Below are 72,089 nucleotides of genomic sequence, written 5' to 3'. Positions count from 1 at the left end.
CAGAGGTAGGGCAACCGACCGGTTCCTCAACCAATGTCTAACCCATATGATTCACAACTATGATCACTACATGAATACTTCGATCTGCGTGAACCCATATCTTTATGATTTGGACAATTCAAAAACGTATTTGAACATACGAGATAGGAATAGTCCGATAACCGAATCAGGGTTGTATCATAAATTTCTTGATATCGATCATAGAACCCACGACTCTCAATGACAATGCATCGCACGTGCATTTTGGGGATCCAACCATTTGGTTGAAGGACACGCCGGCCCACTTGGCATATTACTCCCAAAATGCTACTTGTTTTTCAGTTGGTGTCACAAATCCACCTAGATCACCTGTTTCAATTTGATTTTCAATCAGAACCCGTTAAAGTTTTTATCACCCATAAGTCTTTTTTTTTGTAGGTGCGGCTACGTGCCACGATTGGGAGAACTTGCAACAGTAAAATTGCTATGCCATGTCATAGGTGGGTGCCACAAACCATTCATGCTGGTCTTAATCCCGATGTTATTGGATCATAATCTACCGTAGTTCATAGCCATCTAGGGCATGCCACGACTGCAAAACCCATTGTCCATAAACTGATTGGCTGACAAGTCCATCAACAGCCCAGTTGTACAAGTAAAACCATTGTGCCACTGTTGAAGTGTGTTAGCAGCCCGCCAGTTGAACTGGTACAGCAGGGCGCAATGTGGCCTATTGTGTGCCAAGGTCGATGGTGCCCAAAATGCACCAGCGTACCAGCCCCCAGGGTATTCCTATACTGCTGCATAGCAGCATCACTAGCAGGTCATTGGTCTTCTACCGACTGCACCCACGTGCATATGTCGGAGGAGCTCCAACACTACTGCATAGTAGAAGCACCAGCAAGCCGTTAGCAGGGTTTAGGCCTGTCGATCCCGGACTGAATCAGACTAACAATCACCATCTGATCTGGCTCAATATCACAACATAACCAAGATTGGGTGGAGGCCAATCCGAAAGCCCTAACCCATTCTAATTTTTTTTTTTTGCATTCGCATAGACGTTCAGAAAACATGGGAATTTACATTAACCAGACCACCTATGCTTACTCGCATATACCGAATCCAAGTACGTGCATATTCAATTGAATAGCGACATCATATGTCAATCTAAAAAAAACACCAATAGAAATTTTTATATCAAATAATAACATGTGTTGATCAAAATGAAAGTTTCAGTGATTCACAACATGAAAAAATCATCGTTCATGAAAGTTAAACCTACACATAATTTGACTATAGCTAACTAATCTTAACACATTATCAAATGGGAAAAAAATATAATCGGGCTGAACGTTATGGTGGGATTGTAAGTGAATCCACAACACATGGGACACATAAGCATAAACTTTAACGTGATTCGAATGGGGTTATATTCACACGCTGTGATTTTTTTTCTGTCCCATAGGTTCACTGATGTGTGTGCAGGTCGTGTGATCTGAACTGCAAAATCCCCAGATCTTCCATCTAACATATCCTGTAAACTAGTTATTTACATGATGGAAATTATATATATATATATATATATATATATATATATATATATATATATATATATATATATATATATATATATTCTAACAGATTTAATGTTGTGAGTGCAAGTCGCGTGGTATAATCTACACATGATCAGGCTATAATCTTGATAAAACTATATTCTAATTATTCGAAATACTAACATATGCAAACCTATTGTTCACGAACACATACATTTGCACATCATAAATCAAGATTTTACAAGAATCGGCAGATTCATTTTCTTTCATACACGTTTCTACCAAATTTAGAGACTAGATATACATGAATATGCAGGTTCATGCTTGAACTGGACTTATAAATATACAGATACATAATACCTTGATATGCATATTTTATATACACTATTGCTCTCAACTAAACCATATAATTTTTTTATATGGTTATGGAGTTCCATGTACATACATATAGAAATATCAGGAGACCTCTGTGTCCATCATAGCTAAGGCTGTTGGTCGAACATCTACGTATTATCGAATATAGAATTAGATGGTTCAGCACATACATGTACTTCATAACAATATGCCCAATCACACAGAGATTATGCCCTTACCTTGTTCGAAGCTTTAACCGACGACGAGATGTTCTTCTTCCTCGCAGACGAAATGAGTCTTCGACGCATCTGGATTGTAGTTGGATCAATGGTTGACCCTCCTTCAAGCCATAACTCTCAAACGGTTCACCTATAGTACCCTGACTTCAGCCCCCCTCAAATGAGTGGAAGGAGGAGAAATCAAGGAGAAAATAAAAGAAAAGAAAAGAAAGAAAGAATTAGCCAGATCATTTTTTTTGTAAGCCTCTCTCACCTTTTTGTTTTTTTTTTCTTGAAACTTCTGGAAATTAATTCCTCTAGTCTCCCCATATGGCAGCCCCTACAACTCTCCATTCATAAAAATCATGAATTGGGAAGGTAGCCTCCTTACTTTCCTAAAAAAATTTGTGAGCATTCAAAGCTCCAATTTCCTTTTTTTTTTAAACCGTTCAGCCTCCTTCTCTTTGAATGACATTCATTGCCTCATTTAAGCCCTCATTGCAAATTTACATGACCAGTTAGCGACGAAATATTGTCGTCGCTAACGTCGTTGCTAAGTCCCGACGGAAAAACCTCTGTCGCTAAATGCCATGAGTATTGCGACGAAAATCTGAAGTCGCTAAGCCATCGCTAAGTAGCAACGGATTTGGCGACGAAAGTTTTTCTGTCACTATTTTCGTAAATATTACAGATTTTAGCAACGGATTTGTTTCTCTCGTTAATCTGTCGTAAAGTTGCGACAGAAAAAATCGATCGCAGGCTTCTGTCGCTAATGGCCATTTTCTTGTAGTGCACCTAAATGGGTCTCATATGAGAATTGAAATCAATTGAAATTGAGTTTAAAATGAATCCAGATCATTTTCTCAGAAAAGCATTTCAAAATATAATATCCTAGGGGTTGGCAAATGAAAAAATATCGATTTAAAACCCAAATATTTAAAATTGATTTCGAAAGAAAAGCTTTAAAACTCGAATCTAGATTCAATATTTTGAAAATAGGAGTTTTGGATCTCGATAATGAGATGCAGTGACATGCAATGCTATGCAATACAATGAGGTGATATGCCAAATGCATGTAATGATATGCAATGATATATGAAATATATATACATTGGATGTGGGTGAAAATTTGGGGTGTTTACAAATGCCCCTCTTTGCTACTAAGCCGGTTGAAAGCCGAGCTTAGTGGCAAAGAAAAACACACCAAATTTGGACTATAAAAATGCCCCAGTTAGAAGAATCTGACCGGATATGAAAGAATCAACTGAGATGATAGTGGTAGATATGAAATGGAGAATAAAGAAGAAGACTCATCTTGTAGAAGTGAAGTTCAGGTTTTGCCCTTAACTTGGATGGGACGAGAAATACCTCATATAGAAATGAGGTTCAGGCTTAACCCTTATCCTAAAAGGGACAATACCTCATGGAAAAATGAGGTTCAGGCTTTACCCTTAACCTGAAAGAGAATGAAAATGGTAAATTGGAAGGTGAATAAGACAACTTTCTTAAAAAGGAATAAGGCAACTTTTTCGACAGTGCGAAAGACGAACAAGGCAATCTTTTGGCGAGAAATAAGGCAACTCTTTCGACAACGCGAAAGACAAATGAGACAATCTTTTCGAAGGAAAGTAAGGCAACTCTTTCGACAACGCGAAAGATGAACAAGGTAATCTTTTCGAAGGAAAGTAAGACAACTCTTTCGACAACGCGAAAGAGGAACAAGGCAATGGAAGGAAATTCTTTCGATAAGGATGAATAAGGCAATGGAAGGCAATTCTTTCGACAACACGAAAGAGGAATAAGGCAATAGAAGGCAATTCTTTCGACAACGCGAAAGAGGAATGAGGCAATGGAAGGCAATTCTTTCGACAACGCAAAAGAGAAATAAGGCAATAGAAGGCAATTCTTTCGACAACGCGAAAGAGGAATAAGGCAATAGAAGGCAATTTTTTTGACAACGTGAAAGAGGAATAAGGCAATGGAAGGCAATTCTTTCGACAATGCGAAAGATGACAAAGACTATCCTTTCAAAGAGAAGGTTAATCTTTCAATAACGCGAAAGACGACAAAGGCTATCCTCTCAAGGAGGTATAAGGTGATGCCATAATGTGTCAAGATGGACGTCGGTCTCTTGCTTCATATCTGGATAGCTAAACAAATTGCCAAAATGTTAAAAATTGTTTGTTGATTCAAAATACTTGAAAATGATATATATTGGTGCAAAAATATTTCTTCTTTTCTATCTGAAGCATTACCTCCAATTGGACTTAACTTCGTAGAATTAAGATTCAGATTCAAATTGCTTGCAGTTGACTTTCTTCAAGGAAGCTATCAATTTTCTTGATATGAACAGAAAGGAAAGTATTCTTGATATTGTGAAAGCAATTGGTGAAAGGATATTGATAAGAGAATTTCATAAAATTAAAGAAGATTCTTGGCAGATTTAGCAGTTTAATATCCTGGGATCTTTCTTTTCTCATGATGATCTTTTTGCACTCTTTTTTAAAAAGAATTTGAGCTCTCTTGGGTTTTGGCGAGAATTTCATCGCATCAACCTTCAACTTGGACATGCTTTGATTTTCCCTAGAAGGGTACGTCACAAACTCCTTCAACTTGGAGATGATTCGAGTCTTCCTTGGTCCCAAGGATTATTTTGATAAAGTAGTCTCTTTTGAGTGAAATCTCTTTTGATGATAGCTTTGATTAGATATTTTTTAAGGATTGGCAGGAGGTTCATCGCATACGCCTTCAACTTGACGATGATTTGAACTTTCTCTGGAAGGACCCATCACAAACTCCTTCAACTTGGAGATGATCTGAATCTTCTTTGCCCCCGGGGGTCTAACTCATACACCGTCTTCAACTTGACGATATTTGAGAGATCCCTTTTGCAGATATATAATGGCAGCTTTGATATTTATTGAAAAGGTATTGAAATTGAGTGGATTTTTTTTATCACCCAGGATATTTCCGCTGCCTTATTATCAGAAGAATGATCTTTAAAAATGTGCCATAGATATGATCAATATTAGTTCATTCATGGCTTCTCAACATCATTGAATTTTTTCTTTGCCGGTCATATCGAGGATTTTTCTTCATTCTTTTGGTTGACCAACAAAAAGCTTGAAATTTATTCTTTCTTCACAAAAGCTTTGTCCTTTTGGAGAGAATATTGAAGGTAATTTGAGGTAAATCTTTATGCAATAAAGATTTTGAGATCAACAACTATTTTTCATGACAAATTAGCAAAATATTCTTGGAATCCTTGGTGAAAGAAATCGCTTGACATCCGAGTTGACACATCCATGGGATGAGGCTTAAATTTAAAGGTAAATCCAATATGAAGTTGGAATTTGAAAGAATGACTGAGGTGAAACTCAGATCCTATAAGGAAAACTGGAAAATTCGAATCAGAACTCAAGTCTTTAAAGGAAAACTAGAAAGTTTGGTTTTGAAGGAAAGAAAATTCGAGTCGAAACTCAGATCTTCGAAGGAAAACTAGACCCATTCGGATTTTAAAGGAAAGAAAATACAAGTCAGAACTCGACTCCTAAAAGAAAAACTGAAAAATTCAAAAGGACAGAAAATTTGAGTTGGAACTCGAATCCTAAAGGAAAGACTGGAAAATTCAGAAGGAAAGGAAATTCGAGTCAAAACTTGAACCCTAAAGGAAAAACTGGAAAATTCAGAAGGAAAGGAAATTTGAGTCAGAACTTGAACCCTAAAGGAAAAACTTGTGCAATTCGAATTTAAAGAAAAAGAAATTTGAGTCGAAACTCGAATCCTAAATGAAAGACTAAACCAATTTGGTTTTAAGGAAAAGAAATTGGAGTCAAAACTCAAATTCTGAAGAAAAACTGAATCAATTAGAAGGAAAGGAGATTTGGGTCGGAACTCGAATCCCGAAGGAAAATTAGATCAGTGCGAATTGGGTTTGGAGAAAGGCTTAATCCAAAGGTTGGATTTGGAAAAGATGTGTTTTTTAGAAAATACTTGATCGTGATGGGAGGTTTCCAATTTTCACCTTCGCGACGATTTGAACGACTTGTGAGGGTCTCAGGATTTATCCCTTATCCTGAATGAGTAATGATTTGATGCAAATTGATGTAAATAGATGCAAATAAATGCAAAATGCAGATGAATGCAAATAAATCAAATGAAGGTGAATGAATGAATGATGAAAGATTTTATTTGATCCTATTTGCATACAAGACGTTTTGAAGTCAATTTTCAAAATAATGCCCCAATGTAATTGGGAAAGCAAATTTTGGATAAAAGGAAGATAATTGACGATTGAAGAATGCTCTTCGAAGGTAACAAAGCAACTGACTTCTGGTTGATTCAGGAGGGACTCTTAGGAAGATCATTCCTTATGAAAGGATATTTTGCAGAGAAGGAGAACAAAAGATGGCATCAATTTCATGCGAAAAATTGATAATTTTATTGATGCATTGAAGAAAATGACAAATTAAGGAAAGACAAACGGGATTACATCATCCCTTAAAAGCAAGAGAAGAAATGAGAAAGTGGTTGAGGAAAAAAAACTCAGTCAGGATGACTGGTCCTCCTTTTTATCTTCAATAAGGAGATTCTTGTCGATGTAGTCCTGAATGATATTCTTAAAGATGAAACAATGGTCAATATCGTGCCCTACTGCCCGATAGAATTTGCAGAACAGATCCATGAATCTTCCCATGATCGTGGGAGGATCTGTGATTCTTGGGAGCTTTACCAATTCATTGGTCAACATATATTCAAGGATTTCATCAAGAGGTTGCTCAAGAGGAGTAAACTGACAATCATTACACCAACCATCCCGCTTTATCTTTTCTTTCTATTGACCCAATTTTTCATTCTGCTTTGAAGATTTTTCTTTTTGACCTGTATGGTTGCCCTTGCTATTTTTGCAGTCACTGCGGTCGACATTGGCAGAGAAGGTGAAATTGGTTTTCTTTTTTTATTCTTGTTGACTACTATTCTTGGTGAAGATGAAACCCTCGTAAGATCCATTTTCCATACTCAGCTCGAGCCATTCGGATCATTCTGTCAATTCGATGAAAGTCTTTGACGGCGAGGTAGAAATCAATCCCCTTAGGGGTTGTGCAAAGTTGCTCAGGATCAAGGATAATGCGTGCCCTTCTGATATGAGATCCCTCATCTTGTTACAAGCGGATCTCCATCTATGAATAAAATCCCTCGCTTTCTCGTCTTCCTTCTGCTTCAGACTGCAAAGGTGGCTGAGGGTCGAAAGTGTCTCAACGTTGAATAAGAAATGCTCAATAAACAAATTGACCACTTTGTCAATCTCCTTCAGCTCTATGGGGTTAATGTGCTCTGAATACCATTTCGCTGCAATACCCTCCAGACTGTGAGAGAAACAAAGGAATAAAGCTCGATTGTTCCTCTTGAACTTGGAACACTCTGCGAAGAAAATGGCGAGATGTGCTTTTGGGTCACCCGAACCATCAAATTTGATAAATTTTCTGAGGATGTTATCGAGATTGTCATCCCTATCTAATCCATCATAAAAATCTTCACTTGTAAAGTCCCTCTTGCCCTTGTCACGAGATTGTAGGTCCTTGACCATCTTAACCACGTCTCTGAGTTGTGGTTGAGAAGGGTCATCGATAGATTAATTCCTAGATCTGTAAGCCAACCCCTGTCCTTGAGTCGAGTTTCTAAATGCCTGTTAGGTTTCATATTCCTCATCAATATTGCCCACTGACTCTGCCTCATCATATGTTTCTTCATGACGACTCTGCCTTTTAGTGACCTTCACATTCTTCTTCATTGTTCGTCCCTTGACCTTTTTCTTATTTTGAGTTTTTTCTGAACTGATCTCTGTTTGTTCAGTCAACATCTTACTCATCATTTTCTGAAATAGGACGTACATATGAGGATCGATGTCGTCCTTGGCTTGCTGACCTTGGCTCTTAGCTGACCGTGGAGAGTCCATCTCTTCCTCTGAAGCTGTTGAATATACTATGTCCTTGACTGGTGTACCTTACTTTCCTGACCTCGTCTGAACCATGAAGGATTGCAGATGCTCTCTGCGGGGAAAAACTAAGGGTTAGGTTCTGAGAATGATTTTGAATGATAGAAAATTATTTGATGAGAATTTGGTAAAAAATTGGAATGATATCTCATTACTAGGGACTGAGTCATCGATGAGATCGTGACAATTGGGTCTCTATTCCGTGAGAGGAAATAAACAACTGAGATATGCCTTGTCACCTAGGCGAGGCCGTCAACCATTAAAAATAAGACATTTTTGGAGGAAAAAGATGTTTCTTGGTAAAAATAACCCACAATAGAGATTTGAAAGGAGAAGAAAGCAAAAGGGAAAGGTGGATAGACAATCTCCACAACACTAATCAAGGAATGTACGAGGACAATAAGGTGAAGAATTTTGCAAATGGACAAAAGGATTGGAAATCCATGGAAATAGGAGAAAATATGTTTTTGGAAAATTGCAAGCAAGATAAAAATAATGCAGGAACTTCGAGATCCAGAGAAAAGGAAGGATGGAAATCACCTGGATTTTTGAAGAAAAATAGAGGAATTTTCTGAAAATCGTCCAGGGCTTGAAAAATAAGAAGGGTATATTTGGTTGTATATGAAAATAGATGAAGAATGGGGGATTTTGAAAATCGTCCAGTATTTTATGAAAACTTACAGAAAATATGAAAGAATAAAGAAAATAAAGTGAAATAAATGAAGTACATTCAATCATATCCTGTACAAACAAGTATGCACATACAACATTCACTAAGAGCTGACTTTAGATGCACAAGTTTTGAAATAGTTGTAGGACCCTAATCCTAACTCTAAGACTCAGATCATCTGTGTCCAATCATGCTATGTCAATATACTCGAGCCGATACCCGATGCACGTGACATAAAATCAATTTCTCCGGTTCTAGGTTCATGTTTTCCAACATCCTTGAGCACCTACTGATATACTTTGGACTATGGCCCTTGGTACGTGGCAGGGAGTTTTCACCCAAATAGGTGGCCCAGTTGTGAGGCTTTGTTCTGCACTATGGTTCTGGAAGAAAGCCCAGCAACGTGAAGACCAGGTAAAAGATAGGTGGAGTGTTTTTTTTTAAAATATGATCACATGCAAGCAAATAGAGAGCTCTAAAACCTAAAGAGATAGATTTTGAAAATTTTGAAGAAGAAAACATTGTTTTCAATCAGATCCTATATTGACGAGAATCGTATTTGACCTAAGTCTAAGAGAACATGAATAATGTCTCCTCAATTAGTCCTACCAAACCATGCCTAAATCTACATGCTTTCCATGTCATCTGGGTTTGAGTCTAGTCTCCTAGGTTCACATGATATCAGAAAGTAAAAGCTAATATTCCATAAAACACAATTTTGATAACTTAAACAAAGCAGAGCATTAGATTGATCAGACGAAGACAGCTCCCATCTCGGTCGCCAAACCTGTTATCATTGCAAAATTTTACTTTTGCAAGTCAAACTAACCTTTGAAAAAGATTTTGAAAATAACTCGCCTCCGTTTTAAAATGCAGGATAATTCCGAAGAATGGGACTCGCATGTCGGTACGAGGTTCAACCGTTCCTGGCGCCTTTACCAGGGGTAATTGAACCAAGGATCAATCTAGTGCTTTGCTTTGCTTAATTTATCTAAATCGATGTTCTAATTCATAAATGCACAGAGAATCAAGCATGTGCTATAAAATTTTGAAAGTACAAATTTGAAAACATGATGTTTGCTTCAAAGTTTGGAAAATACTTGGAAAAGAAACCCTTTGAAAATCGTGAAACATAATTGAGAGAATGTTTCTGAGAAAATAAAAATTGATTCCTGAAGAAATCTTGAAGTTTTGTGAAAATCGATTCTGAGAAAACCTGGACAATTCTAAGAAAAAGTTTAAACTTTGAACTTTGGAATTGAAGATGTTAGAATTTGTAAAATCGTGAGTTTAAACTTGAGAAATACTTGGAATATCATTTGAAAACTCATTTTTTTTGAGAAAATCAATTTCTGGGTAAGACTTGGAAAATTTTGAGAAAATCGATTTCTCTGAATTGGAATTGGAATTTGCAAATTGAATGAAATGAATGAATATGGATTTGAAGGACATTGTTTTGAAGAACTGAGAATTTTTTTTTATATTTTTGAGAAATGCAGTGCATTTTGAAGTTAGCCTAAGAGTGTAGGCTGAATGTGGCCAATACGAAAATCATAAATCTGGGTTTTATTCATATTCTGACTATGGCCATAAATACGAATTCCACCGAGTTTGTCAACTCTCTAAGAGCTTGTGCATGTGCCATTCGTGTAGACCATGGTGGATTTGTAAAGAATATGCATGAATCAGATATTGATATTTGCATAATTAAATTATATGCAATGCTCCCTATTCTAAGCAGAAAATGTAAATCTTATTCCAAATATTACATTTGATATTACATTGAATTAAATAAAAGGGAAATAAAATGAAAAGTCTTCTTCTTGAATGTTCCTGCAAAACTAGAAAATATGTTAGCACAGAAATGTAGGTTTATCTAGATTTATCCGAAAATATTGGAAAATTGTCGGATATTGTCCAAATATAAACCCAGTTCATACTTCCCTGATATAAACATAAGTGATGAAATTGAATTGGAAATATAAAAATAAGATTTAAAAATTCGAAATTGAGGTTAAAATGACAAAAATGCTCATGATGGCAAGACTATGACCTTGAAACCAGGGTTTTTCATAAAGATATCTTGTAAAATAAGACTTTGAAATTAAAATGAGAATAAATCAAACACAAAATGATATGACATGATTGAAAATATGAAAATCAAAGTTTAGAATTTTGAAATTAAGGTCAAATGACCAAAATGCCCCTGATCGCAAGACTATGGCTTTGAAATCAGGGTTTTCAAAAAATATTTTGGTAAAAACTTGGGATTTAGGGTTTAAAAAGATCAAATAGCAGCTAAATCGAACATGAGGTGTCCTAGCATGATTCTAAATATGAAAAAACCCTAAAAACATGAACTTATACCAAAAAAATCAGAAATATTAGGAAAATCATGATTTTGGCAGTGTTTCAAGATCCTGTGGGTACCTTGTTTTGCAATTTAACTGATTCAAGCATCAAATGAGTTCCAAAATTAATTAAAATCGACATATGTACTCTTTATAACTCTAAAAGTATATTGGAAATAGAAAGATCAAATTTTTACATAATTTTAATACAAAAATTGTAAAAAAAACCCTAAAATTTGCTATTTTTACCCCCGAGCACGTACTTGTTTCAGTGTCAGACCCAAATTTCTACTATGAAAATTCATAAAATTTTACAAAGAACTACTAGACAGAAAAAAAAGATTCTCCTTTTTACAGATCAGAAAAATCATCTTCGGTTAGGGAGATATCATTTCGGCAATCTGGACTTGAATATAACGAATATAAAATTGATCAAAACAGACACTTCCGGTTGCAAATACAAGGAAAAATAGCAGACTTCATCAAACACTTCTGAAATTTCGTCAGTGAATAGCAGATAGAAAGATAAACAAATTCCTTTTTTACGAATTATTGATCGGATCTCCGGTTAGGTAGATTCGATCAACACAAGTTGAATTAGGGTTTTAATAAGACATAGCAAGTTTGGAAAAGTTGATCTGACTCTCTGATAGAGGAAAAATATCAAACAGTGACATAAAATTATTAAAAATTTACAGTAAATAATAGACTTTAGTACAAAGCTACTGCAATTTATGGATTCTGAATCGAATCTTGGATGACAAAAATAATGCAATTACAACTTGTACTTGAATATGAACAACAATTTTAACCAACAGGAATCATGATTTGACTTTATATTTTTCTAACAGGGTTCCCGAATCCCAAAGCCTCTAATTTTTTACAGGAGTTCGCTGACACATCCGTGTACTGCATATAAAAAAATCAGAAATTTCTAACAAATATTTAAATACAAAGCAACATGATTTGTATAGATCTAAAATCAAAATATGTGAAAATCCAATAAAACACTAAAAAGAACAAGATTTAACAATGAAAAACAATAAAAAATTTCTAAACAGCAAAACAAAATTTAATTTAATGCTGAAACACATGAAATAAATATTAATATGATAAAAAAAAATACAGGGAATCTATGGCTGAGATTGATTTTACCTTTAAAAGGATTTATTTAGCCCATTTAATGGGTAAATCGCATCTTTCGTCGGTTAAGAACATAGAAGACGTACCTCTCATCGATTCTAATGGATTAGAATCCTGAAAATCACCCTCAAACTGAGTTAGATCATCTTCTTGGGTTGTTTTTGAGGTTCTTGGATGTATTTCATGGTTAAATCCATGAAACAAGAGACTCCCATGGTGAAATCTATTGAAAATCATAAAAAAACTAATAAAAAAGCACAAAATAAAGTATAAAAAATTACCTTGGGGGCTGCAGCTGCTAAGGAGGGAGAGGTGCTGAAGAGGATAGAGAGGCCACGAAATTGGGAGAGAAAAAGTGCCTCGGGATTGACCCCCCTTTGGCTTCTTTAAATAGAAAAAAATTAGGTTTTAATTAGGGTTTTTCTTAATTCCAAATTTGCCCCTTTTAAAAATTATCCAAATCTATTAGTGGGGGGCAATTTTTTTAGAGGGGATGTAACCCAATTACTAACCTATCTAAGCCCTAATCAAAACCCTAAAATACCCCAAATGTGGTGCCACCCCTTGTGGGCCTCATTTGGGTTTTTTGAAAACCCTAATTTTTAAAGTTTTAAAATCAAAGTTAAAAACAAAAAGTAAAAATGAAAGTTTTAAAAACAAAATTTTGACTCACCTAGACATCTAACCTAAGTAGGACACTGACTAATCCTAGTCTAACCCTGGCATCTTTAAATGTGGCACCACTCCGAGTGGGCCCCACTTGAATTTTCAAAACGATTTTAAAACTTGAAAATGAGAGGTTTTCAAAAAAATATTCAAAAGTGAACTTGATATTGAAAGTTTTGAAATGGTACAGAGTTATGACTGAGTCAGAACTCCTCCAGATATGTCACCAACTGAGTGAGCCCCACATCAGAGTTTTGAAAATTTTGAAATAAAGACTGAAAATAGCTTTGAAAAGGTGTTAAAATCAACAGATAAAATTCAAAATTTTGAAAATAGAGTTCTAAGCGAACTAGAACTCTGGATAGAGTCCTAAAACAACTAGAACTCTGAGATTTTAGAATTTTGAAAGCCAAATGAAGAATTTTTGAAAGATTTCATTAGAATTGGTAAAATAAGTCAGGGTTAGAGTCCTAACTCAATCAGAACTCTGAAATAGAGTTTTGAATTAACTAGACTCTACAAAATGATCTAATTTTGAAAAACAAATGAAAAGGAATGAAAATGGAAGTAAAAACAAACTTCAAAATATACTTCTAACTGGATTAGGACTCTGGGATAGAGTCCTGACCAGACTGAAACTCTAAAATTTTTTTGGTATTTTCTAAGAAATAGGTGAAAGAACTTGTGAAAATGGTAATAAACAATGAAATCAAAACAGAGTTCTGATCAAACTGGGACTCTGGGGACAGAGTCCTAATTTGACTAGGACTCTTAAAATTTTGGATTTTCTGAAAAAACAAACGAGATGATTTTGGAAAACAGGCGAAAATAAGGTAAAAATTGAAGTCAGGTTAGAGTCCTGATCGGACTCTGAGAAAGAGTCCTAATTCAACTAGAACTCTGAGAAATTTTGGTTTTCTGAAAAGCAAATGGTGAGATTTAAACAGAACTTTTAAAAACCGGTGAAAATGAAGTAGAAAAATAAACTCTGGATAGAGTTCTGATTCGATTAGGACTCTGGGATAAAATCCCAGAATTTTGAAATTTCATGATAAAGATATAACAATTTTAAAATTTGGAAAGATAAATAAAGAGATTTTAGAAAGATTCTCTCAAAATTGAAATCAGGGCCAGAGTCCTGATCCAACTGGGACTCTTTGAATAGAGTCCTAGTTTGACTAAAACTTTGAGTTTTTGACTCATTTCAGAAGATTTTGGAAGATTTGATTGAAAATAGCTAAATTGTCACGAAAGATAGAGTTTTAGTCCGATTGAAACTCTGAAAAAGAGTCCTAATCCGACTGTGATTCTTGAAAAATAGTCATAATCCAACTAGGACTCCGGGATTTTGGCCAAAATGAAAGATTTTGAAAGGTTTTCATAAAAACGGGTAAAAAGGGTAATAAAAGGTAGAGTTCTGATCTGACTAGAACTCTGGAAAAAGAGTCCTGATCCAACTAGGACTCTGAAATTTTGACCAAAATGATAGAAATGGATAAGGGATATGACCACAACTAGTTTAAAATCAAAAAGAAATTTTGAAAAGATTCAAAAAGATGAAAAGAGAAAGTCCTGATCCAACTAGGACTCTGAAATTTTTTATAAATAAAGGAATCCAGAAGCGACACCACCTAAATGGGTCTCATTTGAGAATTGAAATCAATTGAAATTGAGTTTAAAATGAATCCAGATCATTTTCTCAGAAAAGCATTTCGAAATATAAGATCCTGGGGGTTGGCAAATGGCAAAATATCTATTTAAAACTCAGGTATTTAAAATTGATTTCGAAAGAAAAGCTTTAAAACTTGAATCTAGATTTAATATTTTGAAAACAAGAGTTCTGAATCTCGATAGTGAGATGCAGTGACATGCAATGCTATGCAATGCAATGAAGTGATATGCCAAATGCATGTAATGATATGCAATGACATATGAAATATATAAACACTGGATGAAGGTGAAAATTTGGGGTGTTTACAGGTCCCCCTGCTCATCACGAGTACACTCAGCTTCAACCTTGTGGCAAAGGACACCACCCGTGGGTTTAGAACTTGTGAGTCCGACGAAGTTGGTGACATTCACAAGTCGCCCCTACCAAATGCCCCGAGCCCTTGTTTGCTTCTCTGGAACGCTACTTGGGACCAAAAACTACAAAGAAAAGGAGTCTGACCAGCCAACTCAAATGAAGGAACTAACACTGACCCAACAAATAATGGTAAAGAGAAAGGGTGGCTAAGTCATTTTATAAGTCAAAGGGCATCACAGTCATTTCATATCTCCTCGTCCATCCAGTCTTCCCCTTCGAGTAAGATCTTGCATGGTCAGCTGGGAAAAAACAAAATTCCTTTCCTGGGCTTCCACGTGTCATGAAAGCACAACCACTGTGCCACGGGGCCTAATAGAATGAAGAATTGGACACCGATTGCGAGTGACCACCAATCGCGAATGACCACGTGGTTACCGCGATCTGTGGAACCCAGTTATTGAGTGTTAGGTCGTCGCCAGCACGAATCCCACCCGCCAGTAAGGGTGTTTTTGTCATTTCAAAAAGCCAAAGGATCTCGTTCCCCTTTCTCGAAGCTCCTCAGGTCGAGCCGTGAAACGTTCCAAACCCACATAAATTAAGTCATTAGTGTAGTCTGATAGTCCATAGTACCCTTGAACAATTAGATTTATTACTTAGGCAAATCTTTAAGTTCACTCAAGATTCTAATAGCTTGTTGCCCATATTAAACCTGTCCAAGCCATACAAAAGTACCCTTAGGACATAAAAAAAGAGGAGATCCATAGATGATGGCGAGCATCCATCCCACATCAAACATTTTCTACTATCAACTTCAATACAAGCTCCTTAGTCTCTCTCGCTGGGGAACCATAACCATCTCCATATTGGTAGATGCACTGTGCCATCCTTACAATATCCAAGGAAACTTGCACAATAGGGTGAGTAGTAGTAGTTGACATGCATTCTTGATTTAGTCTTTTCCATGCATCTCTTAGTAAATCCTCTACATGTTGGCGAGCAACTTCCTCAGACACACCCTTCTCCTTCATGTGACATTGGATAGATTTTGGCACATCCCCTCTATCAATCTCATCCTTCATGAATGAAACAGAATTGAATTAAGAAGTCTCCTCAAATTCATAAACACTAATAAGGAAATAACAGAGCTCACAATAAAAAGGAAAATAAGTGGTTGGTAAGAAATTAACAATGTCGCAAGGAATTTCCTATTTTCTAATCTGTTCGTTCTATGAAAGCATTCTTCATTCTAGTCTTTCAAATCATAGTCAACATATATAAAGCTCATACTTTCAAAGGATAGTATTATACCCAAAACTAAAATGCGATATTTTGGAAAGATGGTCTATGTTGAAAAAATCATATTTCTAACTTCATATTTAATATGATAAAAATACCTTTTGCATAGTTTTTTTATGTTATTTATATTATAATTTTGTTTTGTTTAGGTACATTGATAATTTTCATGGTTTCTTTTCTCAAGAAAATTCGTTTTTCAATACAATATTTCTTCTTGTGGATTTTTTTCAAAAACGAGATTTGTGACTGCCACATTATGAGCAAATGCTAAGGGTTCCATATGGTGTACGTATATGAGGGTGATCCAAGTAAAAGTCATTAGAGTGCTATGAGTTTTTTTTTTTCCGAATTGGCCAAGGGAAACTCTCTGTCACCAACCGCACATTTACAGGCCACCTGATCTAAGGGGTTCTAGGGGTAATCTGGATCTATCGGATCATCATTTAGGTTCATAAAGAGAGCAAACTGACACATGCAACTTCAAAAGGCCATAACTTTGTCATCCTATATCGAAATTGGACGATTCTTGAGCAGTTGTAAAGCTTATTTGAAGCGCTACAGGAAAATATCAAGAATTTTTGGCCACCATTTTTTGGCCCATCCAAGCTGTTTTAGTAGGCCAAACAGGTAAGTCAAAGTTTTATATACTATATATAGTAAAGTTTGACAAAAACTCAACTTCTTGTCCGAGAAGAGTTCAATGGTGATTAAAAAAGCAAAGTAGATGTAGTCAACCAGGTCTACAAAGACATGGACTCATGTAATTTGAATATGTAACTTACCTATTTGGGTAAGAATTCTTCTTTGTAATTAGTAGCAAGATCCCACCATGATTAGGAAAGAAAAGTATAACCTAATTAGGAGATGGGGGTACCCACCAGAACAAATAAGGATTTTATATATCAAAACGAACGTAGTGAGAGAGTTTTGGAGAATTAATGAAAGCAAAGAGGGTCTCGATGCCCTACTTTGAATTTTTCAGTTTTCTTGGGATTCCTCTTTTTGATTTTGCTACCTTTTTGTGATCTGGTTCGAAAGGTTTGGAAGAAGAGATTTCTCCTCTCCTAGTTACGGATCACAACCGGATGGTGAAACCCTTGAGTTCCCCCGCCCACCCGGAGCACACCCATCTTCGACCTTGCGGCAAGGAATGCCCTTCCGTGGGTTTCAAAATGTGACTGTCACATGTCAGGTGACAATCCGCAATTTCCCCGAGAAAAGAATGCAGAGCTCTTGTGAGCCATTAGAGTATGGCTTGGTGTATGGGCGAATCGTGCAAACCTTTGATGTTCCAAGATCATCATGAAGCCGAAAAATCAAGGATGACAGCCTTATGAGGTTCGAGTGTTCGTGTATGCTCACAGTAGCCTCTTCCTTCATATTGTGTTGCATGAAGAAATAAATATGAACAAATAACAGAGGCCATGATATCGATGTCGGTGCATTGTCCATGTATTCTTGTAGTGTTGGTGTATATCCACTGTAAAACCACTTTGCTTCCACTAAATATGATTTACACAAATCAGCCCACTGAAAAAGACGATGACTCGTCAGTAATTGTGCATAGAATGTCAAAGGGCCTAAACTCAAATATGATAAAATGTATATAAAAAACAGATGTGAACACATATTTTTTTTCAAAGAAAAGAAGTTAAATGTATACATTACCGCAGTGGTCAAGTATGTTAAGATATTGCAACCCTTGTCCCTCATGAAATCATAAGCAAATTGATTTGTAGTGTTAAAGAGAGCTAGGAAGCAGATCTTCATGTATTCTGGAAGGAGATCAATACATCGAACATCCCATCTGCAAGGTACATCAAAAAACATCAGCGCAGCAGCTAGGACAACATAAAAAACAGTTGATCAGCTAAAAGCTATCACAAATATTGGCAACATTTTGAAATTGACCAAGCCTTGCACTGAGCCAGACACGTGTCACTTAGACGTGTTCTTGCACTTGATGCCAGGCATGCCGAGTTCTTGGGAGCCAGATGCTACCTGCAGACAGCATCTGTGAACTGCTCTAGCTCGTCCACTGTGCCGTACACATCATAAACGTCATCAATTGTTGTGATGAAGCAGATGAGTTTCGTGAATCCTCTCCTACAAACAGTGAAATGAGGGTTGAAGATGGCGCCCACTGTCCATAGGTAATTCTCCATTAATCTATCCCTTGAAAACTTCATATGTTCTGCAAGACCAAGGTCCCTCCACCACCTGAGGAAAATGGTAGTTATAATTCATTGGTTTCACAGTAATCTAATTTGAGAGCAATAATGAAAAATATGAATTCGAGTCACAACGAACCTTGACATCTCCTTGACCTCTGCTTGGTACAGAGACTGCACATGGTTATAGTCCAGTTTTGCCAGTTTGAGTAAGATTGGGTTATGGCCTGTTACCCTCTCGTATAAATCTATATTATGCCTGGCTTCCAACCTTAGCATTCTTCTGTTAAGAGGGAGCTCTAGGGCATGAGCCACCTGTCGAGAAAGGATTGGGTTCAAGTACTTGATGCTTTCCTCAAGGTGAAAAGCTGTGAAGGTCATTGCCTCTTCCAATATAACCTCCCCTTCAAAGCCAAAATGTGAAGCATCATACAAACTCAGCATCCCCTCCACATCTTCTTTAAGGCTACTCATAAAACTCCCTCTTTCATCCTTAAATACATTGAAGACATCTGCACCAAGAACAAAATAGATTCTGTTATACCGTGTAATGAAAAATCAAGTTATTTGACCACGAAATGATTCTTTCAAAAAAAAAAATTAACCAAGAAATGCCAATGCGTATCACCAGGAGAAACATCATATCCATGTTGCCTCAGCAATCTGAATCGAAGAGCTGTAGCATAGAGGCCTTCGCATCCCGGGTTGTATCTGTGAATGGCGTTTAGTACACCCCTGATCTCCTTCTCAAAGTGGTTTGCTATTCCTAATTTTTGGAGGTTATCCACAATTTCCATCTTAGACACCGTCTCGTTGCAAAGATCTATCATCTGTTCAACATCTTGTTTCATCTCCTCAATATCTTTCCTACAACTTGGTTCCTGCAAATGATCTCATCAATTTTAAATGATTTCCTCAGTTAAATATAATCAAACTGCTGCACATCTTTGAAGGCCCTTATTGTTCAACCAACTGTGGCTAAATAGCCAGCATTTCTTCTCTTTCTGAATAACAGAGAATCATATATGAAAAGGAACAATAAAATTCAGAAGGGAGAAGATGGCGACGAGACAGAGGATTCACTGGACAACAGCAGAGATTGTAAAGATTAAAAGCCAAGCAAAAATAGAAAAGCCATTGATGCATGAATTACTGGAGAAGGTACACATTTTGAAACAGTCTCTCTAACCAATTTAATTTAAGCAAATACATAGCATAAAGTACATTTGGTACGGAACTATAAAGCTAAGGAATCATGGAGTTCAAGCAGTATCAACTCAATATGACGAGATAGATGTGGCCTGGTTTGTTTGTTAAGGACCAAACCTTTTATAGTGTTTTTCCTATATAAAAATAATGATATCAGTCATGTACATTGTTGGCAGATGATTTTTGAAGCCCTGGAAAAACATGCTTACATGTCACAATCACATGATTAAAACTCATTGTCAAACAAACAAACCGTCTGCCCCCATCCATGGGTCCCATCTAAAAAAACAAATTAAAAAATTATGAAAGCAAGGTGATTTCTACTCGATACCTTTATTAGCGCCCCACCAAATATTAATACTATATATATATATATATAAACAGCAGGGATGAATGTGATGAACGTTGAAGATGTCAAAAGACAAAGGAAAAGTGCTTTGGCATATCACCCCAACTGTTAAGGGGCGTTTGAATTGCTGGACAAACACTGCCCGGACGCATTGGGTGGCGTTCGTCCAAAACGCAAGGGATCGACCCTGGGGGACCGACTCGTGCGTCCCTGTGAATGCATTAGAAAACATGCCTGAGCAACATGATTTCTCCTGCATAGGCATGTGTTTCGAACATAAGACGATCCCGTCCGACTTGCACCACCAGTAGCCAGGCAGCGTTTGTCCAGCAATTCAAATTTCCCCTTAGGTTAAACTGCAAAAGTAAATCACCTTGTACATGCTATTCAGTGACTGAATGGAATCATCAGCCCATAAACTAGGTTCATAATTTGCAGACCGTCTTGGAACTGATAGATCCACAGACTGAGGGCTAAGTTGGCATCGCCAGGAGGCTGCCTTATGATGAATCGGCCAAGCCCTAGCTCTCTTTGGCTTGGCTGAAGCAACCCAGACGATGCTATGGGAGAGACACGAGAGGCTCATGTTGGTTGCACTGCGACTAATTTATCAAACTTTCTCACGCTCTGTAATATTGAAATGAAGGGAGTTTATATATATACTAGTTTTCAATCACACAAGAAAGTTATTGCTGCTGTGGTCCCATAACTGACCCAGGGTCCAGCAAACCCCTGGAAATGGAGAAAATACCGCAACCGTTCAAAGGCTACCTCCTGTATCAAATAAAACCATTAACAAGAAACACTTTTCACGAAGAAGCATACGGCAATCCATTAATGTTGACTCGAGTCCATAAGAATTCATCTGGATACGATTCATATTTTGAATTTTTATCATTTGGATATTTTGTATTTGGATTATTTTTGCATTTTGGTTCATTTATAATAGATATTAAATTTATGTATTAAATCCAATATGTAGGTATAATTAAATTAGGATAACTTTATCAATACAAGAAAAACATTAATTAGTGATGGAAATTGACTACGGATTATTTCCGTCATAAAGTTGTGACGGCTTAACGAGAGAAAAGTAGTTGTCGCTAAAATTGAAATTTGTTGCAGACTTAGCGACAGAAACATTTCATCTTAAATTCTGTCGCTAATTAGCTAAGAAAAACTATTGTGTCAAGGTCCGTTGCAACGTAACGACGGATTAGCCACAAAAGTTTTCCATCGCTACTTAGCGACAAATTTTGACACAGAACTTTTTCGTCGCTATTTTTTGATATAAGCATGTCTAAGGCGTGACATTCTCTCTCTCTCCTCTCTTTGATTTCCCCCAAATAGGGTTCGAACCCTAACCCTTCGCCTTTTTCTCCGTCGGCCGCCCCCTTAGCTGACGGCGGCCCTGTTTTCTCCATCAACCCTTTTTGCATCCGGCTACCCAGCACGAATCCACCCCTTGTCTGCACGCCCCTGCACTCCCTCCACTCCAACGTTGTGCGCCTCTTGCTCATCTGTTGATGCCGACGACCTCCTCCCTCGGGTATGTCTCCTCCCTTCCTTTCTTCTTTCCCCTCATCTCTCTCTCTCTCTCGTTCTGCCCTGTCACCCAACGGGCCTACGGAAGGGGTCGGGACCCCCCCCCCCCCTTTTTTTTCTTCTTGGTCCGACAGGGGTTATCGGCCCCTGCCTCCTCCTTTTTAAGAGTCGTAGAGGCCTTTGGCCCTCCCCCCCCCCCCCCCCCCCCTTTTTTTCTACTTGGTCTGACATTGGCCATCGGCCCTTGCCTCCTCCTTTTCAAGAGGCGTAGGAGCCTTTGGCCCCTGCCCCTTCTCCCTTTGTTTTTTATTCTTGGTCTGACAGGGGCCATCGGCCCCTGCCTCCTCCTTTTTAAGAGTCGCAAGGGCATTTGCCCCCCCCCCCTTTTTTCTTGGTCGTATATGAATGTACTTTGCAGGTGCGTAGTTGAGCTAATTGTGTGATGCTTAGTGCTAAACATTACATGCGGTTAAAAATGAAATGCAAAAAAAAATTAAAAAAAAAATGTAAAGGCAATAGCATGCAAATCGGGTAAATATCCGTGGTGAGTAAATGATGCAAGCGCATCACAGGTTATTTAATTTCTTGGATGCAACAATTTTTTGTTCACACACTCACTTAGTTATGGACATCTAGGACTGCTTTGATGGAGTTCAGAGATCATGCTGAGCATGATTTTAATGTATGAAAATAGAAGTACTCTTATTTTTGGAGTTCGGATTTTATACTAGTCATGGTAGTAGTTAGCAGGATATTGGTGTGTGTTTGCTGCAGGTACATGTTTGACATTGTTTTGATATGAATGATTTGAATGTATTGTAATGTTTAATGTAACTGTATTCTTACTTGCATGCATTTATTTTCAATTTGATTATGCCTTCCATATGAAATTGTATCATGAAAACATGCTTCAAATTTATGTATCTTGTTATGAATGGGTTTGCACATGAAAATGAATGATAAGTTATCAATGCTTTAAATGAATGGTTTTGCACATAAAAATAAAGTTATCAATGCATGCATCATTGTTCTTGTGATTGAATGACATCATATATATATATATATATATATATATATATATATATATATATATATATATATATATATATATATCAAATCATTACATCTACCATGAATGCGTGATAAATTTGATATTTTCTTTATCATAACATTCTTATGATTCTCTTTTAAATGGTTAGGATAATATTTGTAACATCATAGGACAAAATGACTGCAAACCGTGAATAGATGTACCATAGGATAGTTGATAATGAGGTATCGCTTGAATATATGGATGGTGTTGACAGTTTTATTGAATTTGCAATGGCAAGTGTGAGTACAATGAATCCTACAGGTCGGATCAGGTGCCCCTACATCATGTGTAAGAATAATCGATTTATAGAACCTCATGGCGTTAGACATCACCTATACATGAAGGGTTTTGTGAGGGATTATCATATTTGGATGCTTCATGGTGAAGAATTTTGGAATAATTTTGACACAGGTGGATGTTGTGCATGATAATCCATATATGAATTTGATATTTGATGGCGCAGGACCAGAACTGGGTTCTGTTATGGATCATAGGGATGTACCAACTGGGATAGAGGAATAAGCAGCAAACGATGCAACTAGTAGATTTTATGATTTACTTAGAGATGCTGATGAGCCACTATAGAATGGTTGCGAGACTCATACTATCTTGTTTGCAGTTCTTCAACTACTGAATTTGAAGTTCGAGTATAATTTGAGTCAATCATGTTTTGACCGTTTGTGCTCTATTGCGAAGAGTATGTTGCCCAAAGATGAAAAATTGCCACAAAATTTCTATCGTGCGAAGGTTATGATCAACGCTCTAGGTATGGGGTATCAAAAGATAGATGCTTATCAAAATCACTACACGTATTTCAAAGATAAAAAAAATAACAGATCATGTCCGTCATGTAGGCGTCCTCAATTCAAGCCAAAGACAAGAGGCAATGGTAGCATGAGAGGTCAAAAGAAGTATCATACAAGTCGCTCTCCTACTTCCCTCTCACCCCTAGATTACAACGATTGTATATGTCTTCAAAGACATCTAAATACATGAGATAGCATGGAAATAAAGTTCGACATTATGAAGACAAGATCACACATCCTGTTGACGCAGAAGCTTGGAAGCACTTTGTTCATACTCATTAAACCTTCACAATGGAAGTGATAAATGTTAGGCTCGGTTTATGTACAGATGGATTTAATCCATTTGAAGGTAGATCAACTTCATACTCGTGTTGGCCAGTATTTTTCACCCCATATAACCTTCCTTCAAGCTTGTGTATGAAACATCAAAATCTTTTCTTGTCTCTATTGATCTTTGGTCCAACCTCTCCGAGCCAAAATCTTGATGTATATTTAAGGCCATTGATTGATGAACTAAAAATATTGTGGGATGATGGTGTTTTCATGTTCGATGCTCACAAAAAATAAAACTTCAATATGAAGGTTGTTGTTCTATGGACAATCAATGACTTCTTTGCATATGGTATGTTATCTGGTTGGAGCGCACATGGGAGGTTGGCATGTTCGTACTGCATGTAGCATACAAAATCTTTTAGATTGATGCATGAAAAGAAGTCGTGCTGGTTTAATTGTCACCATCAATTTATACCCAGCGACCATCTGTTCTGATGACAAAGAATTGTGTTTCGAGCAGGCACAACTGAAATGGAAGGTCAACCTACAAGGTTGTCTGACATAGATATTTTAAGAAGATTATGATACTTTTCAAATGGACTGACAGATGCTTGTAGCCCGACGTCCTTCCTTAGATTTGGGAAGAATTACAATTGGACAAAAAAATCTATATTTTGGAAACTACCATCGGACCTTATTGATACGCCATAATTTGGATAAGATGCATGTGAAGAAAAATGTGTTTGATAATATGTTCAATACGGTAATGAATGTCAAAGGGAAATTAAAGGATAATCCGAAGGCCCGTATGGATTTAAAAGTAATATGTAAAAGACCAGAATTGAAACTCAAATAGTACAATGGCAAAGTACTGAAACCAAAGGCACGGTACGTGCTTGAACCAGATCAAATAAAGCAAGTATGTCAATGGTTGAGACAGTTGAGATTTCCAGATGGATATGTCTCTAACATTGCTCGGGCTGTGAGGATAGATGAGGAACAATTATATGGGTTAAAGAGTCATGATTGTCATGTCATTATGCAACGGTTGATTCTCCTAGTATTCTATGATATGTTAGACAAACCTATATAGGGGGTATTATCCGAGTTGAGTAAATTTTTTAGAATATTGTGCATATCGAAAGTCATAGTATTTGAGGTATAGAATCTCAAGGATTCTGTCGTCACTATTATTTGTCAGCTAGATAAGATATTTCTGTCAGCATTTTTCGATGTTATGGAACATGTGATCATACATTTGTCATATGAACTAAGGGTTGGTGGTCCTGTGCAATATCGATTGATGTACCCATTTGAAAGGTATATTTTTTTATATATATTTTTCTTCAATGCTATTGAGAAATTTATTGTATTACGAGATGTATATTTTTGACAAATGCATGTTTGACCTCAAAAAAAGGTTCAGAATAAAGCAAGAGTAGAGGGTTTTATTTGTGAGACGTACACTTTAGAAGAGATTTCAAATTTCTCATTTATGTACTTTGTACCTCACATTCCAATGTGTTACACTTGCCCACCTCGTAATGATGATGGAGAACAATTTACTGTAGCTGACAAACTGTCGATATTTTAACCACTTGGGCATGCATTTGGCAGTTGCCAGTCAAGACTCTTAGAAGATCGAGAGCAAGACACAACACAAATCTATATCCTTTTTAATTACTCAGCGATCGACCCATACATCGAGTAAGTATACTTAATATGTAACACTAAGTTGTATACGTGCGTACATGGTTCGGTAATATAAATATTTGTTAAGTATAGATTATTTGATCTGGAGTTAAGAAGAAAACTTTCATATCTCACTGATGCAGAAGTACAGAAAGAACATGAAAATAAGTTTGTGGCATGGTTGAAAGAGTTGGTAAGGACAATGACATACATTTTTTCTGTGTAAACAACAATAAGTTACTTAATTGGTTGTGATCACAATCATTGTTTATGCTTGTAGGTCTGTCATGGTGATGTTAATGATCAAGGAATATGTGATTTACAAAATGATCCGACCATAGTTGTGCAATGTTATAATAGGTACATCGTAAATGGTTATCGATTCTATATAAAAGACTACGGTGTAAATAAGTCAATGATGACTAGTGGCATGTGTGTCAAGGGTAGCAGCTACGGTGAAAATGAACATAACTACTACGGTGTTATAGAAAAAATAATGAAGTTGACTTACTTACGCATAAATAATAGGGTAACTTTATTCAAGTGTCATTGGTTTGATCACACCGCAACAAGAGTCGACAAAGCCTCAGACATTGTGGAGGTGAATCATAAATTAAGGTTTGAAACATATGAATCATTCATATTAACCTCACAAGCTCAACAAGTTTACTATACTTCATATCTGAATACAAGAAAGCCAGATAGAAATGAATGAGGGGTAGTTTGCAAGGTGAAGTCTAAACTATACCCCGAGTATGATTAGTTACAAGAAGACAAAATTGCTGAAGAGGGTGATTACTATCAATCAGATGATATGTATGTCTTCTCTTATGGTCACAATGTCGCACATGGTATGGATGTCATATCTCCATTGTCCGATGGCACACGTATGAAAGAATTTGATCCAAATGATATACCAAGTGGATGAGCGCCCAATGAAGAAGAAGAGGACAAAGAGGAGGAAGAGAAAGAAGAATAATAAGAAAGTCAAACAAATGATAAGGAAGCATACTCGAGCTAGTGAAATACATCTTATAATACATACCTTATGTTTTAATGTATTGCAATGTTTGATGTGAATGATTTGAATATATTGTAATGATTTGAATGTATTGCAATGTTTGAATGTATTGCATGAAGTTATTTTCGATTTGATTATGTATCCATGAATATATAGAGTTGTGTAACTGATCCAATTGTATAGCAAGTTAAGTATAAGTTATCCATGATTAGCAAGTGATGTCATATCTATGTTTTAATGTATTGCAATGTTTGATGTGAATGATTTGAATATATTGCAATATATTGCAATGTTTGAATGTATTGTATGAAGTTATTTTCGATTTGATTATGTATCCATGAAGATATAGAGTTGCACTACAAGAAAAGTGTAGATTAGCGACAAATGCTTTTCATCGCTCATCCGTTGCTAACGTGTTTAGCGACAGATTAGCGATAGAAAGCGTCTGCCGTATAATCATGGCCGCTAAAATGCGACAGAATTTATCTATCACCAATTCGTTGCTAATTAGCGATGAACATGATCCGTCGCTAAATAAGGACTGATTTGGTTTTGCAAAGAAATGTATTATGTCACTAATCCATCGCTAAAATTTAACGATGAATACATATCTATCACTAATGTCCGTCGTCAATTTAGCGAGGGATTAGTGACAGATTAAATTCCGTCACAAAATATTGATTGATTTAAATTGGTGACAGATAATATTCGTCGCTAATCCATCACAAATTAAAAAAAAAAATTGAAATATGAATATCGAGAAAAAATTCTCGTTAGATAATTTATATAATCTGTGTATAAAAACCAAAGTACACATAAAAAATACATATACAGTTCAGGTGAAACAAATTTAACACAAGTTATAAGTTAAACAAATTTAACAACCCAGTACAGTCCTTGCCAAGTTCTAATTAGTTACAAGTACGTGAAACAAATTAAACACATGAATCTAATCCTCATCAATATTCGGGGCATCATCATCTTCATTGTCTCGATCCGCCCCTTCATCCATGTTTCCATCAGCTCCTCTACGCTGATCATCTCCAGCATCCTATAAGAGAACCGAAATGTTAGTATTGATAAACAAAATGTAATAAAATAAATTATATATAATGCACCTAATCTAATGCAATCAAAGTAAATGATTGAATGACACATAAACTAGCAATAAAGTAAAGGACAATAACATAATTCATATATGTGTTCTAAGACTGGAAAAAAAATCACAGTGATTCAATCATGCAAATATGTGTTCTAAGGTTGTCAAAAGATATCACAGTGATTCACGCATGCATATAATGTGTATAAGGCTGTCAAATAAATGTGTTATGTATCACAATCATGCATATATGTGTTATAAGGCAATCAAAAAACTTTCATACTGATGAAATCATGCTTACATGTGTTCTAAGTGATGATGCATGAAATGCACATCATTTTAATATAATATTCATGTATTTTTATGTGTTCTTAAGGTTTAGAACCCATGAATGGATATATTTAGATATAAAGAGGTCTCGGTTCGAATTTCAATCAAATCGGAGTTAAATTGAGGAAAATATCACATTTTTAGGGTTTTAAACCACTTTTTGATGCAGAGCGGGTCCAGATCCAATCCAAAAACTCAATTTCGGATCTTGGACTGGATCCAAATCTTATTTTTACCAAAACCCACGTATTTCAAAGTGTTTTCAATGATATTTTACCAAAAACCACCTCTTTTTAACTTGTTTTGGTAGTTTAGTGCAAATAATAAGTAGTTTAGGCTTTTAAGTAAAATTAACTTTTTAAGTAGGCAGTGTATTGAATTAGTTAGAATAGGGGATATAAAAAGTATGAAAAAAAAGGGTTGGACTGTTTTTGGTTGCTGGAAAAAATGCCCCCCTATTCCCTTCTTTCTCCCCCTTCCATTCTCTCACCTCTTCACCCTTTTCTTTTTTTCTTTTTATCTTATTTCCCTTCTCCCTCCTCCTTCTCTTTCCTCCATGTTGGTTTGTCATTCCTTCTTGTGTTTATGCTATATTTTTGCAGGATGCAGACCTAAGGAAATTGTCCTCGTCGGTGTGCCATCTACATCTACGGGGAGGACCAATCCTCCCTCCAACGCGGTCTTCTTCTTCTTTCCCTAACCCTCTCAAATCGATTTCCAGATGGCTGCAGCAGCAAGGATCCATTGCATAGGCGTTCAAGGATATGCTGGGCGTGAATCCAACCTCCATCAACCACTCGTGTTCTCCCTCTCTCGTCGGACAAGCCAAAAAGGTTGATAAGCTTACTACAGATTACAAGGTTAATCTTGTCAAGCGCGAGAAAATTATACTTGGTGAAATGACAAAAATGCCCCTGCGATCTGAAGAAGTTTAAGCAACCTAGTTTAGGATTTGTCTGAGTTAATTTCTAGTTTGTTTTGAGTGTGTAGCTTAATTGTAGAGGTTTTAATTTCTTTGTAAACATTTATGATATTAATAAATTAAAGTTTTTAGATTTAATTTGAATATTTTCCTGTTCCCTGAGGATTCGACCCGTACTCGCCACGAAAGTGGAAAGTCGGTTTTTATTATCTTTGGTTGACAATTTTTTAAATGATTTTATTGAAAATAATGTTTTAAAATTACCACTGCAAAAAGATCAACCACTAAGGTTGTCAAAAAACTTTCATAGTGATTCAATCATAAGAATTATGATGCATGCATTGATAACTTAATATTTTCATGTGCAAAACCATTCATTTGAAGCATTAATAACTTATCATTTATTTTTATGTGCAAACACATTCATAACACGATACATTCATTTGAAGCATATTTTCAAGATACAATTTTACATGGAAGGCATAATCAAATTGAAAATAACTTCATGCAAGCATGGATACAGTCACATCAAACATTGCAATACATTCAAATCATTCATATCAAAACAATGTCAAACATGTACCTACAATAAACACACTCCAATATCCCGCTAACTACTACCATGACTAGCATGAAATCTGAACTCCAACAATAAGAACACTTCTATTTTCATACATTAAAATCATACTCAGCATGATCTCCGAACTCCAACAAAGCAGTTCTAGATATTCATAACTAAGTGAGTGTGTGAACAAAAAAGTGTTGCATCCAAGAAATTAAATAACCTATGATGCGCTTGTATCACTTACTCACCACGGGTATTTACCTGATTTGCATTGCTTTTGCCTTTATATATATTTTTTATTTCTTTTTGCATTGCATTTTTAATCGCATGCGATGCTTAGCACTAAACATCACATAATTAGTTCAACTATGTACATGTAATGTACAAATATACAAAACAATACAATACAATCTACTGGTGAGAGGGAGATCGTAAGACAAGTAAACAGGGAGGGGGCTCAGCCCCTCCCTGGCAAAAAAAGAACAGGGAGGGGGCTGATCCCCTCCCTCGCATCCCGTAAGACAGGGAGACAGGGAGGGGGCTTGGCCCCTCCCTGACAAAAATAGAACAAGGAGGGGGTCGAGCCCCTCCCTTGCATTCTGTAAGACAGGGAGGGGGCTCAGCCTCTCCCTGGCAAAGAAAGAACAGAGTGGGGGTCTATCCCCTCCCTCGCATCTCGTAAGACCAAGGGACAGGGAGAGGGCTCGGCCCCTCCATGACAAAAAAGGAAACGAAGGGAAAGAAAGGGGCTCACCGATCGGCGAAAAAGGAAAGAGAGAGGGGAGTCAGGGTTACCTAAAAGGAGTCAACGTTGGTGTCGGTAGGTGAGAGAGATCGGAGTCGGGAGAGAGAGACAGGGTGAGGTCAGAAGGGGGTTGCCGAATGGGGCTTGCCGACCGAAAAAATGATGAGAGCGAAAGAGGGGAGCGAAGGTGAGAGGGGGGTTGAGTCGAAGGGGGAGGTTGACAGGCGGCGGGCGACGACCGGCGGGCGACCGACTACGGGCGAAGGATGAAATAGAAAGAGAAAGAAAGGGACTTGCATTAGGGTTTTACGAGGGAAATTAGCGACAAAAAAAATTATGTCGTGAATCTATCGCCAAGTAGCGACGAAAAATTTTTGTCGTTGATCCGTCGCTAAGTTACGATGGAGTTTGAGACAAAATTTTTTGTCGTGAATCAGTTGCTAATTCCATAAATAATTTGAATGTTAGCGATGGATAGCTTTTTCTAGCTAATTCATCATAAATTTGCGACAAAAAAAATCCATCACAAATTTTCATCGCTAATTAGAGTTTTTCTTGTAGCATTGTGTAACTGATCCAATTATATTGCAAGTTAAGGATAAGTTATCCATGCATCAACATGAAGGTTTTGATATTGAAGGCAAAAAAGACTATGTATGTTTGTTGAAAAAACGCTCATATGATTCAAGGCTATCACACAAACAGTGGTATAAGAAGTTTGATTCTTCCATGCCCACTTTTGGTTATTGCAGAAGCAAGTATGATAGTTATGTCTATTATTTGTTTCTTTATGTTGATGACATGTTGATTGCAGCGAATTTCTTATTTGAAATTTAAAAGTTGAAGATACAATTGAGCAATGAGTTTAAAATAAAAGATTTGAGACTAGTCGGAGGTCCTTGGTGTGCAATTTAAGATTGATTGGAAAGAAAAAATGTTATATGTCACCAAAAAAATATATTAGTGAAGTTTTGAAGCATTTTGGCATGAAATATGACAAGCCTGTAAGTATTCCTCTGGCTTCTCATTTCAAACTTTCAATTGCTTTATCACTTCAAACATATGAAGATGTAGAATATATGTCAAATATGCCCTATTGCAGTATAGTTGGTAATATTATGTATGCTATGGTGTGCACACACCCAAACATTTTTGATATACACGCCATGTTCTGGAAAAGCTCATTCGAAGGTAGTGAAATGGATTCTCAAGTACTTGAAGGATACATTAGATGGTTCTTTAGAGTTTGGAAGGACTAGTGATGGTCTAGTTGGATATGTTGACTCAGATTATGTTGTTGATCTTGATAGGAGGATGACACTTACTGGTTATGCATTTTCTCTTAGAGGTTGCATAATTAGTTGGAAAGCCACTTTGCAATCTACAATTGCTCTATCTACTATAGAAGATGAATGTTTGGCAGTGACTAAAGCAGTAAAAGAAGCTATTTGGTTGAGAGGTCTATTTGGTGAACTCAATTTGAGGCAAGATATGACTATTGTCTATTGTGATGGCAAAAGTGCTATTTACTTGACCAAAGATCAAATGAACCATTAGAGAACAAAGCATTAGTCAAGTACCATTTTATTCGAGATGTTATTGTACAAAGTTATATTCTTGTGAAGAAGATTGGTACTGCACACAAATAAACAGACATATTAACAAAGTCTTTTCCTATTGCCAAGTTCAAACATTGCCTGAACTTGATTAGTTTTGGTACACTTGGACTTGAGTCAATTAGGACTCATATGGAGAAGGTGGAGTAAAGTTGATTCTGTGAGGATTTGATGGAATTCAAGTGAAGGTGAAGATTTGTTATGGGCATCCTGAATTCTATACCCAATTTGATCTATGACCAGATCCGAAAAATATTATAGTGATCGTACAAAGAGAATTTTCAATGAAGTTTGTGGTGGTAGTAGAAGGATTGAGCCATTAGGCTTGAGATCGGAGCCCACCACAAACCTCTTCAAAGGTGACCTGCCATGTTTTGTTTTTATACTGGTTAGGGTTTTATGTCAATCATATACCTCCTTTGAAAGTTGGGCGTGAGAGCCTTGGGTGTATTGGGGATTAGGGTTTTGAGAGCTTTGCATCTCACATTTGTATTTTTTTGGATTTTTGTTTCTCCTTTCACCCATGCACATAGGCTTGAGGGTCGAACCACGTAAATCTCATATCTTGGATTGTTTTCTCTCTCCTCTGACTTGTGGTTTGCTTAATTTTTGTTGTGATTTTCATAACACATTGAACTATGTCAGTGGAATAGACCATTTTGGTGGTGTCCTTGGTGACACGAGCGGACATGATCACATAGATTGATTTTGATGTCCTTGGTAATACCTATAAATAATATTTTTTAATGTTTAAGGTTTTATTTTAATAAAAAAACATTTTTACCATTAAAATATCAAAAAATAAATTTTCATTTATTAAAAAATTAAAAAAGAATTGTTGTCGTATCATATTTTTTTAAAAAAAATCCAACTTGCAAACTGAACCCGCATCACGCGTCCTCGTGTTCTCCTGTCTTTGTTACACAGCTATTGAAGAAAACAAACTCCTTGGTTGGAGGCTGGATCAGGTGGCATGAAAAAACACAAATATTTAGTATTTTGAAATCACGAACATCCATAGCCTTGATTTTTTTTTGTAATGATGACATCAGCATTTTGTATTTTGAAATCATATCGATGCTGCTATATGCTTCGTCGGTGTAGGGTTGTACCGATGGAGCTCAATACTGGGTGAAACTTCCGCTGGTAATGTCCATATTGGTATAAACCCTTGATCATCACCAGCGGACAACTCCACCGGTTAGAGTAAATATTTTTACCGGCGGACCCCACTGACCTTTGGCCCCATTGCTTGTAGTGCCACTGCCTGCGGCCTTCATTTCTGTGTAATGATGACATCAGCGCTTTGTAGTAGGCCCCACTATTGCACAATGAATGATGATCATGATTCTGATGAAGGCCGTGATGGTGGTGATTTCAAGACGTAGAGTTTGTGTTTTGATTTGGCATATAGCCTGATCCGACCTGACTGCAGCTTATTTTTTAAAGAAATAATCTGATCCCAGTCTGGGCCTATGCCCTAGAGCCAGACCAGAACAGGGCTTGAAAAGACAGGCCAGTCCACTGGCATGCAGCCCACCGTTTTGCTGGAGGCAGATTTAGCATGGTCCGGATCGATTATGTATGAACTTGGGTTAGGTTGCCCACCACAATAATAGAGCATGGACCATTTGACCAACTCGTGGCCCAACCACAGTTTCACCTGCCTTAAGCTCAGTTCAGGCCATAACGGATCTCTATGGCCGAGGAACAAATCCACTGGGCGGGCCCATAAGTTTTCTAGGATGATATCACTATTGGGCATTTTTTTTCGTTGCTTTCGTTTCTGTTCATTTTTGTAACAGGGTAGGGGTTGGATCGCAAATCACAAATAAATATGAATGTGGCGGATGCACGGAACGCCGTCTACCGCGTCCAATGTTTGTTGAAAATTACCGTTCTCAGCATATTTTTTGTCTGAATCATGCTGACAACGGTGCATCAAACATGCCCTTAGGAACTGAGTGCTAACGAAATTGAAAAGTTTAGGCCAATCTAACTATTGGGCACCCCGGTCAAAATAATAAGTATTAGCAGTTTTGCTAAAACAAGTGATCCATCAAGTTGTTGGGTCTTCGCTCCTAGGAAAGCGAATTCACAAGCGCTCTGCCTCCTAGCCCAAGAGGTAGTGCATTTGATGCATGCTTCTTTTGCTCAAATTTGATATTCGCAAGACTTTTTGACTCTTTACGTTGAAATTTTCACGTAAAAGTTCCAAGGTTGGATCAGGTGAAAGATGGGCAACCAAGATGCTGCTACATGAGAGAAGCCAGAGGCTCATGTTGTTGAACTATATGACTAATTTATCGAACTTCACATGCCATACATATTTGACCATATAATATGTTAACTGAAAATATGTGAACTAGGTATTTTTGTCACTTTTTTTGCAAATCCAGTCCTTTAGATGCAGTAGGCATGGTCCATTTGTTAGGAATCAACTATTAGATCACGTATTTTTGATGAAAAATATGATTTTTGGATGCTTAAATATTTACAAAAATTCTAAGTTGTTGATCATCAATCCTTAAAAGATTCTTCTTATGCATCGTAATTGAATGATCCAACAATTTGTTTTTATAAAACCAAGCATCTCGATCACATAGGTACAGTGAAATTTAAGAAAAATAAAATAAAAATAAAACCCATGAAAATCTTGATTCATACTCCGATTAACATATTCTAGTGGCCCATTTGAAACATGTCAGCTTTATATACCTTTTTTTAAGAAATATATCAGCTTTCTTCTTGTTATCATTGCAAAATTTTACTTTTGCAAGTCAAACTGTCATTTGAAAAAGATTTTGAAAATAACTCACCTCTATTTTAAAATGCGAGAAAATTCTGAGGAATGGGACTCGCCTGTCGGTACGAGGTTTAACCATTTTTTGCGCCATAACCAGAGGTAATCAAACCAAGTTTCAATCGAGTGCTTTGCTTTACTCAACTTGTCTAAATCGATGTTTTATTTCTAAATGCACAAAAAATCAGGCATGTGCTATGAACTTTAGAAAAATGCAGATTGAAAATATGATGTATGATTTGAATATTTGGAAAATACTTGCAAAAGGGATGATTGAAAATCGTGAATCACATTTGAGAAGTCTTTTTAAAAAGAAGAAAATCGATTTCTGAAGAAAAAGGGATCTTTTTGAGAAAAGCGAATTCTTGAGAAAGACTTAGAGAAAATCGATTTTTGTTGAGATTGAATTGGAAAATATCAAAAGGTATGGGAGTGTTGCCCTGTGAAAGTCTTTTCATGATGTAGTCTAACCTAAATGAATGAATGAATGTAATTTACAAAAGTATTTTCTGAGGAATTTGAGGAAAATCTTTGAAAAAAAGATTTTTGTCTCTTATAGAATTTAGATGAAATAAATTCTTTACATATCCCTGATTATGGACACAAATACGTATTGAACACATCTTATTTAGTTATAAAAGGAGAAAATACTTAGAAAAGTTTGAAAAGTGTGCTATGATTTCTCAAAATGCCTAAGAGTGTAGGTCATTTGTGGCTTAGAAAAAAGATGATAAATTTGGGTTTTATTCGTATTCTGACTATGACCATAAATATGAAACCTGCTGAGTTTATCAACTCGTTAAAAGCTAGTTCATGTTCCATTCGTGTAGACCATGGTGGATTTGAATATGTATAAATCATCATCCATCACACATTAACATTATTGAAAAATACATTATATGCAATGCAACCACATTCTAAGCAGGAAATTAAATTCTTATTTCAATGTTTTTACCATTTACATCAATAATAAATTAAAAAAAAAAAGAAAAAGAAAATACAATCTTGAATGTCCCTGCAAAACTAACAAACTTGTTAGTGGAGATATGTCAGTATTTCTAGATTTATTTAACAATATCTGAAAATTACTGGATGTATCCGGATATAAGTCTTTTCCATGTTTTCGTAAGATAAACATAATAAAAGATGATGCCAAATTGAAAAAATAATAAAAGTAAACAACTTTGAAACTCAGAATTTTGGGGAAAATAACCAAAATACCCCTGAAAACTAGACTATAGCCTTGAAATCAGGGTTTTCAAAAAAGATTTTTGTAAAACTTTTAATTTAGGGATCAAACAAATTCGAATTAATACCAAATCAGGTGTGGAGCACCCTAACATGATTATAAATATGATAAAACCCTAAAAATATAAAACTTTTTATAAAAAAAATCAAAATATCATAAAAATATTAATTTTTATCCGTGTTTCAGTTGAATCGGGACTCCACGGGCCTCTTGTTTTCATGATTTAACCAAATAATGCATCAAATGAATTCCAAAATCTGTAAAAAATGACATGGGCACTTTCAATAATCGTATAATTAAAATAAAATTGAAAAAATATATTTTTTGGTATTATTTTGATATAAAAATAAAATAAAACCTAAAAATATGTGATATTGCCCACAAGCATGTACCTGTTACAATGTCAGACCTGAATCAGGTATCAAACAATAATGAAAAATAGTGAAATTTCACATAAAGAAACTAAACATTTTAAAAAAAATATTCCTTTTTATAGATTAGAAAAAGCATCTCCCGTTAGGGAGATATCATTCTGGAATACACGCTTGATTCCGACAAACACATAACGGCTTCAGAAAATACAGTTCTGATTTCAGTCCAAATAAAAATAGCATAGAGAATTCAAAAATTATAGAAATCACACTGATAAAACTAAACATGTTGTTGTATCTGTGACTTTTATGAATCATTAATCGGATCACCGTTTAGGGAAATACGATTCATGCAAGTTGAACTAGGGCTTAAACGATATATAACGGTCACTGTAAAACAGATTCGGATCTTTGACAAAGGAAAAATAGCAAATAGCAATAGAAAAATCTAAATATTTCATAGGATATACTAGACATCATAACAAACGCACTGCAACTTACGGATCGTCAATCGGATCTCCGATGAGGGTAATATATTTTTGACAAGTCGTACTTATTTTTGTACATCATTTTCACAGTACAGGAACCAGGTTGTGGTTTTTGATTTTTTTAGCAAAGTTATAAAGTTTCAAATAATCCAATTTTTTTATGAGAAGTCACTGACATATGAATAGTTTAACCCTAAAAAAATAAAAAATTATTGACGGAAAACCATACATAAAATAATGTTGTTCTCATATGCCCTAAATCAAGAACACATATTATCAATAGAGCACATGAATAAACCTAATTTAAGCATGTAAAAACAATAAAAAAATACAAATAATGTAATGAATCAGAGTTTGATGCTTGGATGAGTAAAAACAATATTAACATGATAAAATAAATAAAATTAGGGAAAATATGGTTGGAATTTGATTTTGCCAATAAAAGAGGAATTTGATCCATTGAACGGTCGAATCTCGATCTTTTTCAGGAGTTTAACATAATAAACGAAAATTAAATATTGTTAATTGATCAAAACCTGTAAGGTACCATCAAACATAAGCTAAACATCATCTTAAGGTCCTCACATGATTTTTTTTTAAATAAAAAAAAAAAGAAAAAGCATGCTAAAAAGGGCGACAATGGCGATTTTAATAAAAATTAAACAAAATTAAGAAAAGGGAAGAAGAGCTTACCTCAAAGATTCAATGGAGGAGGCTGGAGGATCTTGAGAGAGAGCGAGAGGATAGAAAAGCATGTGAGGGTCGACCAAGAGGTCACCTATTTATAATTTTTCAAAACCCCTTTTGATTAGAGTTTTTTTTTTCAAAATTCTTCCTAATTAATTCAATTAAAGAGGGCGGTTTTCCTAGAGCATCCTAATCTAACTAAACTACTAATTGGTCAACCCCAATTAACCTAATTGAGTCCTAATTAGCATAAAACAAATCCAAATGTGGCACCACCTACTGTTGGCCCACATTTGTTTTTAAAAGCCCTCATTTCAAGATTTTAAAAATAATGTTTTAAAAAGTGAAAATAAAGGTTATGTTTTAAAATCAATTTTGATCTGTTGAAATTCTAATATAGATAGAACACTAACTAAATTCTAAACTAACCTAAACACTTTCCAAATGTGGTGCCACCTAGTGTAGGCCCCACTTGTTTTTCTTCAGAAAATGATTTAAAAAACCTGAAATTAAAGGGGTTAAAAAAAAGATTTTCAAAAGGGGTTAAAAAAAAGATTTTCAAAAGGGGTTTTAAAGAAAGGGGAAAATCAAAATTCTAAATCCTCTAGAATCCTAGATGAATTAAAAAAAATCTCTCGAATGTGGCGCCAGGTATGTGGGCCCTACATCTGAGTTTTTAAAAAGGTTAAAATAAAGGTTAAAAAAAAGTTTTGAAAGAGATGGGAATAAAAGCAAAGAATATTATTCGAGAAAATTATAATCCTAAACCAACTGAAACTATTGACTAAAGTCCTAAAATTTTGAAACTCTTAAATTTTGGTTTTTGAAAGACAAACGAAGAGATTTTGAAAGATCTTCTTAGAGATTAGTAAAAACGAACAAAAAGACGAAACCAGGGTCAGAGTCTGAATCAATTGGGACTCTAGAATAGAGTCCCGGAATTTTAAAACTCTTAGAATTGAATCTGTTTTAAAAAATAAGTGAAATAAAAGTAAAAAGAGAAAAACATAGTAGAGTTCTGGATCGACTGAAACTCTTGGGCAGAGTACTAAAATTTTGAAATTCTACAATAAAGTCCTAAAATTTTGAAATTTGATCATTTGAAAGATAAATGAAGAAGTTTTTGAAAGATTTTCTCAAAAAATGAAGTCGAGGTTAGAGTCTTGATCTAACTGAAACTCTCGAACAGAATCCTAATTCGACTAAAACTCTAAAATTTTAAATTCTTTCGAAATATTTTGAAAGAATTTCTTGAAAATAGGTAAAAATAGAGACAAAAGATAGAGTCTTAATTCGACTGAAACTCTATGATAGAGTCATAATTTGACTAAAACTCTAAAATTTTGATTTCTTTTGAAATATTTTTTTGAAAATAGGTAAAAATAAAAGTGAAAGAGTCCTAATCCGACTGAAACTCTGCGATAGAGTCCTAGTTTGACTGAAACTCTGAGATTTTGGCCAAAATAAAAGAAATTGACAAGGAATAAGGCTACCTTTGATTTAAAATCAAAATAGAATTTTGAAAAGTTTCAAAAAGGTCAATAACTTGACTGAACCAGTATATATCTTGTGTTGACTGTGTGGTGCTTGCAGTTATTTTTAATTTCTGATCCATAATCAAATTCACTATTCACCCCCCCCCCCCCCTCTAGTGGAATTTCAGAACCAACCCAAACTTAGCCTACTCAGGCCTAGACAAAGCTCTAGCTTGGTTTTAGATTGGGTTCAAATCATACCCAACCACTTTATGGGCATGAATTGGGTCTAGACTTATTATCCTCCAAACTCGATCTATGCTCCGTCCTACCCTAATTCAGGTCCAATGACTTATCATGTACTCAATTAGCTCATGATCCAACCAGATTTTAACCAAACCCATTATCCAGACCACCAAAATCCAAACCTAAATAATTAATTATACCAAACCCAATCCCAACCATACCCATCCAACCCAATCTCATTAAAACCAGATATTGCCTCAAACCTTTCATACTATCACCAAACTCAAGTCTTGTCCAGAATCCAATCTAGTCCTATCTAAAACCAAATCCAAATTTTGAATATAAGCCAAACTGAAACTCCTCTCAACAACCTAAAATAGGTCCCAAGATCCACCTCCATGGACATCCAACACCTACAGATTCAAAGTGGAACTTTTAGAGTTTCATAGTCTATTAGATGCAAAGATATTCTTTGATTGGATCCATGTGATTTGGTTTTACTTCGGGTACCATCATGTTTCAGAGCATCGCAGGGTTTCGTTGACCCAAAAGCATGAGAACCAAGGATTGGACAAATTCAAACATGGGAAGAGATGCAATGTTTGATGCAAGCTACGTTCATTCCTTCAAAATCTACCCCAAAAGCATTAAAGGAGTATATCCAAGAAAGCCCAATTATTAGTAAAATGATTTTCCAAACCAAAGTAGGTGAAATCAACTTAGGATCCAATTTAGATAGTTGTTCCTAAACCAAAGAAGCTTTGGACCAAAATTCATATCCTGAATCCAAATATATTTTATTGAATCCTTCTAAACTCGTTTTGAACCTAAATCCAAGTCCATTGATCCAATCCCAAGGTGACCACGCCAAGGCTTACCCATATCCAAACCTATCTCAAATCAAAAGCATATTAACCAAATCCAAGACCTACCTGTCCCCATATCACCTAAACCAAACTTACCCCAAACCTTGAACTTGTTTAGAGTGCATCAATGTTACAATTCAAAATATGATAGTAGGTCCAAATCCAATGCTCAGGATCCTAACGCCAACTCTAAAGCTCTATAAGGGTCAATCAACACGGTATGGGTTATAGGTTGATGATGTGGCAACTAATATAACTTTCCTAATTAAGGAAAGGTTAATTGTTCATAGTTCCAACTAGGAAGATACAGAGTTGGACACATGGCCTCACCAGAAGGCAGTCCAATTAGTAGTAGTGGCCCATATGATGGGGAGTGAATGCAGAAGAACCCTAGGGAATGTCCTCCTCTTCTAGAAGTTAATTAAGTTTTGTTAATTGCTTTTAATTAAGAGTCCTTAATTATTAAATAGTATAGAGTCTTAGTAAGTTGGAATCCTAGCTTAGTTGGTTTTTGACTTTTCTAATTAGATAGAGTTTTGTATAATTATGACTCAACCTCTGCTCTCCCTATTTAAGGAGGTCTTGGGGAGGTTTATTGGCATTGATGAATTAAATTATTGAAGTTCTCATAACCTTTCTCTCTAACTGTCCCCCTCTCTCTAACATCTTTCTCTCTTTTCTCTTTCTCGTTTCTCTCTCTTCTCTCATGACCTCTCTAGTCTCTGGTTTTCAGCATACCAGGCCCCCTAAGGTTGGACGTTCAGCCTCTCTCAGGAGCTTGAGCTCTCTTAGTGCCCTAGATCATGCATTTTTGTTATCTCGGGAGTTGAGCTCTATCTCTGCATTGCAAATCATGTGTCCGAGTTTCAAAATGTGAGAAACTCAATCCCATTCTGTTACATACCTCCAAAGTACCGCTATAAACTCTTTCTTAGCTTTAGAATATTTTTTGTTGGTTTTCTAGACCCCAAAATCCAAAATTACAACCTACTAAATACTCAAAATACTCGAATTCCCTAAACTGATAACCACTGACTGTCAACAACCTTTCACTATGTTTATAACATATCTCAAACTCTTACACACATACCTAGGTGATCCTAGAACCCTTAGTCTGGGTCTTTTCACTTTTGTACCAAAACTGCACCTGAAATGCTTATCAGAGCCAAACCGCACTTACCCAAATTTAGTCGTTTAAACTTATTTTTTCTGTTTTGCCCAATAATTAAGTGTAAAGAGTTGATTTAAATGATGTGTTATCTCCTATGTTAGAGGTACGAGTACAAATATAGTTGTCTATGCTCTATCAGTTGCTTCTTGATATTGGTGAGCCATCAACATATTCACAAACTATTTCTTATTTAGATTTTGCTAAGTAGTTGGTTGCTATGCATAAAGAAATTTAATCTCTCATTTAAAATAAAGCATGGGAGCTTATGAAGCTTCATAAGAGAAAGAAAATTATTAGTTGTAAATGTATTTAAAAAAAAAAGTATCTCAAGATTGGATGATGCAGGATACAAGGCAAGATTAGTTGTGAAGGGCTATAATCAAGTATAGAGAGTTGATTTTAATGATATGTTCTCTCATGTTGTAAAACATAGTTCTATTCATGTTTTGATTTATTTAGTTGCTATAGATAATTTGGAATTAGAGAAACTTGATGCTAAAACAACTTTCTTTCATAGTAACTTGGAAGAACATATACGTATGCATCAACATGAAGGTTTTGATATTGAAGGCAAAGAAGACCATGTATGTTTGTTGAAGAAACGGTCATATGATTCAAGGCTATCACACAAGCAGTGGTATAAGAAGTTTGATTCTTCCATGCCCACTTTCGGTTATTGCAAAAGCAAGTATGATAGTTATGTCTATTATTTGTTTCTTTATGTTGATGACATGTTGATTGCAGCGAATTTCTTATTTGAAATTTAAAAGTTGAAGATACAATTGAGCAATGAGTTTAAAATAAAAGATTTGAGACTAGTCGGAGGTCCTTGGTGTGCAAATTAAGATTGATTGGAAAGAAAAAATGTTATATGTCACCAAAAAAATATATTAGTAAAATTTTGAAGCATTTCGGCATGAAATATGACAAGCCTGTAAGTATTCCTCTGGCTTCTCATTTCAAACTCTCAATTGCTTTATCACTTCAAACAGATGAAGATGTAGAATATGTGTCAAATATGCCCTATTGCAGTATAGTTGGTAATATTATGTATGCTATGGTGTGCACACACCCTGACATTTTAGATATACACACCATGTTCTGGAAAAGCTCATTCGAAGGTAGTGAAATGGATTCTCAAGTACTTGAAGGATACATTAGATGGTTCTTTAGAGTTTGGAAGGACTAGTGATGGTCTAGTTGGATATGTTGACTCATATTATGCTGTTGATCTTGATAGGAGGATGACACTTACTGGTTATGCATTTTCTCTTAGAGGTTGCATAATTAGTTGGAAAGCCACTTTGCAATCTACAATTGCTCTATCTACTATAGAAGATGAATATTTGGCAGTGACTAAAGCAGTAAAAGAAGCTATTTGGTTGAGAGGTCTATTTGGTGAACTCAATTTGAGGCAAGATACGACTATTGTCTATTGTGATGGCAAAAGTGCTATTTACTTGACAAAAGATCAAATGAACCATTAGAGAACAAAGCATTAGTCAAGTACCATTTTATTCGAGATGTTATTGTACATAGTATATTCTTGTGAAGAAGATTGGTACTGCACACAAATAAACAGACATATTAACAAAGTCTTTTCCTATTGCCAAGTTCAAACATTGCCTGAACTTGATTAGTGTTTGGTACACTTGGACTTGAGTCAATTAGGACTCATATGGAGAAGGTGGAGTAATGTTGATTCTGTGAGGATTTGATGGAATTCAAGTGAAGGTGAAGATTTGTTATGGGCGTCCTGAATTCTAGACCCAATTTGATCTATGACCAGATCCGAAAAATATTATAGTGGTCGTACAATGAGAATTTTCAATGAGGTTTGTGGTGGTAGTAGAAGGATTGAGCCATTAGGCTCGAGATCGGAGCCCACCACAAACCTCTTCAAAGGCGACCTGCCATGTTTTGTTTTTATACTGGGTAGGGTTTTATGTCAATCATATACCTCCTTTGAAAGTTGGGTATGAGAGTCTTGGGTGTATTGGGGATTAGGGTTTTGAGAGCTTTGCATCTCACATTTGTATTTTTTTGGATTTTTGTTTCTCCTTTCACCCATGCACATAGGCTTGAGGGTCGAACCACGTAAATCTCATATCTTGGATTGTTTTCTCTCTCCTCTGACTTGTGGTTTGCTTAATTTTTGTTGTGATTTTCATAACACATTGAACTATGTCAGTGGGATAGACCATTTTGGTGGTGTCCTTGGTGACACGAGCGGACATGATCACATAGATTGATTTTGATGTCCTTGGTAATACCTATAAATAATATTTTTTAATGTTTAAGGTTTTATTTTAATAAAAATTCATTTTTACCATTAAAATATCAAAAAATAAATTTTCATTTATTAAAAAATAAATAAAAAATTTGTTGTCGTATCATATTTTTTTTTTTAAATTCCAACTTGCAAAGTGAACCCGCATCACGCGTCCTCGTGTTCTCCTGTCTTTGTTACACAGCTATTGAAGAAAACAAACTCCTTGGTTGGAGGCTGGATCAGGTGGCATGAAAAAACAAAAATATTTAGTATTTTGAAATCACGAACATGACATCAGCACTTTGTGGTACGCCCCCATTGTTTGCACAATGAATATGGTGATGATCATGTGACATGGAAAAAGACTTTTTTTTTTTTGTATTTTGAAATCATATCGATGCTGCTATATGCTTCGTCGGTGTAGGATTGTACCGATGGAGCTCAATACTGGGGGAAACTTCCGCTGGTAATGCCCATATTGGTATAAACCCTTGATCCTCGCCAGCGGACAACTCCACCGGTTAGAGTAAATATTTTTACCGGCGGACCCCACTGATGGTGGTGATTTCAAGACGTAGAATTTGTGTTTTGATTTGGCATATAGCCTGATCCGACCTGACTGCAGCTTATTTTTTAAAGAAATAATCTGATCCCAGTCTGGGCCTATGCCCTAGAGCCAGACCAGAACAGGGCTTGAAAAGACAGGCCAGTCCACTGGCATGCAGCCCACCGTTTTGCTGGAGGCAGATTTAGCATGGTCCGGATCGACTTATGTATGAACTTTGGTTAGGTTGCCCACCACAATAATAGAGCATGGACCATTTGACCAACTCGTGGCCCAACCACAGTTTCACCTGCCTTAAGCTCAGTTCAGGCCCATAACGGATCTCTATGGCCGAGGAACAAATCCACTGGGCGGGCCCATAAGTTTCCTAGGATGATATCACTATTGGGCATTTTTTTTCGTTGCTTTCGTTTCTGTTCATTTTTGTAACAGGGTAGGGGTTGGATCGCAAATCACAAATAAATATGAATGTGGCGGATGCACGGAACGCCGTCTACCGCGTCCAATGTTTGTTGAAAATTACCGTTCTCAGCATAATTTTTGTCTGAATCATGCTGACAACGGTGCATCAAACATGCCCTTAGGAACTGAGTGCTAACGAAATTGAAAAGTTTAGGCCAATCTAACTATTGGGCACCCCGGTCAAAATAATAAGTATTAGCAGTTTTGCTAAAACAAGTGATCCATCAAGTTGTTGGGTCTTCGCTCCTAGGAAAGCGAATTCACAAGCGCTCTGCCTCCTAGCCCAAGAGGTAGTGCATTTGATGCATGCTTCTTTTGCTCAAATTTGATATTCGCAAGACTTTTTGACTCTTTACGTTGAAATTTTCACGTAAAAGTTCCAAGGTTGGATCAGGTGAAAGATGGGCAACCAAGATGCTGCTACATGAGAGAAGCCAGAGGCTCATGTTGTTGAACTATGACTAATTTATCGAATTTCACATGCCATACATATTTGATCATATAATATGTTAACTGGAAATATGTGAACTAGGTATTTTTGTCACTTTTTTTGCAAATCCAGCCCTTTAGATGCAGTAGGCATGGTCCATTTGTTAGGAATCAACTATTGGATCATGTATTTTTTATGAAAAATATGATTTTTGGATGCTTAAATATTTATAAAAATTCTAAGTTGTTGATCTTCAAACCTTAAAAGATTCTTCTTATGCATCGTAATCGAATGATCCAAAAGTCTCTTTTTATAAAACCAAGCATCTAGATCACATAGGTACAGTGAAATTTAAGAAAAATAAAACCCATGAAAAATCTTGATTCATACTGCGATTAACATATTCTAGTGGCCCATTTGAAACATGTCAGCTTTATATACCTTTTTTTAAGAAATATATCAGCTTTCTTCTTGTTATCATTGCGAAATTTTACTTTTGCAAGTCAAACTGACATTTGAAAAAGATTTTGAAAATAACTCGTCTCCGTTTTAAAATGCGAAAAAATTCTGAAGAATGGGACTCGCCTGTTGGTACGAGGTTTAACCATTTTTGGCGCCATAACAGGGGTAATCAAACCAAGTTTCAATCGAGTGCTTTACTTTACTCAACTTGTCTAAATCGATGTTTTATTCCTAAATGTACAAAAAATCAGGCATGTGCTATGAACTTTAGAAAAATGCAGATTGAAAATATGATGTATGATTTGAATATTTGAAAAATACTTGCAAAAGGGATGATTGGAAATCGTGAATCATATTTGCGATGTCTTTTTAAAAAGAAGAAAATTGATTTTTCAAGAAAAAAAGATCTTTTTGAGAAAAGCAAATTCTTGAGAAAGACTTAGAGAAAATCAATTTTTGTTGAGATTGAATTGGAAAACATCAAAAGGTATGGGAGTGTGGCTCTGTGAAAGTCTTTTCAAGATACAGTCTAACCTAGATGAATGAATGAATGCAATTTACAAAAGTATTTTCTGAAAAATTTGAGAAATAAATTCTTTACATATCCCTGACTATGGACACAAATACGTATTGAATACATCTCATTTAGTTATAAAAGGAGAAAATACTTAGAAAAGTTTGAAAAGTGTGCTATGATTTCTGAAAATGACTAAGAGTGTAGGTCATTTGTGGCTTAAAAAAAGATGATAAATCTGGGTTTTATTCATATTCTGACTATGACCACAAATACGAAACCTGCCGAGTTTATCAACTCCTTAAAAGCTAGTTCATGTTCCATTCGTGTAGACCATGGTGGATTTGAATATGTATAAATCATCATCCATCACACATTAACATTATTAAAAAATACACTATATGCAATGCAACCCCATTCTAAGCAGGAAATTAAATTCTTATTCAAATGTTTTTATCATTTATATCAATAATAAATTAAAATAAATAAAAAAATAAAAAAAATACAATCTTGAATGTCCCTGCAAAACTAACAAACTTGTTAGTGGAGATATGTCAGTTTTTCTAGATTTATCCAACAATATTTGGAAATTACTGGATTTATTAGGATATAAGCCTTTTCCATGTTTTCCTAAGATAAACATAATAAAAAATGATGCAAAATTGAAAAAATAATAAAAGTAAACAACTTTAAAATTCAGAATTTTGGGAAAAATAACCAAAATACCCCTGAAAACTAGACTATAGCCTTGAAATCAGGGTTTTCAAAAAAGATTTTTGTAAAACTTTTAATTTAGGGATCAAACAAATATAAATCAATACCAAATCAGGTGTAGAGCACCATACTACAAGAAAAATGCTACTTAGCGACGGAAATTTGCGACGGATTTTTTCCGTCGCCAATTAGCGACGGATTAGCGAGCAAAAACTATTTGTCGCTAACATTTGAAATATTTGCAAAATTAGCGACGGAAATATCTATGTCGCTAAAGTCGTCGCTAATTAGCAAGGGATTAGCGACAACATTTTTTCGTCGCCAAAACACTAGAAAAAAATGTTAATTAGCGACGGAATCAGCGAGGGAATTTTTCTGTCGCTAATTAGCAATGGATTAGGGACGGAAAAATTCCCTCGCTAATTTCGTCGCTAATTTTCGTCCCACCTGAGGCGCGAAATTTTCCCTCCCTCCGTTCAAAAATTTTCCGCCCTTTGTTCCCCCCCCCCCCCCCCCCCCGTTCAATTTGAACCATCCCCACTTGAGGCGCTTTTCAGGACGCCAGAAGCCCCGCTGACGACACACGCATAAAGAGTCGATCCCCATAAGAAGTCGCAGATGGAGCCATCGTGGCTTCGCCGGAGCCGAGACGTCAAGGGGGGGATGAAGAGGAGGCGTTGGGGAGCCACTGCAGCCTGCCAGAGTCAAAGAGAGTGGCGACGAAGAGGTGGCTGCTGTTGGGGAGCCACTGGAGTCTGTCGGAGTCGCGAAGAGCCTGTCGGAGTCGCGAAGAGTTTGTCGGAGTCGCGAAGATCCGCGCGAAGTCGCAAAGAGCCTGCCGAAGTCGCGAAGAGCCTGCTGGAGTTATGAAGATGTCGTACTCGTTGCTTCCCTCCCTGCAGCTCGCGAAGATCCGCGCAGAGTCTTAGCTGAAGCTGAGTGCCCCCGCCGTGAAGCTCTTCGGCTGGTTCTCGTGGCAGACCTGGAACTTGAAGAGTGGAGCTCCCCCCGGAACGCGCCACTATCGTAAAGCTCTTCGGCTGGTTCTTGTGGCAGACCTGGAACTTGAAGTGGAGCTTCCCCCGGATCCGCGCGGAATCGCAGCCTGCCAGAACGCGCCGATTCTGTGCAAAAAAAATTGCTCATTGCCGGAGAACGCGCCAGCAGCGAGCAATTTTTTTTTTTTTTTTTTAAAATTTAACGACGGATTAGCGACGGATATTATCCATCGCTAATTTAAAATAGCGAAGGACTCGTGATGGATCATATCCATCGCAAATTAGCGACGGACTTAGCGGTGGATAAGTTCTGGCATGAATTAGCGTCGAAAAATTCGCGATGAAAGTTTTCAGTCGCTAATTCGATGCTAATCCGTCGCTAAACAGTTTAGCGACGGATTAGCATCGGATTAGGATGAATTTAGGTTGTCGCTAATCCATAGGTTTCTTGTAGTGATATAGCATGATTATGAATAAGATAAAACCCTAAAAATATAAAACTTTTTATGAAAAAATCAAAATGTCATAAAAATATTATTTTTTGTTTGTGTTTCAGTTGAATCAGGACTCCACAGGCCTCTTGTTTTTATGATTTAACCAAATAATGCATCAAATGAATTCCAAAATCTGTAAAAAATGACATGGGCACTTTCAATAACCATAAAATTAAAATGAAATTGAAAAAATATATTTTTTGGTATTATTTTGATATAAAAATAAAATAAAACCTAAAAATATGTGATTCTGCCCACAAGCATGTACCTATTACAATGTCAGACCTGAATCAGGTATCAAACAATAATGAAAAATAGTGAAATTTCACATAAAAAAACTAAACATTTTAACAAAAATATTCCTTTTTATAGATTAGAAAAAGCATCTCCCGTTAGGGAGATATCATTCTGGAATACACGCTTGATTCCGACAAACACATAACGGCTTCAGAAAATACAGTTCTGATTTCAGTCCAAATAAAAATAGCATAGAGAGTTCAAAAATTATAGAAATCACACGGATAAAACTAAACATGTTGTTGTATCTGTGACTTTTATGAATCATTAATCGGATCACCGTTTAGGGAAATACGATTCATGCAAGTTGAACTAGGGCTTAAACGATATATAACGGTCACTGTAAAACAGATTCGGATCTTTGACAAAGAAAAAATAGCAAATGGAAATAAAAAAATCTAAATATTTCACAGGATATACTAGACATCATAAAAAATACACTGCAACTTACGGATCATCGATCAGATCTTCGATGAGGGTGATATATTTTTGACAAGTCGTACTTATTTTTGTACAACATTTTCACAGTACAGGAACCAGGTTGTGGTTTCTGATTTTTTTTAGCAAAGTTATAAAGTTCAAAATAATCCAATTTTTTTATAAGAAGTCACTGACATATGAATAGTTTAATCGTAAAAAAATAAAAAATTATTTATGGAAAACCATACATGAAATAATGTCGTTCTCGTATGCTCTAAATCAAGAACACATATTATCAATAGAGCACATGAATAAACCTAATTTAAGCATGTAAAAACAATAAAAAAATGCAAATAATGTAACAAATCAGAGTTTGATGCTTGGATGAGTAAAAAAAATATTAACATGATAAAATAAATAAAATTAGGAAAAACATGGTTGGAATTTGATTTTGCCATTAAAAGAGGAATTTGATCCATTGAACGGTCGAATCTCGATCTTTTTCAAGAGTTTAACATAATAAACAAAAATTAAATATTGTTAATTGATCAAAACCTGTAAGGTACCATCAAACATCAGCTAAACATCATCTTGAGGTCCTCATATGTTTTTTTAAATAAAAAAAAAGGAAAAGCATGCTAAAAAGGGCGACAATGGCGATTTTAAAAAAAAATAAACAAAATTAAGAAAAGGGAAGAAGAGCTTACCTCAGAGATTCAATGTAGGAGGCTGGAGGAGCTTGAGAGAGAGCGAGAGGAGAGAAAAGCATGTAAGGGTCGACCAAGCGGTCACCTATTTATAGTTTTTCAAAACCCCTTTTGATTAGAGTTTTTTTTTTTTTAAATTCTTCCTAATTAATTCAATTAAGGGGGGGCGGTTTTCCTAGAGCTTCCTAATCTAACTAAACTACTAATTGGTCAACCCTAATTAACCTAATTGAGTCCTAATTAGCATAAAACAAATCCAAATGTGGCGCCACCTACTGTGGGCCCACATTTGTTTTTAAAAGCCCTCATTTCAAGATTTTAAAAATAATGTTTTAAAAAGTAAAAATAAAGGTTATGTTTTAAAATCAATTTTGATCTGTTGAAATTCTAATCTAGATAGAACACTAACTAAATTATAAACTAACCTAAACACTTCCCAAATGTGGTGCCACCTAGTGTGGGCCCCACTTATTTTTCTTCAGAAAATGTTTTAAAAACCTGAAAATAAAGGGGTTAAAAACAAGATTTTCAACAGGTGTTTAAAAGAAAGGGTAAAAATCAAAATTCTAAATCCTCTAGAGTCCTAGATGAATTAAAAAAAAATCTCTCGAATGTGGCGCCAGGTATGTGGGCCCTACATCTGAGTTTTTAAAAAGGTTAAAAAAAAAGTTTTGAAAGAGATGGGAATAAAAGCAAAGGATAATATTCGAGAAAGTTATAGTCCTAAACCAACTGAAACTCTTGACTATAGTCCTAAAATTTTGAAACTCTTAAATTTTGGTTTTTGAAAGACAAACGAAGAGATTTTGAAAGATCTTCTTAAAGATTAGTAAAAATGAACGAAAAGACGAGACCAGGCTCAGAGTCTGAATCAATTGGGACTCTAGGATAGAGTCCCAGAATTTTAAAACTCTTAGAATTGAATCTGTTTTAAAAAAAATAAGTGAAATAAAAGTAAAAAGAGAAAATCAGAGTAGAGTTCTGGACCGACTGAAACTCTGGGGCAGAGTCCTAAAATTTTAAAATTCTACAATAAAGTCCTGAAATTTTGAAATTTGATTATTTGAAAGATAAATAAAGAAGTTTTTGAAAGATTTTCTCAAAAAATGAAGTCGGGGTTAGAGTCTTGATCCAACTGAAACTCTCGAACAGAATCCTAATTCGACTAAAACTCTAAAATTTTAAATTCTTTCGAAAGATTTTAAAAAAATTTCTTGAAAATAGGTAAAAATAGAGACAAAAGATAGATTCTTAATCCGACTGAAACTCTATGATAGAGTCATAATCTAACTAAAACTCTAATATTTTGATTTCTTTTGATTTTTTTTTTGAAAATAGGTAAAAATAAAAGTGAAAGAGTCCTAATCCGACTGAAACTCTGCGATAGAGTCGTAGTTCGACTGAAACTCTGAGATTTTGGCCAAAATAAAAGAAATTGACAAGGAATAAGGCTACCTTTGATTTAAAATCAAAATAGAATTTTGAAAAGTTTGAAAAGGTCAAAAGACAAAGCCCTAAATCAACTAAAACTCTGAAATTTAAGAAATTTGAGAAATAAAGAAATTCGGAAGTAACACCACCTAGATGGGTCTCATTTGAGAATTGAGATCAATTAAAATTTGAGTTTAAAACGAATCCAGATCGCTTTCTAAAGAAAATATTTTGAAATATAAGATCCTAGGGGTTGGTAAATGGCAAATATCGATCTAAAACCCAGGTTTTAAAGTTGATTTCGAAATAGGATTTTAAAACTTGAATCTGAATTGGAAGATTTTGAAAAACCAGAGTGCTGGATCTCGAAAATGATATGCAATGAAATGAAATGTCATGAAATGATATGAAATGTTGTGAAATGATATGAAATGATATGAAATGATATGAAATAATATGCAAAACGCAAACCCTGGATGAGGGATTTGAAGTTCTGAACCCTTGACAGAGACAAAAAATTGAATATTTTTGTTTGAAGGCAAAAAATGAAGATTGAAATTGAGCCAAAATGAAGATTGAATTTTGAAATGTTTGAATTTGGGGCAAAATTCGGGCTCTGAATAGCCTTGGCTCAGATGTCGACCAACTAGTTCCTGAAGAATTTTTATTGAGTGGGTCCATGAGGCAAGAGGAAAGGGTTTGTAATCGAAGATGAAAAATTTGAGATGTTTACAAATGTCGCTCTTTGCTACTAGGTCAGTTGAAAGCCGAGCTTAGTGGCAAAGAAAAACACACCAAATTTGGGCTATAAAAATGTCGCAGTTAGGAAGATTTAACTGGATATGAAAGAGTTATCTTGGATGATAGTGATAGATATGGGATAGAGAATGAAGAAGAAAATTCACCTCATCGAAATAAGGCTCAGGCTTAGCCCTTAACCTGAATGACACAAAAAATACCTCATGGAGGAGACTAAGGTGTAACCCTTAACCTGAACATGTATGGATAAAATACCCCATAAAGTGAGACTCAGGTGTAATCCTTAACTTGAACGGGCATGGAAGTGAGGTTCAGGTGTAATTCTTAACCTGAACGGGAAGGGCATGGATAAAATACCTTACAAAGTGAGGCTTAAGTGTAGCCCTTAACCTGAACTGACATGGATAAAATACCTCACAAAATGAGGCTCAGATGTAACCCTTAACCTGAACGGGTATGGATAAAATACCTCATGAAGTGAGGCTCAGGTGTAACCCTTAACCTGAACAGGTATGAAAAAAATACCTCACAAAGTGAGGCTTAGGTATAACCCTTAACCTGAATGGGTATGGAGAACGGAATCCTCGAATGAAGAAATCATGATGAAACCTTCGGATTTTGCACAATAAATCTGAGAGGGGTTTGCAAAAGGAAGAAAATGAGGTTCCCTAAAGCTTGAAAAGGGGTTGATCTTGGGCATCTTATTGCTGAGACTGAATGACTTTTAAAATAATAACCTTTCACAAAAATAATTCAGGTTTAACCCTTACCCTAAACGGGAACTGTCTATGGTGGGACAGTGGGGAACACAGGGAAGTGTGTGAATCTGAGAGCTTGGGCGCTCAGATTAAAACAGGAAGGGAAGAATCTTGAAAAATCTTGTTATCAAGTCCTAAAGAGGGATAATAACAATGCCAGAATATATCAAAATAGTCATCAAGTTCTCACTTCATGTCAGGATAACTTAAAAATATTATCAATAAGATAAAAATTGTAGTTGATTTAAGATAATTGAAATGTAAGCACATTTGTTTGAAAGATATTTCCTCTTCTACCTAGAGTATTACCTCCAACCGGGCTAGCTCCATAGAATCCAGAATCAAACTCAAATTTGTTATTGTTGAGTTTCTTCAAGAAAGTTATCAATTTTCTTGATATGAAAAAAAAGAAATTTGTTCTTAGTATCATAAAAGTGATTCATGAAAGAATATCGATAAAAGAATTTCACACACATAAATAAAGATAATTCTTGGCAGTTTTGGCAGTTTGATGTCTGGAGTTTATCCATGATGATCTTTTTGCACTCTTTTGAGATGTAGAAAATAAGCTTTCTTTGGGGTTTGGCAAGAATTTTGTCACATTAGCCTTCAACTTGGCTATGTTCTGATTTTCCCTAGAAGGGCACGTTACATACTCCTTCAACTTGGAGATGATTTGAGTCTTCTTTGGTCCCAAGAATTACATTGATTATATCATCCCTTTTATTGAAATCTCTTGATGGTCTTTTACACTCTTTTGAGATATGAAAAGTAAGCTCTCTTGAAATTGGGCGAGAATTTCATCATATCAGCCCTCATCTTGGTGATGTTCTGATTTTCCCTGAAAGGACACGTCACATGTTCCTTCAACTTAGAGATTATCCAAGTATTCTTTAGTCCCAAGGATTAGATTGATGATGTTGTCTCATTGGATTGAAAATCTCTTTATGATAACATGAATTGAATATCTTTTAGGGATTGTCAGGAGGTTCATCGCATAAGCCTTCAACTTCGTGATGATTTAAACTTTTTCTGGAAGGACATGTCACATGCTCCGTCAACTTGGAGATGATTCGAGTCTCCTTTGGCCTCGGGGGTCAAACTCATCCATCAGTCTTCAACTTGACGATAGTTGAGAGATTCATTTTACAGATAATTAATTGTGGCTTAAATGGTTGAAGAGATATATTGAAATTGAGTGGATTCTTTTTCGCTCAGGATATTTCCATTGCCTTATTACCATAAGAATGATCTTTAAAAATGTGTCATAGCTATGATCAATATTAATTCACTTATGGCTTTTCAATATCATTGATTTTTTCTTGCTAGTCATGTCGAGGATTTTTCTTTATCCCTTTGGTTGACCAACAAAAATGCTTTGAATTTTGAATATTTCTCCGCAAAAGCTTTGTCCTTTTGAAAGGAATACTGTAGATAATTTGAGGTAATTTTTTATGAAATAAATTTTTTGAGATCAACAACTATTTTTAACAATAAATTGGCAAAATATTCTAAAATCCTTGGTGAAAGAAATTGTTTGGCATCTGATTGACACAACCGTGGCTAAATTCTCCTCTCCTTTCCCCAAAGGAGAGGCTCAGGTTTGACCATTACCTGAACGGGTAATAAAAAATACTTCTCTCTTCCCTAAAGAGGAGATGTTTGCAAAATAAACTTTTGAAGAGAAATTAAGCTTTTATCAAAACTTTCTAATTGTAGGCTTCTTTTATAGAAAGGTGGCCAATTGAATAAAGTCAATGAATTATCATAGAGTAGCGAGTCCATCATGCTCTCCCTGAAAACAGGGTCCTCAATGACAGGATGGCCTAACAAAAAATATTGAGGGGGGGGGGGGGCACAAGGAGGATAAGCTTTCATCGAAACTCTCCCTAGAAAAGGGGGTTTCTTGTGTGATAATACAAAATTGTCTTACAATCTGTTCGCGAAACACGAGTCCCTTCAAACTCTCCCTAAAAGGGGTTCGACAAATAAACAATAATTGCATGCGAAAAGAATGAGATCCCTCAAACTCTCCTTGTAAAAGGATCCCTCATCAGAAAAATGATTGATAATTGGTTTTGAGTCAATTGGGAAAGAGTTCGACACAAAGGTCGAATCTTGGACGACCATGATTAGCGGATGCAACTCGAAGGTTAGAAAATAATGACTTTGATAGAGTTGATAACCCGAAGGTTTTGCTTGATAAAAATTGGTGACCCGAAGGTCGAATTGATAAAATGGATGACCCAAAGATCTGATTGATAAAATTGATTAACCCAGAGGTCACAAAATGATTGATTTTGATAAAATTTGTAACCCGAAGGCTAGATTGACAAAATTGGTTGACCTGGAGGTCTACCTGACAAAATTGATCAACCCGGAGGTCTAATTGAAAAACATGGGCAACCCAGAGGTCTGTTTGACAAAATGATTGACCTGAAGGTCTGAAAATTGGCATTGAGCCTCAATTTTGATGAGAGACTAATATAAGGATTGAATTTTGGAAGAGCGACCAGTATGAAAACCGGATTTTAAAGAAGCACCAGCACGAACACTGGATTTTTGAAAAGTACCAGCACAAACACTTGATTTTGAAAAAGTACCAGCACAAGCACTGAATTTTGGAGAAGTATCAGCATGAACACTGGATTTTAAAAAAGTACCAGCATGAACACTGGATTTTGAAAAAGTACCAGTACGAACATTGGATTTTGAAAAAGAATCAACACAAAGCGGAATTTTGTAAAAAAATCAACGCAAAACTGGGTTTGGAAGGAAAGTTTGAATCAGAACTCATGGCTTCAAAAGAATACTAAACAAATTGGATTTGAAAGAAGATTTGAGTCGAAAATCGGATCTTCTGAACCAATTCTTGAATTTGAAAGAAGGTTTGAATAGGAACTTGAATTTTTTAAAGGAAACTAGATGAATTGGATTTAGAAGAAAATTCAAGTTGAAACTCGGATTTTCTATACCAATTCTTGAATTTGAAGGAAAGAAAATTTGAATGAGAACTTGAATCTTTAAAGAAAAACTAGACGAATTGGATTTGGAAGAAAATTCGAGTCAAAACTCGAATTTTCTAAATCAATTCTTGAATTTGAAGTAAAGAAAATTTGAGTAAGAACTTGAATCTTTAAAAGAAAACTGGATTAATTGAATTTGGAAGCAAATTTGAGTCAGAACTTAAATTTTCTAGACCAATTCTTGAATTTGAAAGAAGGTTCGAGTAGGAACTCAAATTTTCAAAGGAAGACTAGATGAAATGGATTTTAAAGAAAATTCGAGTCGAAACTCGGATCTTCTAAACCAATTCTCGAATTTGAAAGAAGGTTCAAGCAGGAACTCAAAATTTCAAAGAAAGACTAGATGAATTAGATTTGAAAGAAAATTTGAGTCAGAATTCGAATCTTCTAGACAGATTCTGGAATTCGAAAGAAGAAAATTTGAGTCAAAGCTCGAATCTTTAAAGGAAAACTAGATGAATTGGATTTGAAAGAAAATTTAAGTCAAAACTTGGATTTTCTAGACCAATTCTGAAATTTGAAAGAAGGAAATTTGACTCAGAACTTGAATCTTTGAAGGAAAACTAGACAAATTGGATTTGAAAGAAAATTTCAATCGAAACTCAAATTTTCTAGACCAATTATGAAATTTGAAAAAAGAAAATTAGAGTCAGAACTTGAATCTTTAAAGAAAAACTAGATAAATTGGATTTAGAAGAAAAATTGAGTCAGAACTCAGATTTTCTAGACTAATTCTGAAATTTGAAAGAAGGAAATTCGAGCCAGAACACGAATCTTTAAAGGAAAACTAGTCAAAATGGATTTTGAAGAAAATTCGAGTCAAAACTTGGATTTTCTACGCCAAATCTAGAATTTGAATGAAGAAAAATTGAGTTAGAACTCAAATCTTTAAAGGAAAACTAGACTAATTAGATTTGGAAGAAAATTCAAGTCGGAACTCGAATCTTCTAGACCAATTCTTGAATTTGAAGAAAAGAAAATTCGAGTCGAAACTTGAATCTCGAAAGAAAATTAGACCAATGAGGATTTAAAGGAAAGAAAATTCGAGCTGGAACTTGAATTCTCAAGGAAAGACTAAACCAATTGAGGTTTTAAGGAAAGAAAATTTGAGTTGGAACTCGAATCCCAAAGGCAACTGGAAAATTCGAGTCAAAACTCAAATCTTCGAAGGAAAACTAGACCAGTGTGTATTGGGTTCACAAACATGGACCAGTAAAAAATGGTTTTAGAGAGTTTGACCAGTAAAAACTGGATTTAGGAAAAGGCTCAACTCAAAGGTTGATTTTGGCAAGATTGGCGAAAATGGTTTTGATAAAGGACTCAACCAGAAGGTCGAATTTAAAAAAAATGGTGTTTTGAATAATACTTGTTGATTGTTTTGGGAGATTTTCAATTTTCACCCTCACGATGACTTATACAATTACTGGGGTCTCAAGATTATCCCTTGTCCTGAATGAGTATAAATTTGATACAAATGCAAATGCAAATGAATACAAACAAATGTAAATAAATGCAAATATATGCAACTGAATGCAAATAGATGTAAATGAATGATGAAAGATTTTGTTTGATCCTGTCTGCATACAAGACATTTTGAAGTAAAAATAAACTTTTAAAAGATGCCCTAGTTTGACTAGGAAATAAAACATTAAACAAAAGGATAAATAATTGGTATTTGATGAATGCTCTCTAAAGATAACAAAGAAAAAATTGACGATGCATTTCTTGATTGACTCGGGAGTCACTTAAAAAGAGGTTACTCCTTGTAAAAAGACATTGCAGAGAAAGAGAAAGAGTGACAATATAGAAAGAGGATGGTGCTAAACTATGAGAAAAATTGATAAATTTATTGATGCCTTGAAGAGAAAAGATGATAAATATAGACTAAATTGTTCCTTCAAAATGACAAAAGTAAAATGAAAGAGATGAGGGAACATTGGCGTCATCATCCTCTTGAGTGGTCGGGAAAGGTATTGACAAGCTAGCTGGTTGACTCTCCTCCTTTCCTTCTATAAGAAGCTTTCGGTCAATGTAATCTTACACGATGTTTTTGAAGACGAAATAACGTTCAATATCATGCCCCATTGCTCGGTAAAATTTGCAAAATCGATCTTTCTATTTGCCCTTTATGACAGGAGGATCATCAATTTTTTGGAGTTTAACCACTCTCTTGACCAACATATATTCAAGGATCTTTTTGAGGGTCTGATTCAGAGGAGTAAATTCGCGATCGTAACGTTTTATCTTCTATCGGGCACTTGCTTTCTGCTGGGGACTGGATTGGAAAGGCTTGGTCACGATAGCCGGTCGGTTCTTTCTTTCATCTTTAACAAGGAGATTGTTGTCGATGCGATCTTGAATGATGTTCTTAAGAATGAAGCATTGCTCGATGTCATGTCTCGTTGCCCGATGGAATTTGCAGAATTGATCCTTAAATTTTTCCATGACGATAGGAGAATTAGCAATTTTTGGAAGTTTAATTGTCTCTTGGGCTAGCATATATTCGAGCATTTCTTCATGTGGTTGATCAAGAGGAGTGAAATCATGAGTGAAACTCCAATTGTCATGCTTTACTTTTTCTTGAGTGTTTGATTTCTGGTGAGAGCTCGATTGGAGAGGCTTGCTGTCTTGCTTGAAGGTGATTCTCCTTTTGCCTCCATTATTGCTCGTACTAGGTTTAGAACCTCTCGTGTTGCTGCACTTGCTAGTGATGTTCTTAGAGAAGGTGACAGATGCCTTCTTCTCGACGAAAACCTTTCTGGAACTAGCTTCAACTTGCTCAGACATTATTTTAATTATCATTTTCTTGAATGACTGGTACATATTGGGATCAACATCATTATTGGCTTGGTGACTCTGGTTCCTGGTAGATTGTGGGGAGGTCATTCCTTGTTCAAATATGGACGAGTAGCTGATCTGTTGGATGTGTGCGGTTTTCTTATCGAACCTTGTCTGAACCATATGGAATTGCAAATGCTCTCTGCAGGATAAGACAAATGTTTAGACTCTGAAGATTGATTTGGGATAGTAACAAATAAAGAAAAAATTATTTAATGAGGATCATGTCAACTATTTGAAGAATATCACATTACCAGGGATTGGGTCATTGTTGGAATCACGATAATTGCGTTGATAAATAACTAAAATATTCCTTGTTACCTAGGTGGGGTCGTCAAACCATGATAAAATGAAAATTGTTAAAGGAAAATAATTTTATTGATAATAAACTTGGCAAAGAGAGGTGGATGAACGATCTGCCACCACTCATGGTAATGAGAAGACACTCGAGAACCAGAAAAAATAGTGAGGCTAACAAAAGAATCCCAGCTATGCTTGGTAGAATAGTATATTCTAGACCACTGAGCATACTTCAGATCAAACTCTGATACAATGCTTGACAATAATCAAGCATCAATGCACTTTTGTCTCTGCGAGAACTGCTTGACACATCGCTCTGGTTGGTAGTAGACTGAGAAGAAGGGTCTGAGTAACTTGAATCGCTTGTCGTATGCATAAGTATATGTAGGGGGTGACTCCTGATGGTCGAAGTAGTCCCACATGATTTCTTTCTCATGGAGGTTCTCGATCAAGAATCTGCACCAAGAAGTAGGTTGTGGCTTCTTGCTATTATATCTGAATGAGCTGGCTCGAGTTAGCACATGCCAGAAGAACCAAGACTGCAATGTGTAGATGCACCCTTCTACTAAGATTGAATCTTTGAGTGTGAAGTGAGTCAATCCACGATACAAGAAGGCAAGTGCAGCCATGGCGATCTAGAGACTGTTAGTCTGCCGACTTCCTTATTTTTGCAATAGTCGTACTATTCTGATATCCACATAGTTTTGTTCATCCTAAAAGAAGGCTAGTCCTATTGTACATAAGACCATTGCAAGTTGAATCATTTCTCGTGCTTCTTGAGATAAGAAGTCGACTTCTTCAAATGTCCCATACTATCGGTATAACTCAAACAAATTGACACAATGAGTCTCATAGACTTCTATTAGCAGTAAGGTTCTGCGTCCAATCATACGGGCTAAAGCATCTTGCGGGTCCAATCCCTTAACGTTGATAAAAAATTGTTGCTCTAATGGATCCTCTAGTTGACCAGCTGGTTCAAGTAGACCCATAAACTCTAAAAATTCATCCAATAGTAGAGTCATCTCTCCCCATGGGAACGAGAAGATATAAGTGCATAGATTTTATTGCTCTGTCAGTGCTTGAATCAAATTGTCATTGATAATCTGCTCTCTCATTGATAATGTCAGTTCCAATCCGCAATCGCTCAGATGATCAAGAAACATACGAGAAAAGTTTTTTAGACAAGAATGGTACCACCAGAGAATGAAAGGTCCGGTATTTAGAGTCCGATGATCAAGAAAGACCTTGCCGCACCTCGTAAGAGATATGTCCCTCAGAAATGCCATCAGGATAGACTGGAGACAAAGAGGTGATCAAGACCAAACTTGAGGAATATACATGATTTTTGAAGAAATTGCAAGCATGATCAAAACAAGGATAGAAAATCAAGATCTAGAAGAATGGAAGGATGGAAAATTGCCTGAAGTTTTGAAGAAAATAGAGGATTTTGGAAAAATTGTCGAGGGTTTTGTGGAATCCTTGTAAAGAGAATGTAAGAAAATACATGAGAAATAAGGAGTTTTGAAAATTGTCTAGGATTTTCAAAAAAAGTTATTGGAAGAATAAAATAAATAAAAGGAATAAAAGAAAATAACTAAGATGCATTCAATCACATCCTGCATAAACAAGTATGTACATACAATATTCCCTTAAAGGCTGATTCTAAATGCATAAATTTTGAAATAGCTATAGGACCCTAACCCTAACTCTAAAGCTCAGATCATCTGTGTCCAATCATGCCATGCCGATATACTCGAGTTGAGGCTCAATGTATGTGGCATAAAAAAAATTCTGATTCTAGGCTCATGTTTTCCAACATCCTTGATCGTTTGCCGATATACTTTGGACTATGACCCTCGGTACATGGTAGGGGGGATCAACCCAAATAGGTGGCTCAGTTGTAAAACTTTGTCCCAAACTATGGTTTTAGAAGAAAGCCCAACAACGTGATGGCTAGGTAAAAGTAGGTGGGGTTGTTTTTGTAATATGATCAACATACAATAAAACAAAAGGCTCTAATGACCTAAAAAAATAGAATTTTCAAAAATTATGAGAAGCAAACATTGTTTTCAATCAAACCCTAGATTGAGGAGAATAGTATTTGACCTAAGTCTTTGTGAGCATGATTAATGCCTCCTCAATCGGTCCTACCAAACCATGACTAAGTCTACATGCTTTCCATGTCAGCTCGGTTTGATTCTAGGCTCCTAGGTTCACAAGATATGAAGTTGACACAACAAAACATGATTTTGTCAAACTGAAAAGAGCAAAGCACAAGATTGATCAGGCAAAGATAGGTCCCATCACGGTCACCAAACCCATTATCATTGCAAAATTTTACTTTTGTAAGTCAAACTGACCTTTGAAAAAGATTTTGAAAATAACTCACCTCCGTTTTAAAATGCGAGAAAAATCTGAGGAATGAGACTCGCCTGTCGGTACGAGGTTTAACCATTCCTGACGCCATAAATAGGGGTAATCAAACCAAGGATCAATTGAGTGCCTTGCTTTACTTAACTTGTCTAAATTGATGTTTTATTTCTAAATGCACAAAAATCAGGCATGTGCTATGAACTTTGGAAAAATGCAGATTGAAAATATGATGTATGCTTTGAATATTTGAAAAATACTTGCAAAAGAGATGATTGAAAATCATGAATCACGTTTGAGAAGTCTTTATAAAAAGAGAAAAATCGATTTATGAAGAAAAAGAGATCTTTTTGAGAAAAGAGAATTTTTGAGAAAGACTTAGAGAACATCAATTTTTGTTGAGATTGAATTGAAAAACATCAAAAGGTATGAGAGTGTGGCCCTGTGAAAGTCTTTTCATGATAAGTCTAACCTAGATGAATGAATGAATGCAATTTATAAAAGTATTTTCTAAATATTTTGAGGAAAATCTTTGAAAAGGAGATTTTTATGCCTTATAGAAATTAGATGAAATAAATTCTTTACATATCTTGGACTATGGCCACGAATACGTATTGAATGCATATTCTTTGTTATAAAGGAGAAAATACTTAAAAAAATTTAGAAAGTGTGCTATGATTTTTTAAAATGCCTAAGAGTGTAGGTCATTTGTGGCTTAGAAAAAGATGATAAATATGAGTTTTATTCGTATTTTGACTATGACCATAAATACGAAACCTACCGAGTTTATCAACTCCTTAGAAGCTAGTGCATGTTCCATTCGTGTATACCATGGTAGATTTGAATATGTATGAATCATCATCTATCACACATTAACATTATTGAAAAATACACTATATATAATGCAACCCTATTCTAAGTAGGAAATTAGATTCTTATTCCAATGTTTTTACCATTTACATCAATAATAAATTAAAATAAAGAAAAAAACAATAAAAAAATATAATCTTGAATGTCTCTGGAAAACTAACAAACTTGTTAGTGGAGATATGTCAGCTTTTCTAGATTTATCCAATAATATCTGAAAATTGCTGGATTTATTCGGATATAAGCCTTTTCCATGTTTTTCTAAGATAAACATAACAAAAGATGATGAAAAATTTAAAAACTAATGAAAGTAAAAAACTTTGAGATTCAAAAATTTCAGAAAAATAACCAAAATGCCCCTGAAAACAAGACTATGACCTTGAAATCAGGATTTTCAAAAAAGATTTTCGTAAAACTTTTAATTCAGGGATCAAACATATTCAAATCAACACCAAATCGAGTGTAGAGCACCCTAGAATGATTATGAACATGATAAAACCCTAAAAATATAAAATGTTTCATAAAAAAAATCGAAATATGATAAAAATATCAAATTTTGGTCGTGTTTTAGTTGAATCGGGACTCCGCGGGCATCTTGTTTTCATGATTTAACCAAATAATGCGTCAAATGAATTCCAAAATCTGTAAAATTGACATGGGCATTTTTAATAACCATAAAATTAAAATGAAATTGAAAAATATATTTTTGGTATTGTTTTGATATAAAAATAAAATAAAACTTAAAAATATGCGATTTTGCTCACACACACGTACCTATCACAATGTCAGACCCGAATCAAGTATCAAACAACAATGAAAAATAGTAAAATTTCACATGAAGAAACTACACATCTGAAAAAAAAATATTCCTTTTTATAGATTAGAAAAAACATCTTCGGTTATGGAGATATCATTCCGGAATATACGCTTGATTCCAGCAAACACGTAATGGCTCTAGAAAATACAGTTCTGATTTTGGTCTAAATAAAAATAGCAGACAAAGTTCAAAAATTACAAAAATCACACTTATTAAAACTAGACATGCTGCTAAATCTGTGACTTTTTACGAATTGTCAATCGGATCTTCAGTTAGGGAAATACAATTCACAAAAGTTGAACTAGGGCTGAAACAATACATAACGGTCATTGTGAAACATATTCAAATTTCTGACAGAAAAAAAATAGCAAACCACAATAGAAAAATCTAAACATTTTACAGTATATACTAGACATCATAACAAAAATACTGAAACTTACGGATCATCGATCAAATCTTCGATGAGGGGGATATCATTTCGACAAGTCATACTTGTTTCTGTACAACGTTTTCACGGTACATGAACCAGGTTGTGGTTTCTATTTTTTTTAGCAGAGTTATAGAGTTCAAAATAATCCAAATTCTTTATGAAAAGTCACTAAAATATGAATGGTTTAACCTTAAAAAAAATAGAATTTAGTGATTGAAAAACATACATTAAATAACACTGCTTTTGCATGCCCAGAATCAAGAACACATATTATCAATAGAGCACATGAATAAACCTAATTTAAGCATGTAAAAAAAATACAAATAATGTAATGAATCAGAGTTTGATGCTTGAATGAGTAAAAAAAATATTAACATGATAAAATAAATAAAATTAGGGAAAACATGGTTGGAATTTGATTTTGCCATTAAAAAGGGAATTTGATCCATTGAACGGTCGAATCTCGATCTTTTTCAAGAGTTTGACATAATAAATGAAAATTAAATCTTGTTAATTGATCAAAACCTGTAAGGTACCATAAAACATCAGTTAAACATCATCTTGAGGTCCACACATGGTTTTTTTTGAAATAAAGAAAAAGAAAAAGCATGCTAAAAAGGGCGACAATGGCGATTTTAATAAAAAATAAACAAAATTAAGAAAAGGGAAGAAGAGCTTACCTCAAAGATTCAATAAAGGAGACTAGAAGAGCTTGAGGGAGAGCGAGAGGAGAGAAAAGCATGTGGGGGTCGACCAAGAGGTCCCCTATTTATAGTTATTCAAAACCCCTTTTGATTAGAGTTTTATTTTTTCAAAATTCTTCCTAATTAATTCAATTAAGGGGGGCGGTTTTCCTAGAGCTTCCTTACCTAACTAAACTACTAATTGGTCAACCCTAATTAACCTAATTGAGTCCTAATTAGCATAAAATAAATCTAAATGTGGCGCCACCTACTGTGGGCCCATATTTGTTTTTAAAAGCCCTCATTTCAAGATTTTAAAAATAATGTTTTAAAAAGTGAAATAAAGGTTATGTTTTAAAATCAATTTTGATATGTTGAAATTCTAATCTAGATAGAACACTAACTAAATTCTAAATTAACCTAAACACTTCCCAAATGTGGTGCCACCTAGTGTGGGCCCACTTGTTTTTCTTCAAAAAAATGATTTTAAAAACCTGAAAATAAAGAGGTTAAAAATAAGATTTTCAAAAGGGGTTTAAAACAAAGGGTAAAAATCAAAATTCTAAATCCTCTAGAGTCCTATATGAATTAAAATAAATCTCTCGAATGTGGTGCCAGGTATATGGGCCCCGCATTTGTGTTTTTGAATAGGTTAAAATAAAAATTCAAGAAAATTAGTGTCCTAAATGAACTGAAACTTCTAACTAGAGTCATAAAATTTTGAAACTCTTAAATTTTGGGTTTTGAAAGACAAACGAAGAGATTTTGAAAGATCTTCTTAGAGATTAGTAGAAATGAATGAAAAGATGAGACCAGGGTCAAAGTCCTAATCAACTGGGACTCTATGATATAGACCCAGAATTTTGAAACTCTTAGAATTGAACCTGTTTTCAAAAAATAATTAAAATAAAAGTAAAAAGAGGAAATCAGAGAAGAGTTCTGGACCAACTGAAACTCTGGGGTAGAGTTCTAAAATTTTGAAACTCTATAATAAAGTCTTGAAATTTTGAAATTTGAGTGTTTGAAAGATGAATGAAGAAGTTTTTGAAAAATTTTCTCAAAAAATGAAGTCGGGGTTAGAGTCTTGATCCAACTGAAAATCTGGAACACAGTCTTAATTCGACTAAAACTCTAAAATTTTAACTTCTTTCAAAAGATTTTTTTGAAAATAGGTAAAAATAGAGATGAAAGATAGAGTCTTAATCTTACTGAAACTCTGTGATAGACTCTTAATCCGACTAAAACTCTAAATTTTTTATTTGTTTTAAAAGATTTTTTTGAAAATAGGTAAAAATAAAAGTGAAAGATAGAGTCCTAATCTGACTGAAACTCTACGATAGAGTCCTAGTCTAACTGAAACTCTGAGATTTTTGCCAAAATAAAAGAAATTAATTAGGAATAAGGCTATCTTTGATTTAAAACCAAAATAAAATTTTGAAAAAGTTTAAAAAAGTCAAAAGACAGAGTCCTAAATCAACTAAAAATCTGAAATTTAAAAAATGGAGGAATCCAAAAGCAACACCACTTAGATGTGTCTCATATGAGAATTGAGATCAATTAAAAATTGAGTTTAAAATGAATCCAGATCGCTTTATAAAGAAAATATTTTGAAATATAGGAACCTAGGGGTTGGTAAATGGCAAATATTGATCTAAAACCGAGATTTTTGAAGTTGATTTCAAAATAGGGTTTTAAAACATGAATTTGGATTAGAAGATTTTAAAAAACCAGAGTGTTGGATCTCGAAAATGATATGCAATGCACTGAAATGACATGAAATGATATAAAATATTGTGAAATGATATGAATTTAGATGCAAAATGCAAACCCTGGATGAGGGATTTGAAGTTTCGGACCCCTGTCAGAGACAGAGAATTGAACATTTTTGCTCAAAGGCAAAACTTGATGATTGAAATTGAGCCAAAATGAAGATTGAATTTTGAAATGTTTGAATTTGGGGCAAAATTCAGGCTCTTAATAGCCCTGACTTAGATGTCGACCAACTGGTTTATAAAGGATTTAGAGAGTGGGTCCCAGAGGCAAGAGGAAAAGGTTTGTGAGCGAAGGTGGAAAATTTGGGGTGTTTACACTTCTATTTTATAATGAGTTGCCTTCTTAAGGACATGGGTCACTGGATGGGCTCACCTCCCTCAAAACCAAATAGTCTGACGCACCCTATTCCTTACAGGGGACTGAACAAAGAAAGCACTAAAATATAGGGACCTAGAGCTTGTTTAATTAATTGCTCACTTATGTGACTGTAAACACCCCAAATTTTTCTCCTCATTCTGATCCAACTAGGACTCTAAGATTTTGGTCAAAATGGAGAAAATGAACAAGGGATAGGACCATAACTGGTTCAAAATCAGAATGATGTTTTAAAAAGGTTCAAAAAGATTCAAATTGATGAAAATACAGAGTCCTGATCCAACTAGGACTCTAAAATTTTTGAGATTTTTGATAAATGAAAGAATCCAGAAGCGACACCACCTAAATGGGCCTCATCTGAGAATTGAAATCAATTGAAATTGAGTTTAAAATGAATCCAGATTGTTTTCTGAGAAAATATTTCAAAATATAAGGTCCTGGGGGTTGGCAAATGACATAATGTTGATTAAAAACCCAGGTTTTAAAAATAATTTTGAAAGAGAAGTTTTAAAAACCCAAGTTTGGATTAAATATTAAACCTTAATTAACACCTAATTAAACCCTAAAAAGTCCAAATGTTGCACCACCTAGTATGGACCCACATTTGGTTTTTAAAACCTGAATTTAAAACCTTTAAAAACCAATGGTTTAAAACTTAAATAAAATTGATTTTTAAAATTGATTTTGACTCTTCTAAACCCCTGACCTAACTAGGACATTGACTAACCCTAGTCTAACCTTGACTTCTTCAAATGTGGCGCCACCCCGAGTGGGCCCCACTTGAATTTTCAAAAACGATTTTAAAACTTGAGAATGAGAGGTTTTTCAAAAGAGATTCAAAAGTAGACTTGGAATTAAAAGTTTTTGAAATGGCATAGAGTTCCAAATGGGTCAGAACTCCTCTGGATATGGCTCCAACTGAGTGGACCCCACATCAAAGTTTTGAAATTTTGAAATAAATATTGAAAATGGCTTTGAAAAGGGGTTAAAATCAATAGTTGAAATTCAAAGTTTTGAAAGTAGAGTCTCAAGCGAACTGGAACTCCGGGTTAGAGTCCTGAATTTTTAGGACTCTGTGATTTTGATTTTTAAAAACCAAATGAAGGATTTTTTGAAAAGATTTAATCGAAAATGGTAAAACAAGTCAGAAAATACAGTCAAGGTTAGACTCATAACTCAATCAAAACTCTGAAATAGAGTCCTCAATTAACTGAACTCTACAAAATGACCTAATTTTTGAAAAACAAATAAAAATAAATGAAAATAGAAGTAAAAACAGACTCTAGAACAAACTCCTGACTGGATTAGGACTCTGGGACAGAGTCCTGATCAGACTGTAACTCTAGATTTTTTTAGTATTTTCTGAAAAACAGTTGAAAGAACTTGTGAAAACAGCAAAAACAATAATAAATATTGGAATAAAACAGAGTTATGATTCAACTGAGACTCTGAGGACAAAGTCCTAATTGAACTAGGACTCTCAAATTTTTGGATTTTCGGAGAAAACAAATGAGAGAATTTTGAAAAAATAGTTAAAAACAAGATAAAATTGAAGTTTTGGTTCAGAGTTCTGATCTGATTAGGACTCTGAGAAAGAGTCCTGATTCGATCAGAACTCTAAGAATTTTAGTTTTCTGATAAGCAAATGATGAATTTTAAGCAAAGCTTTTGAAAACCAGTGAAAATGAAGTGAGAAAATCAATTTTGGATAGAGTCCTACTTCGATCAGGACTCTGGGGTAGAGTCCTGATTTGATTAGGACTCTGAGATAAAATCTCAGAATTTTGAAATTCTTTGATAAAAGTGTAATAGTTTCGGTATATTGAAAGATTTCTGAAAGATTTATCTCAAAATTGAAATCGGGATCAGAGTCCTGATCCAACTAGGATTCTCTGAACAAAGTCCTGCTTTGACTGAAACTCTGAGTTTCAGACTCATTTTGAAAGATTTGATTGAAAATAGATAAAATAGCTATAAAAAATTAGAGTCCTAATCCGATTAAAACTCTGAAGAAGAGTCCTGATCCGATTAGACTCTTGAAGAAGAGTCCTGATTTGATCTAGGACTCTGAAATTTTGGCCAAAACAGAAGATTTTGAAAGGTTTTTTTTCGAAAACAGGTAAAAAGGCAGTAAAAATTAGAGTTTTGATCCGACTAGGACTCTGGAAAAAGAGTCCTGATCCAACTAGGACTCTAAGATTTTGGCCAAAATGGAGAAAATGGACAAGGGATAGGACCATAACTGGTTCAAAATCATAATGATGTTTTAAAAAGGTTCAAAAAGATTCAAACTGATGAAAATACAGAGTCCTGATCCAACTAGGACTCTAAAATTTTTGAGATTTTTGATAAATGAAAGAATCCAGAAGCGACACCACCTAAATGGGTCTCATTTGAGAATTGAAATCAATTGAAATTGAGTTTGAAATAAATCGAGATTGTTTTTTGAGAAAATGCTTCAAAATATAAGGTCCTGGGGGTTGGCAAACGATAGAATGTTGATTAAAAACCCAGATTTTAAAATTGTTTTTTGAAAGAGCTTTAAAACTCAAATCTGGATTGAATGTTTTGAAAGCAGGAGTGCTGGATCTCGAAAATGAGATGTAATGACATGCAATGCTATGCAATGCAATGAAATAATATGCTGAATTCATGTAATGATAAGCAATGACACATGAAATGGATGAATACTGAATGAGGAGAAAAATTTGGGGTGTTTACAGTGACACATACCAATCACATGTCAGCTTTTTTAGTGGAGCCTACAATCTGTTGTTGTATGTTCACATCTGAATGGGTTGTGTCACAAAGGCAGGCAGTTAAGTGATCCCAGTCCTTGCTCATAAAGTATATCTTGGAAGCAATGAGGTTTGATGCACATCCATCTTTAGTGTGTACATCCCCTGCACGCCATGTGTGCTCCACTATGAGGGTATATGTGCTTTATATGCTAGTTTTTCACTACATTAGATGGTCCAATTGAGTTGAATTCTTGCCATTCTTTGGCTAAATCACACACACAGAAACACTGAGTCAACAGTCTATAATGGAGAAAGAGCTACATATCTTGCATGTGAGCAGATCTAGTGATCGGGGACAAACACCTTATAAGTGATATGCTCACATAGTGCCTACCTACCTCCTTTAAGTGGGGAAGACCCATACTTTTCCTGCTATTCAAAAGGGCCAAACACCTTATATGTGTTCTGTCCAATCACAGAAACACTCTTCATTTTGCATGCATGAAGAGGGAGGCGTACATATAGCTAGGGATCACATTATTTTTAAGATAATCTGCCTAAACATTTTCTTATTGTATAAGGAGTCTTTTGAACATTTAGGGGTCGTTTGTTTCATTTTCATCTATAAGAAAAGTCTCCTTGGGAAAGACATCCCATAATGGGAAGGTAAGCCTATATGTTAAAAAAATGCATATGTAAATCCATTAATCTATAGGGGGATGGTGTGTATGGATTTACATAGTAAATGTATGGTCAACATGAAAAGAAAGTCACGATGAATGTGGGCCACACAAGAAAATGGACTTGGCATGTTTGTTTCACATGCATACGAAAATGAAGGGTTTCATTTGTAAACCCCCATTTTCATGTGTAAATTGGGTAAAACAAACAGCCCCTAAGAGAACGACAAAATTAATGAAACTTTATGATTAAAGGGTGTTAGAATCATAGTTACCCAAAACTTTTGAAAAGTCATTCTTTTCATGCTTTTAAAACTTTATGAAAAATTATCTTATATATAATAATAATGACGACAAAAAACCTCACCGAGAACCGGGTCACTTAATGGGTTCACCTTTCTGCAAGGTAAAACTCTAGGTTAATTAAGGGCACAACCAACAACCTTACGTGCCGCAATTGTGATAAAGCAATGGCAGCCCCCATGCGCTAGTAGGATTTTGATCATGCATATATTTTGCATTTTATTCATCTTATTTTATGCATGATCCATAGAAAAATTGCTTTAAAACCCACATTTATCATTAGTTTTGAGAAACCGCATTGAAAATTGAAATTATTAAAAAATCATGTATTTCAAAGCTTGCCCTATGGTTTTAGTGTTTTTATTAGTTTAGGATTTTTTAAATTATATTTTAATTAGGTAAGGTTTTAATTAAATAATTTTAACTAGTTTATGAAGTTTGATTTTCAGAAAAACACGTTTTTCTAAATAGGGTCTTTTTGAAAATTATTGAAAATCTTTGGACTTGTTTTGAAAAATCTATTTTAACCTAATTACACTAATATAAATAGGATGTTTCAAGAAGGAGGGGACATTTTTTCCTTATGAAGAAAATGCCCCCTTTGCTCCCCCTCTCTTCTCTCTCTCCCTTATTTTTGATCCTTGCCAATTTCTCTCCCTTTCTTCTTCTTCTTTTTTTTCTCTTCACATCCAATCTATCATCGACAACCATTCTTTTCGTTGGGGAGGCATGTGTTCAGCTGGGATTAGCCACCTTCTCTTTTCATCTAATCCATCAGAAGCAGATCATTCGGTTTGCTTCTTTCTCCATAGTTTCACCATAGTTTTAGGTTTTGCATCGCATAAAGCATAACATCACATATAGTTTTGTTAGATCATTGCATAATCTTCATATTAATCTACTTTAGTTCAAGTTTTGCATATGAAAATAAAAAGAAAAAAATATATTGCCTTTTGATAGTCTAGCCATTTTATTGATTTAAGCATTGAAAAATCTTGATTTAGGTATATCATAGTTTTAATATAGGTTTTATATTTTGTTTTCTTGATTAGTTTTAGGATAGATCTAGTTTATAATAGACTACAACATGTTCCTTTCATTCGATGTTCTATTTAGATCATGTCAATAAATTATTTTTTTAGCTGATTTAGCATCTTGCATAGTTTTCTGAATTAGTTTATGTGCATCAATTAGATTGTATTTCTGCATTTTATTTGTTGTTCAATACATGCCATTAAGGTTCCTTAAATATCAGAGTAGTTTGCAAATTAGTTAGATTAAGTAGTAGATATAAAAGAAAAAAAAATGGTGAAACATAGAAGTAGCCATTAGCTGATTCACTAGTTTCCATTAATTTTTAATTAGATTAGATTGCATAATATAGCTTGTTTTATTCCAGATCAGCAGTAATTAGTTAGTTTAGACATGTGTCCAGCAACTTGTTAAGTTAGTCTGTTTATTGTTAATTAATCTAGTTGTGGTAGATAAAATACATTAGTTGACTCACGTTTTGGATTATCGTTTTCTTTTGTTGTTAGTAAGTTAACATTAGTTGAGTTAAATCATAATAGCTATAGGTTAATTTCAACAACTCAATTTAGTTAAGCTAACATAATAGTTTATTTAGTTTAATTGTTTGGTTAGTTTCTTGCTTTCTTGAATTAGTTAAGCTAAGTTTTTTAAATTAGTTGATTAGTTAGATTGGTTGTTTTGATATTTTGTTTTTTAGTGTTAGGTTGTTAATAGTTTGTTCATAGTTAGTTCTTGTCTTTAGTTTAGTTTAGTTAATTCAAATCTTGTTTTTGCAGAAATTTTTTTGTCATTAGCTATTAATTTCTTTATTTAGTTCTATTCGTACTGCTTTGTTTCATGTTTTTATTTTTGCAAGAAAATGTTGGAACATGCAGTGAGTCCTTTTTCGTGCCCTCAAAGTGCCCTCCAGGTCACTTCAGACCCTCAAAAGAAAGAAAGAGAAACACAACAGAAGAGCAACAAGAAGAGGGAACAAAAGACTAAAGCACTGAAGACCTTTTTCCTTTGTTTTTAGATTAAGATTTCATTTATTTAAGTCATTTGGGTTTGTAATAAGGCACTTTATTTATTTTTTTAAGCCTTCTGCAGGGGCATCACTCTCTTGTTTATTTAATTAATTAATCTTTTCTTTTTCAAGGCAAAAAAGTGTAGTTTAGATTGTGTATTGAATACAAAATATTTTCCTTTTCCTGAGATCGACCCGAACTCCACCACTAGTGCGAGCTGATTTTTATATCTTTGGTGTCGGGCTTTCACTTGATTTTAATTAATAATATTGTTTTAAAAAGCGTTTTCCAAAAACTCACACCAGATTTGATCCTGGGCCTTCAACTTGACACATGACCCTATTGACCACGTGGGTAACCACCATGGTGGTCTCTCAAAATGAAATATATCTTTTTGCTTATGTTTAAAAGCATTTACCACGTTAAAAAAATCTCTTCCTTTTTTGAAAATTATTTTTATGGTAAAACCTACATATGATGAGTATTTTTTGTCAAAAAGCTTAAGATGAGTTTATGTAAAA

General features: G+C 35.1%; 2 protein-coding genes across 2 annotated transcripts; one reads left to right on the top strand and one right to left on the bottom strand.

Moving 5' to 3' along the window:
* Positions 1–15,743: 15,743 nt before the first annotated feature.
* On the bottom strand, positions 15,744–19,273 carry LOC149830840 (alpha-thujene synthase TPS3, chloroplastic-like). The gene is made up of 7 exons (XM_090011840.1): positions 19,051–19,273; positions 18,562–18,934; positions 18,253–18,471; positions 17,920–18,058; positions 17,614–17,781; positions 17,449–17,532; positions 15,744–16,028 (listed from the first exon to the last, which is right to left on the bottom strand). The coding sequence occupies exons 1-7, from the start codon at positions 19,271–19,273 to the stop codon at positions 15,744–15,746; spliced, it is 1,491 nt and encodes a 496-aa protein (XP_089867966.1).
* Positions 19,274–19,481: 208 nt separating this feature from the next.
* LOC149830839 (secreted RxLR effector protein 161-like) lies at positions 19,482–42,530 on the top strand. Its single transcript, XM_090011839.1, has 2 exons — positions 19,482–19,583; positions 42,129–42,530. The coding sequence occupies exons 1-2, from the start codon at positions 19,482–19,484 to the stop codon at positions 42,528–42,530; spliced, it is 504 nt and encodes a 167-aa protein (XP_089867965.1).
* The last annotated feature ends 29,559 nt before the right edge of the window (positions 42,531–72,089 follow it).

The sequence above is a fragment of the Nuphar pumila genome, chromosome 7, assembly GCF_984573655.1.
Source record: "Nuphar pumila chromosome 7, dmNupPumi1.hap1.1, whole genome shotgun sequence".
In the NCBI taxonomy this organism is placed as follows: domain Eukaryota; kingdom Viridiplantae; phylum Streptophyta; class Magnoliopsida; order Nymphaeales; family Nymphaeaceae; genus Nuphar; species Nuphar pumila.
The sequence above is the reverse complement of the archived record's forward strand: the minus strand, read 5'-3'. Positions and strand labels throughout refer to the sequence as shown.

Excerpts from the sequence above, each read along its gene's own strand:
- LOC149830839 (XM_090011839.1), top strand. The coding sequence starts at position 19,482 with ATGGCGACGAGACAGAGGATTCACTGGACAACAGCAGAGATTGTAAAG. Across the intron at positions 19,584-42,128 it reads TGCATGAATTACTGGAGAAG|ATATACACACCATGTTCTGG; the intron begins GTACACATTTTG and ends CTGACATTTTAG.
- LOC149830840 (XM_090011840.1), bottom strand. The coding sequence starts at position 19,273 with ATGAAACAAGATGTTGAACAGATGATAGATCTTTGCAACGAGACGGTG. Across the intron at positions 18,472-18,561 it reads GAGGTCAAGGAGATGTCAAG|GTGGTGGAGGGACCTTGGTC; the intron begins GTTCGTTGTGAC and ends CATTTTCCTCAG. Across the intron at positions 16,029-17,448 it reads TCTCGGGGAAATTGCGGATT|GATGAGATTGATAGAGGGGA; the intron begins GTCACCTGACAT and ends TCATTCATGAAG.